At 44.2% G+C, this 72,089-nt stretch overlaps 4 protein-coding genes across 4 annotated transcripts; all 4 read right to left on the bottom strand.

Annotated features, from left to right (window-relative positions):
* Window positions 1-34,236: 34,236 nt before the first annotated feature.
* LOC311326494 (fibroblast growth factor 20-like) lies at window positions 34,237-35,727 on the bottom strand (the record flags this gene model as incomplete). Its single annotated transcript, XM_084459394.1, has 3 exons — window positions 34,237-34,482; window positions 34,803-34,906; window positions 35,451-35,727. 3 exons carry the CDS (start codon window positions 35,725-35,727, stop codon window positions 34,237-34,239), a joined length of 627 nt encoding a protein of 208 aa, XP_084315520.1.
* Window positions 35,728-44,346: 8,619 nt separating this feature from the next.
* On the bottom strand, window positions 44,347-45,837 carry LOC311326477 (fibroblast growth factor 20-like; the record flags this gene model as incomplete). Its single annotated transcript, XM_084459372.1, has 3 exons — window positions 44,347-44,592; window positions 44,913-45,016; window positions 45,561-45,837. The coding sequence occupies 3 exons, from the start codon at window positions 45,835-45,837 to the stop codon at window positions 44,347-44,349; spliced, it is 627 nt and encodes a 208-aa protein (XP_084315498.1).
* An 8,620-nt stretch (window positions 45,838-54,457) lies between these two features.
* On the bottom strand, window positions 54,458-55,948 carry LOC311326468 (fibroblast growth factor 20-like; the record flags this gene model as incomplete). The annotated part of the gene is made up of 3 exons (XM_084459355.1): window positions 54,458-54,703; window positions 55,024-55,127; window positions 55,672-55,948. 3 exons carry the CDS (start codon window positions 55,946-55,948, stop codon window positions 54,458-54,460), a joined length of 627 nt encoding a protein of 208 aa, XP_084315481.1.
* Window positions 55,949-64,573: 8,625 nt separating this feature from the next.
* LOC311326520 (fibroblast growth factor 20-like) lies at window positions 64,574-66,064 on the bottom strand (the record flags this gene model as incomplete). The annotated part of the gene is made up of 3 exons (XM_084459426.1): window positions 64,574-64,819; window positions 65,140-65,243; window positions 65,788-66,064. 3 exons carry the CDS (start codon window positions 66,062-66,064, stop codon window positions 64,574-64,576), a joined length of 627 nt encoding a protein of 208 aa, XP_084315552.1.
* Window positions 66,065-72,089: the final 6,025 nt, after the last annotated feature.

The raw sequence follows: 72,089 nt of genomic DNA, 5'->3' as shown, positions 1-72,089 counted from the left end.
CAATTAGATTGTCAGTAATATGTGATCATGTGGACCTGTTTGCTGTTTGGTAAGCATATAAATGACAGTCCTCCTGTGCGTAATGCGAGCCTAAATGAATCCGGCGCTACTCGGCCTACTGGCCGAGATAGAACTCCAAAGAGGTGACGGCGATGGCGACTGCACCCACATAAGGGCACCATCAGTGAATGAATACGTCTATGTGAATCGCTAAAATGTGCACACTATAAATACCCAAATCATATGTGACGCCGACATGCTCATCACAAGTGTAGTGGCACGGTGGCCTGGCTCCACGCATGACTCATTCATCCTGGCGCACAGCAGGGTAGGGGCTAGACTGGAGGCAGGCGCTGCGCGTGACGGCTGGCCTGTTGGTGTGTGCATAGCCAAGATACATATTCTTTGTCTTATTTACTTTAATCTTTATTAGCATTTTCCATCCATACAACGACAATACAATAAAACATAAAAACTTACAATAACAGCTTATGGGTACTTCCATCCATGCAGCTTTTTTTCTTACTCAAATATGACAATTTTTATATTAGTGGTATCATCACACTTCCTTCTATAATCCATCCATTTTCCCATCTCCCTTCAAACTTTCCTTCCTGCATCCTCAATGCATAAATAAATCTCATAAATCTCCACCACAACACCCACCACTGCTCCTTGGTTGGGGGTTCCACCTTATACCAAGCCCTCATTATTGTCTTTTTACTAGCAACCAATAGTACTTTCACTAGGTATCTGTCCCCTCCTTGTACATCATTCTGTTATGTTTGCCAAGATGTATATTCAAAGCTGATAAGAATGAGAACCAGTCAAGACCCCACCACAAAATGAGGACCCAAGCCCTCAGCCCCCTCCCCGTCATGAGGTTTACCAGCGGGGCCAAAGGGCCCACACTGAGGTCATGCGCCAGCTATGAAGACACAAACAAGTAAGGTTCACATTTCTACCATTTTATTGTCTGATGGTGGGTGACTGTGTGAGGTGTGTGAGCGCGTTTGTGAGTGAATGTGTGAGGTCCGTGAGTGTGGTAGTGAGTGACTGTGTGAGGTCCTTGAGTGTGGTAGTGAGTGACAGTGTGAGGTCCGTGACAGCATGTGTGAGGGAATGAAGTGCAGTGAGGATGTCCTGTTGGCTCTGGTGGTGTAGTGTGGTGACCTCCACCAACTGCTGCACAACTGCCCCACAACTGCCCCAATCCCTTCTGCCATTTCCCTCTGGGCCTCTAGGGTCATGAGCCTCCAGCACAGCGTCTGATAGGAAGCCCAGCCCTCAGGGACCCTTGAGGCAGGGACGCTGGCAGCCGGAGGTGGAGGCGTGGGCGGTGGAGACGGAGACGGAGGCGCTGGAGATGGCACTGGAGGTGGAGGCCGGTGCGTGGCACTGGAGGTGGAGGCACTGGAGGTCGTGGCGCTGGATGTAGAGGCTGCAACCGGCGGGGGCACGACCGTCAGGTCAAGGACCACTGCAGACTCCCCCTCCTCTGAGTCCCACCCCACGTCAGAGTCTGGAGAAACAATTTCAGTCATTTTCTTTGAGTTTGTCTGTTAACTTGATTATGCATTAAACATTTTATTGTGTAGCCATATTCAATTGATATGTTTTTCTGTTGGCAGCCAAATAAATGCTTAAGTGTGATTTACCGGCTGATTTAGATGAGAGTCTTAATAATGTGGTCTAACATTATGAAGTGGTCATCTGTGTTATCGTTCCCTGTTTTTGGTCCTGAATCAATCATAGCCTACCACAGAATGTGTGGAATGTTTGCTTTCCAACACTTTCAAATGTAGGCTCGTACAAATAGCTTCCGAAGATGATTTTCTTTCCTCGCGTGGACCTCACCAACAAGCACATGCACCTCCGTCTCCGAAAAGTTTCTCTTCTTTCCGCGTTTTTCCATAAACGTATTTGTCTTTCCTATGCTCCACGCTATATTATGTCGGTTCCTTCCGGGGTATCCCCGTTGTGCGCTGTCATAGTTTTGACCATATATGGTTGAATTTGGGCGTGGAGAGGGCGGAACACGGGGCGCGTGCGCGTACGCTCTGTTCTCCGCCAGTCTCGGATTTCGGAGCGTACGACATTTTTGATAGATCCGAAAAGCGTGTAAATATTCTCGTCGTACGCTACATTTCGCATTTTCCGCGTTTTCGTCGTACGCCCTCTTTTACACCAGAATTTACACGCTCTTTGATAAATGAGGCCCCAGGACTAGACTGCTTTTGTTGACTTTGTGACCATTGGCGGCTTTTGGAATATAATGATGTAATCTGCTGATTTGCCATACTGATGTGTATGCCATTGTCCATAACTGATATTGTAAATAAAGTTTCATATCTCGGATTGTTCGGGAGCCTGCATAGGCAAGATGCAAATTCAGTCATCGTCACTATATTTGTCATGCAGACGCGACTTGCTTTAATCGGAGGCAAATAGAATGTTTTTGCAGTGAAGTAGAAGCAGAGGGGTGGCCGAACCATTAGGCTACGTCACAGAGGATCAGAACTTGCCCTGCTCAACGTCACCATTGGAAAAACTGCTGCCCTGGAATACAGCTGTCCCTCGGATGACACGCCAGCACAACAACCCAAGGATGTCGAATTAATGCTCTGAAAAGCTCGGACATTCCGCACTGCAGACCGGAGATCTCGCCACTCGATTTGGGAATGTTCGCGATGCATGCATAAAGTGAGAATGAAGCGCAAAGGCGAGAGGAGGCAACCGGAGAGAGTCAGAGGAGAGAGTCAGAGGGGAGAGTAAGAGGGGGGGAGTCAGATGGGGGGAGTCAGAAGGGAGAGAGTCAGAGGGGGAAGTCAGAGGGGGACACGGGCCGAATAGAACAGAACGTTTATTTCACCATATGTAACAAGTAGCCCTACAGGTACACGTACATTGAAATTGTAGTTATTGCTTATCCTTACAATATCTTATCCTTACAATATCTTATCCTTACAATATCTTATCCTTAAAATATCTTATCCTTATAATATCTTATCCTTACAATATCTTATCAACAGTCATAATTTCCCCATTGCAGTCCTAGGTATGCAGCTAGATATTATAAGGTTCCCAATTTGGCAATTGACTATCCGTAGTCTAGCATGGCCTTGTTTATGAGGCTGGTTGCAGCCAATCACCCTCTGAGCAGAGCGGATGATACTCAGTTGAGCCTGGTCTGTGATGGTGAAGTACCAGGTGGTGATGGAGGAGGTGAGGAGGGACTCCATGATGGAGGTGTAGAAGTGTATCATCATCACCATATACAAACATGTATGCTTTAGAACAGATTTAGCTCACTTGTCATCATTCAATAACAGCATATCAGTTCTTTATCTTGTGTAGCGTATTAGGCTACCCATATCAGGGCTTTATGGGTTTAGTTCATGGCGGGAAAACGCCAGAGAAGCGGGTATAAGGATTAGGATTATCCCATTAATTTGGTTTAATGCTCTTTTCATCCCCTTAGTGATGCACACAGCACATGGTGATTGTGGCACTGCTATAGAATCCCGGTGCAGATATTAGAGGTATAGATTAGATTATAGAGGTAACTGTGAAGGAAAGAAGGAGTAGTCTGAATTAAAAAATTTTTGGCTTGTGCATTTCATTTTAAATTCCTCATCTTTTGATATAGGCAATATCACTTGTTTATGTGTTGGCTGATGGGGCCTCAAATGATTCCTGATTGAAGTACAGACCGCAAATCTTTTTTGCCAATAAAATATGCTGTTTATTTATAATTTGCAGTCTCCCTTAGTGAGAGAGACAGTCATGCTGGTCTTCCCTGCAGCTGAAGGGCTGGTGGTCACATGGTCATCAGCAGGCCCCTTGGCCCCTCCTCTTTCACTGTCTGGCTCTCTTGTTCGGGCAGCGCTGAAGGCGTGGCACCAGTGGGCTTTCAGCAACACAAGTATTGCTCTTCTGGTCTGGCATTCTGTCCTGTCCCAGTCCCTGGTCCACTCTGCTTTTAACCTGAGGAGAGGACACAACTATTATTAAGGAATTAAATTACTGCAATGTTTAATCATCCATCTCCTCCCATTGCCTTGTCTGCCCCCACTGGGTCCTCAAAGCCCTTCCATGGTGCCCAGTCTACCTGGAGGACTGCCCTGATGGTAATCCCAAAGAGCAGGCCGATTCCTCCAAGAAGACAGCAGATTGCTGCTAGGGCCGATCCTCCCACAACATAGGATATTCCATCCAAGGCCTTAGCTGAGAGGTCCCAGAACATGCTGGTGTTCATCTGTGTCCCAGCGCCCAGAGCCCTGGTCCTGCTGGAGGAGACGGGCAGGGTCTCCATCACTGCTTGTTCCTCAGAGCTTCTGAGCTCAGTCTCCTGGGCCAGGGATGTTTCAGTGACCAGGGCTTCTCCTGTCCTCTGGTGGGTGTTGCGTGTCTTCGTGTCTGTCTCTGTCAGGCCGATGAAGGTGGAGAAGTCCAGGAAGTCAAAGTGGAGGGTGATGAAGACCTGGTCCACTCTAACCGGTGGAGTAGCAGCCCATTGTTTAGGGACCATAGGAGGCATCAAGGCGTCTCTGAAGGCCTCAATATCTGGAGGCTCAGTCTTGATCAGCGCCACTAAGAGAACAGCTGCAATGAGAATCTTTAAACGGCCAAAAGCCATCGGGGAAGTGAGAAAAGTTCAGAGGAAATTCAATAGTGTCTGCACTTTGGTGAGGTTTGTGTTATGAATCTTCAGAATGTTCCAAAGACCTATGGTTTGTTGTCATTGTTATGGCAACAATTATTATGTCATAGGAGAAAGCTGTGACATCATCTCTAGAATCTTCATGACATTCTAGTTCCTTTTCTCATAATATTAGAATATTATGGTGTGTGTTCTATCTGTGGGGTGCACACAGTTGGATAATGTGAGAGGAATTTGTTTTTGTCACCAAAAACATTCCCTTTCGGAACTAACACCACACTGTGGCTTTATTTGTCTGATTTTTTTTTTCTATTTTTGGTCACAACAAACATACAGTACCTAACCTTTACCTACAATATTTTTTCTAATACAATTTATTTTCATACAGGGACAAAGTGACCTCATGTTCCACCTTTCATCCTTATGAAAGCATAAGCAATAATTCTGAATTTATAAATATAGTAACATACAGTAGTCATGATAATCTCTAGCAGGTTATAAACTGGATGATTCACTTTTGAGTAGAGCCAATGAATATTTGCTTATTTACTTACTTACTTTTTGCGGCTTTGCCTGCAGCCTCCAATCACAGATCTAGGACCAGGTCAGAATCAGAATTCATTTGTTGCCATTTGTACTATACATAGCCTAAATAGGATTTTTTTTTGCAACACTGTGGTGCTTTACAACAATACAATAATGGACAAATGCAAGGACAGGACAGGACAGTGCAAGATACAAACACAGTGCAATTGGACTACAAAAGAGTGAGTGCAGTAGTCAGTATACTGCAAAGATGCAGGGGGCGGGGGAGAGAGTCAGAGGGGAGAGAGTCAGAGGGGAGAGAGTCAGAGGGGAGAGAGTCAGAGGAGAGAGAGTCAGAGGGGAGAGTCAGAGGGGAGAGAGTCAGAGGAGAGAGAGTCAGAGGGGAGAGAGTCAGAGGAGAGAGAGTCAGAGGGGAGAGAGTCAGAGGAGAGAGAGTCAGAGGAGAGAGAGTCAGAGAGAGAGAGAGTCAGAGGGGAGAGAGTCAGAGGAGAGGGTCAGAGGGGAGCCATGTTGATGAGGCTGATGGCCGAGGGGAAAAGGCTGTTCCTGTGTCGGACAGTTTTAGGCCCAATCCCAAACCACCCCCTACCCACTCCCACTCCGCCACCGAGTGTCCCTCCAAATGAAGTGTCACTCACAGCTGTGGAGGGCACTCTCAATCGATGAGGAGGGGATATAAATGGAGAGCCAAATGTGGGACGGACTCCCCACTCCACCAGAACCGACCGGGACAGGGCCGTCACCATGGCATGTTTAGGTGATTCATGGGAAACAAATATAAATCACTATAATTAACGCTGCGAAACGGTTGTTTTCATCAATCTGTCTTTATGAATCGCTAGTTGTGCTTACATAGAGCGTAGGCCTGTTGTGGTTGTTCACATGCCTCTGTTATATGATCTTTAGAAACATCTTTAGACACGAAATAGCTTCCTCACTTGCTCCAGCACGCATGCGCACAGCGTGCTAGAGCAACGATTGCGCGCTGTGCGCATGCGTGCTGGAGCAAGTGGGGAAGCTATTTCGTTTCGAAGTAAAGTGAGTGAAAGTGAAAGGTCATAGCCTCTCCCTTGAATCGGACGGTCAGTGGTGGTCAGCGGTGGTCAGGGGTGGATCAAACGGCTATAACTTTTGAACCGAAAGTCGTAGAGCCTCGCGGATGGGCTCATTAGATTCCTCTTCAAATTGTACAGTTAGCATACGCCTAACAGCTAAATTTTCTGTACGAGCTTCCGTTTCCGAGATATTTGACAAAAAACGTACAGATTTGTAAAATTATGTGTCAAATGTCCTTGAAATCGGATCGCTGTCCCTGAAATCGGATCGGGCGGGTGGTCAGCACTGGTCAGGGGGGCTTTCTCGACAACGCTGACCGGTCAGAAGACTTTTGCGATGCAACGTCCTCTGAGTCAGATGACTGACCCTTGAATCGGACCGGGTGGTCAGTGGCGGTCAGGGGTGGTCAGGAGCGGTCAGGGGGGCTTTCTGGACCGCCCTGACCGGTCAGAAGACTTTTGTCCTAAAAGTCGGATCGCCGTCCCTCGAATCGGATGGTCAGGGGCGGTCAGCGGCGGTCAGGGGGGCTCACTGGACCGGTCAGATTATCCCCACTAATTCCTAGGATAGCTTTCAAATGAAACCATCTGTGAAGCTTTACGACGTTCCGTTAATTTTGCAATACATTGTCAATGCAAAGTTGGATCACTGTCCCTTGAATCGGACGGTCAGTGGTGGTCAGCGGTGGTCAGGGGTGGTTCAAACGGCTATAACTTTTGAACCGAAAGTCGTAGAGCCTCGCAGATGGGCTCATTAGATTTCTCTTCAAATTGTTCAGTTAGCATACGCCCCACAGCTTAATTTTCTGTACGAGCTTCCGTTTCCGAGATATTTGACAAAAACCGTACAGATTTGTAAAACTATGTGTTATCCAAAGTGAAAGGTCATAGCCTCTCCCAACCACCACCTACACAACACAACAGCTACAAAGTTGCAACCTTATAAAAAAAACAATCAAATGGGCAAAACAAAATTTCAATAGGAAATTCATCATCATCAAAATTAGGTGATCCTCCAGCACTTGTCTTACAATATTAGGGAATTACAGTCCATAAATAATTGAAGAAAACATTAATTATGGTTTCAAAAAGTACACCTGAACAGCAATGCATCATGGTAATTATGCTAATGCAGGGCTGTATATAACTAGCTCATTAGCATAGCCCAGGACTTTTCTGCTTCTGCATTTGAAGTCAGCAGTTGGTAAGATGTTGCTCTTCATTTGTCTAGATTATAAAATGATGTTACTGCATAGAAATGTCATTCAGTTAACCATAGATCAGATTATTAAGTGTCCTAGACAAGATAGATCAAGTGTAGGCCAACTTGTATTTGTATTCTTGAGTTTTTGAGCAAAAAAGATAAGCTAACTAGCTAAAAACGATTTTAGCTTGGAGCAAGCATGGCAGCTGAATGGCCACATGGACAAATTTAGCAAGTTAGCAATAATCTATGCTAAGGTTGTTGTTATTACCTTTCATTAGGAAAGTCATATAGGTTTGAAGGCCAATCTTTATTTGTATTTGTGTGTGTCAACAATTCATAGTTAACAAAAAACGATTTTTAGCTAACTAGCAGGCATAGCAGTTTACATGGAGTTTAAATGGACAACTTGCTAGCAGTCTAAGCTAAGGGTTTTGTGAATATCTCTACTTAGGAAAGTAATAGAGGTTTGCAACTTTACAGGCTTGTAGGACACCCCACCGTGATCCCATGGCTGGTTCCATGGGTCGCCAGGTGGTACTACATGCCTAGGTGGTGCTACAGTGAATACTTGCACTTAAATGTATAATGGACAGTGCAATTCTGATACTTTTAAAAATCTAATCAACACAAGTCATCTTGCTAAATCCTCTACACACCAAGGTGCAACCCTCTACTTCGAGACAAAGTGTCCAATGTATGAAGTCACTTTGGGATGCTTTCCTGTTTCCTAAATTGACAGTGTGCTTCTGGTACATCCCAAGCTACAATCAACTCAGGACAACTCGAGCTAGTCTTGGGGCTTGAATTTAACTATATATATTTTGTTCTCCCTTTAGGTTATTTTCAGTTATTTATAGCTGTCCAAAATGGTGAGTCTCTGTTCAACTCCCAACTAGCCTGTTAATGCTTACCACATGACTTTCAAATTGATAAATTGGTTACAAGTTCCTATTGAAGCACTGGCATCAGTCCTGTGTGAAATGCAATCTGAAAGCTTTCTCTTACTAACTCCAGGCAAATGGTCAGGAAATCTTTTTCCTCCGAGTGAGAGGCAGGGCACGGTTAAACCTCCTGCGGAGGATAAATGAGGCCCCTGGAGATCCAGGATCTACGCCGAAGGGGTAGGTGTGCTGTCATACCATCATACATCATATTAAAGACTACAGATCCCCTTCCCCTCACCCTAACCCGGGTCCGTATCCTTTTCCTACCCCGATCCTACCCCTGACCCCTGCCTCTATCTGGGCCCAGGCACATTCTATGGAGGTAGATTTATATCATAAATACACACGTACGAAAGTATAATACGCAACCGTGTTTTGCTATCCATCCGCACACATCTCTCGAGTCGTGTGTCGTAAAAAGAATTCATGCGTGCGTGAACAGATCCACGCGCAAAACCCCCTTTATACGTGCATAAACAGATCCACACGCAAGCGTGTTTTGCTATCGACCCGCAAATATCTCTCCATTCGTGAACCGTGTTTTGCTATACACCCGCAAACATCTTTCGATTCGTGCTCAACACCCCTCTTCGTACATATGCAAAGAGAATCCGCACGCAAACACCCCAAACGCTTTGCTTGCAAACTGGCAAGACACGCTTGCTCTGCTTGGATTTACGTATGTATTTTTGAGATAAACATTTTCCTGTTTGGCCGTCTCGATTCGTAACTCGTAATATTCATTAGCTGATTATAAGGCACTATCTGATTGGCCGGTGACTGCCAATCATTCTAGGCTGGAAGTGGAGGTCGTTTGAAAAGTTATCAAGGGTACGCCGGTCTGCTGAATAACTTTTGCTAGCCGCTATCTGGTGTGAATGACATTACGTTTGCCATCTTAACATCAACCAGATGATCGGTAGCCTACTGTAACTGGGAAAGACATGTATTGATTTGTGAGTAACGTTGTGTTGTGAGCTGGTTCTCTCTATCTTTACGTTAGGCTAACTAACGTCAGCTTAACCTCAGAGCTGTCGGCATTGAATAGGATCATGACGTTGAACTAGCTTTGGGAGTATTTTGAATGGGCAATAGCATGTTCACGTTAGCATATTTACTAGAAAGTCAGCATTACATTCCAGATAATAGTTGATCTTTAAGCTTGATTAGCAATCAGCACCCCCCTGTGTTAGGGTACATTGTGCTAACGCGGTGCCCTCTCCAGTTCCGACTGCTGTCTGTTGAGAACGCTGCCGACAGATTTCCACCCGGTCTGTCCATTGATAAGGGGTTGTTTTTCTCTGTCTCTTTCGCCTGGAAATATAATTAAAGAAATCTTCACTCAATGATTGTTTGCTTTTTAATTGTTAGTTGTTTGGGTAGGCCTACATTTGCGGATTACTAGCCTACCATATGCATTGACAACAGGCTACTTGTATAGTGTAGCGTTCCTACCTCATAAGGCCCGTTGGCAGCAGCGCCAGTGGGTCAGCCAGTGGGTAACGCGGCTCCTTGAGGAGCGGGAGACCCGAGTCCGAATCCCGCTCAGGGCGTTCCTACCCCCGTTGGTTACACTATCATTCCGCTGCACAGGTGTTCTAATCATCGTCGTAGCCTAATCTGAACATTCAATTAAAGAATTAAAGCGTGTCCTAAAACTGAATTGCTTTTGACACAGTTTAATAGAGTACAGTAGCGTAATGCTCACGCCATATCTCGCATATAGCCTACAACCCTATTTCAATTAGGCTAAGACAATTACAATTATCAAGAGTACATTCCTGTAGATTTCAGCATACCCTTACATTAATTTAGAGTGACTAGACCATGAAGTGTAATTTCATTTTGCAGGCTATTCCATGCAGATGGTGCCGCAAACATGATGGCCTACTTGACCAGCTCAACCATCACTGTCAGAACTCATAAGCATAGTATGTGGAAACAAAGTGAAACCATAACCCATAAGGTTTTCACATGTTCTAGTTCCCGCTGGCCACCTGTTCCCCCTGGCCACCTTATTCTATGCTTTTTCTAAAGCATAGAATAATAATGCTTGTTTTCTTTATTACCCTTAGAAAAAACCTTGGTGTCATATAGGCTATAGCATAGAATCATACCATCAGCACATTGAGGGTTGTCAGGTGCTCTGTTGAATATTGAAAGCGGGTTAATGTACCTCACAAACAGACTGAGCAGAGCCAGGAGAGATGAAGTATCAAGTGTCCCGTTTCAGCATGCCTTTACATTCATTTAGAGTGACTAGATCGTGGAGTTTAATTTAATTTTGCAGACGGCGCAGAAAACGTGAAGGCCTAATCTCCCAAATCAGTCCAAACTAGTATCTTGACACCATAACCCATAATTGCCATGTTTTCTTTCTAGAAAGACATGACGTCTACCCAGAATGACCTTATAGATCACGCATACCAATGGCCAAGCCGAGGTATGGACAGAGCAGGCCATTGATTTTGGAATGCTACAGTAGAATACTAGACAGTATGGATTGAGAGCTCGACAGTTGAAACAACTTGAATGAAATGGGGGGAAAACTCCATCTAGTAGCCTATACAACTCGGGGAGACAAGTGATGCATTGTAGGCTATAGCAGATCACCAGGCAAGGCCATTGATTCAAATGTCTGACATCAGGAGAAAAACGAGACTTAAATTACAACTTTTTCACCAGAATCGGTATGGTTTAAAAGAGGTGGACATTTAGGCCCACCTGACGTTAGCTGGTTGTGCTGGACACATAAGTAGGCTATACCAGCGAATTAAATGAGCTGTCACAGAAAGTAGACACAGCTGTTCAATTTGCTTGACTGACTTACCTCACTAGGTTATACAGGACTCCATGCAACTCTAATTACAGTAAAGGATTTACACTGTAATCATTATCTTGTACAGTCATTCGTTTCGTAGACCTTCCAACAATGGACCTTTAAAATAACAGGTCAGCTGGCTCTCAATTAGTAGCCTACTTACAGTAGTGTAGGCCTATGTTAATATACAAGTAGCCTGTTGTCAGTGCATATGGTAGGCTAGTAATCAGCAAATGTAGGCCTACCCAAACAACTAACAATTAAAAAGCAAACAGTCATTGAGTGAAGATTTCTTTAATTATATTTCCAGGCGAAAGAGACAGAGAAAAACAACCCCTTATCAATGGACAGACCGGGTGGAAATCTGTCGGCAGCGTTATCTCAACAGACAGCAGTCGGAACTGGAGAGGGCACCGCGTTAGCACAATGTACCCTAACACAGGGGGGTGCTGATTGCTAATCAAGCTTAAAGATCAACTATTATCTGGAATGTAATGCTGACTTTCTAGTTAATATGCTAACGTGAACATGCTATTGCCCATTCAAAATAATCCCAAAGCTAGTTCAACGTCATGATCCTATTCAATGCCGACAGCTCTGAGGTTAAGCTGACGTTAGTTAGCCTAACGTAAAGATAGAGAGAACCAGCTCACAACACAACGTTACTCACAAATCAATACATGTCTTTCACAGTTACAGTAGGCTACCGATCATCTGGTTGATGTTAAGATGGCAAACGTAATGTCATTCACACCAGATAGCGGCTAGCAAAAGTTATTCAGCAGACCGGCGTACCCTTGATAACTTTTCAAACGACCTCCACTTCCAGCCTAGAATGATTGGCAGTCACCGGCCAATCAGATAGTGCCTTATAATCAGCTAATGAATATTACGAGTTATGAATCGAGACGGCCAAACAGGGAAATGTTTATCTAAAAAATACATACGTAAATCCAAGCAGAGCAAGCGTGTCTTGCCAGTTTGCAAGCAAAGCGTTTGGGGTGTTTGCGTGCAGATTCTCTTTGCATATGTACGAAGAGGGGTGTTGAGCACGAATCGAAAGATGTTTGCGGGTGTATAGCAAAACACGGTTCACGAATGGAGAGATATTTGCGGGTCGATAGCAAAACACGCTTGCGTGTGGATCTGTTTATGCACATATAAAGGGGGTTTTGCGCGTGGATCTGTTCACGCACGCATGAATTCTTTTTACGACACACGACTCGAGAGATGTGTGCGGATGGATAGCAAAACACGGTTGCGTATTATACTTTCGTACGTGTGTATTTATGATATAAATCTACCTCCATAACATTCACACATACACAGACATACACCAGTGTTTGCCATGTCTCTCCTATGATGTTATTAGCCTCTCTTACTCTGAAAATGTAATTTAATGTTATTTATTGCTTTATAAATGTTCTTAGCCGGTAGACAAACATACTCCAGGAGCTTGCTCGATCGCCTTGTTGAGAGGGGTCAGGGAAGAATTTTTACAGCTCACTTATCTGGCCCCCGGGTGATTACTGTTTTTTTGCTTCCCTCTGGAATATGTAGGGGTGGGACATCTGCCCACCTCCCTTGTTCTCTGTAAAGCGCATTGTGTTGCCTCTGGGTATGAAATGCGCTATACAAATAAAGCTTTGATTGATTGATTGATTGATAAAGGGATAGCTAACACATACTCAATACCCACATTGCTCTCTGTGCTAAAAACAATAAACTGATTTAATGCCATGTGGCCAGAAGCGAGAGCAGAGAGAGAGGGGCCAGGTGGGGGGAGCAGACAGAGGAGAGGGGCCAAGGCAGGAAGTGGAGGAAGAGGAGGAAGATGATGAGGAGGTGGACGTTGTTGGTTTGGATGGTATGTCTTATTGTGTTAAACATATTGTGTTAAATGATTATATAAACTTATCAATTACATTAAGAACTACAGAGATATTTAACACATAAGCAATGTGCATCCCCACATTTCTCCACAGAGGGAGATATTGAGGTCTTGCTCCCACTTCATCTGTGTCTGGAAACAAGTATTGGGGATGGAGAGTAGAAGACGCAAATATATGTTAGAAACCAGTCCTCTCTCATCTGTAATCGTTTTAAGATTGACATCTAGCTCACTGTGGCTACCCACCAGGGTGCCGCTACATCTCAGCTTTTTAACAATAGATCTCAGTTGCATATATAGAAGAAATGAGGAGGCATCTATTTTGAATTTTGACCTCAGTTCTTCAAATGAGATTATGGCCCCATCATCCACAATCTGTCCTACTTGGTGTACACCCTGATCTTGCAACTGTTTATTATCGAATTACTCATTTCTCTCTGTAAAGTACATTGTGTTGCTTCTGTGCATGAAATGTCCTAGAAACAATAAACTGATTCAATGTCATGTGGCCAGGAGAGGGAGAAGACGGAGGTGAGGATTGAGGGGAAGAAGGTATGTCTGCTAAGTGCTTATTGGGTCTGTCCCAATTCAAGGGTTGCATCCTACCTAGGTTGCAGCCTATGCGATCTACGTAGGTCGCGTCCTTCAGGCCAGGTAGGCCGGATGTAAACGTTTTTAGAAATGGGACGGTCTAGCCTACGGAGGCTTCCCAACTCGTCATTTTGTTGCCTAGGCAGCCCCAAGCGGTGCCGCGTGCCGGTAGCGCGACCTATCCTAAAGTGCATTGTGTTAAAGCCTCTGTGTATGAAATGTGCAAGACAAATGAAGTGATTTGATTTGATGTCCCCCAGCAGGAGGAGAAGTTGAGAAGATTGGGCCCCTTCCTCCCGCCCCCAAAAAACCAAAACATTGATTTTTGAGAATATTTTTTTCAATAAACATGTATTATTTCTTACTTTAAACCATAAATGAATTGTGTTGTCATTTCCAGGGATATTTTATGTTATTTACACAGGGAAGTAAATACTGAAATCAGTTTTAAACTCTACTTTCTCCAGTATGATATGGTCATGTTTGAGGTTGCCTTCCAGTCTGCTTAGTAATACAGGCTTAGTAATAAACCCAGGATCACTTATTTTGGTCTCAGGGCATGCCATAACCCCCTGGCACCAAGGCACACAACTGTACTTTGAGAGGACATTTCAAATCTGGTTTCGTCCTTTTGGAAAACAGTTGTGGCAAATCTAGTGACTAGATCAGACTTAATAAGTGCACAGTACATTGTTTTGTTGTTCTGTTTTGTTGTACACTCAGCAGCTCTGCAAATGAGGTGGCCTCACTCATTGAAGGTGGCCTTCAATCAAATGGACAGTGAGGTTTATTAGTGCCGTTGCTTATTATAATATTATTGTTAATATATGAAAAAACAGAATCAAATGGGCAAAACAACATTTCAATAGGAAGATCAAGAATTAGGTGATCATACCCTGCACTTGTCTTACAATATTAGTGAACGGTGACCACCTAATTACATCTAACCATAATTTCTAACATATATATATATGTGGATTGTGACTTGGGGGCTTAACTCATGGTTTTTGGTGTGTGTGTGTGATAGTGTGTGCATGTACATTTGAATAAATTAATGTGAAGTTATTGTAAACTACAGTCCATAAATAATTGAAGAAAACAATTACATCGATCATAAGTTTAAGAAGTACACACCTGACCAGCAATGCATCATGGTCCTTGTGCTAATGCAGCTAAGGCCTTTTCAACAAGACAGCTGATGCGAGAAGTTGGTAAGAGTTTGCTCTGCATTCAACTATTTTATAAAATGATGTTACTGCATATAAATGTCATTCAGTTAACCATAGATCAGATTATTCAGTGTCCTAGACAACATATATCAAGTGTAGGCCAACTTGTATTTTTGAGTTTGTGAGCACAAAAGACTGATAGCTAGCTAAAAACGATTTTAGCTTGGATCAAGCATGGTACATGTATGGCCACATGGAGAACGTTTGCTCATTAGCAATTAAGTCTATGCTAAGGTTGTTGTTATTATCTTTCATTAGGAAAGTCCTATAGGTTTGAAGGCCAACCTTTATTGGTATTTCTGTGTTTTTGAGCAAAACAATTGATAGTTAGCAAAAAAACGATTTTTAGCTAGTTAGCTAGATAGCTAACAACTTGCATTTAAATGTATAATAGGGACAGTGCAATTCTGATACTTTTAAAAGTCAAATCATCTATCTAGGGGATGCTAAATCCCCCACACACCAAGGCTCAATCCTATTCTTTGAGATGACGTCTGGAATGTATGAAGTCAATTTGGGAAGCCTCCATGTTTCCTGAATTGACATTGTGCTTCTGGGGCTTCCCAAGCTGCAATTAACTCAGGACCACTCTAGCTAGTCTTGGGGATAGGGTTATTGAGGAAAACAAGTGATAGCTAGCAAAATAACAAATAATTAATAACTCGCAAGAGGTTTGAAACTTTGCAGACTTGTAGGACATTGATTGCATGGGTCATGCCACACGGTACTGGCGCTATAGTGAAGACTTGAATTTAACTATATATATATATTGTGTTTTCTCTTGAAAGAGTTTGGTTGGAGTTATCTACAATGGTGAGTCTCTGTTCAATTCGCAACTAGCCTGTTAATGCTTACCACATGACTTTCAAATTGATACATTGGTTAGAAGTTCCTAGTGAAGCATTGCTGGTGATTACTGTTTTTTTGCTTCTCTCTGGAATATGTAGAGGTGGGTCTATGGCCACCTCCCTTGTTCTCTGTAAGGCGCATTGTGTTGCCTCTGGTTATGAAATGCACTATACAAATAAAGCTTTGATTGATTGATTGGTTAGAGGTTGCCTTCCAGTCTGCTTAGTAATACAGGTTTAGTAATAAACCTGGGACCACTTTTTTGGTCTATCCCTAGTAAATGTTGAGCAGTTACCTGGTATATCAAGTGATGGTACTGTATAGATGGAACATCAGGAACACCAAATGAGGTATGGAGACAGCATTATATTAATCTTTTTAACTGTGTTAAGAGTGAACTATATAAGGCTGACAACATCAAGAGTGATGTGGTTATTATGGCACATGAGGTGTATACAGCCATAAACAAGTTATCAAAGCAAGTGGCCTAGATGGCATTGCTGGTGAGCACCTTAAAAAAGCCAGAGTAAGCCATTAATTGATTCACAAGTGCAACTCAAACAGGTGGCAGTCGTTGGGTAGCTTCTTTGTTAGTCAATTATATTGTGAGACTTGCCTACCTGAGGAATGTTAATTGCCCTGTGTAATGTGCTGAGGGAGAGTCCTTCTCAAATGAGACAAACAGTATAATTTAAGCAGTAGAATTTTATCTAACTAAACTATACAACATTTCAATAGGAAGAGCAAGAATTAGGTCTTCATCATTTAACTTGTATTCCAATATTGGTGAATGATAACCACCTAAATAGATCGAACCCTAGTTTTGAACACACACACACACACACATGCTGGACAAGGTTACTAAGACGGGGAGGAAAATCACTGGCTCAGATGTTCAGAGTGTCTCTCAGCTCTCTGATCAGTACACCATCAACCTTGCCAGACGAATACTGGACGATCCTTCCCATCCACTCTTCTCAGAGTTCCCCCTACTCCCCTCTGGATGCAGGTTTAGAACGCCCAAAACAAGGACAAAACGAGCCAGCACTTCTTTTGTGCCAAGAAGCATTAAATTGTTGAACAGCTGTTGATGCCTGTTGCAGTGATGATGATGTTGATGCGATGATGTTGGTGAGGATGGTGATGACGATGATGGTGGTTGGTGACATTGTGGTGTTGGTGAGGGGCGTACATTTCAATGTTTTCTGTATGCTTGATGTGTGCTAAACAAATTCCCCTCTGGGGCAATAAAGGTTTCAATTAAATTAAATTCACATATATATATATATATATACATATATATATATATATGTATATATATATATAGGTGCATTGGGAACGTGGGTGCTTGACTTAAAGTAATGAGAGGTAATTGTAAAGTAGTCAATATATAAAAATAATAAAAAATAAATTAATCTTGTTTTCTAGAGTCTAACTACACCTGGAGAGCAATGCACCATGGTCAATATGCTAATTCGGGGAGGTATATAAGTTGCTGTCTAGCGTAGGCCAGGTCTTTTCTCCACGACACCTGAGCAGTTGGTAAGATTTTGCTCTTCGTTTGTCTAGTTTAGAAACTGATGTTACTGCATAGAAATGTCATTCAGTTAACCATAGATCAGATTATTATGTGTCCTAGACAAGATATATCAAGTGTAGGCTAACTTGTATTTGTATTTTTGAGCAAACAAATTGATAGAATTTTAGCTTAGAGCAAGCATGGCTGCTGTATGAGCACATGGACAATCTTAGCAAGTTAGCAATGACGTCTATGCTAAGGTTGTTCTTGTTATCTTTCATTAGGAAAGCCATATAGGTTTTAAACTTTGCAGGCCAACCTTTATTTCTATCTGTGTGTGTTTTTGAGCAAACTAATTGATAGTTAGCAAAAACGTATTTTAGCTTGGAGCAAGCATGGCTGCTGTATGGCCACATGGACACATTTAGCATAAGCTAACTAGCTAAAAACGATTTTAGCTTGGAGCAAGCATGACAGCTGAATGAGCACATGGACACATTTAGCAAGTTAGCAATGACGTCTATGCTAAGGTTGTTCTTGTTATCTTTCATTAGGAAAGCCATATATTTTTTTTAACTTTGCAGGCCAACCTTTATTTGTATCTGTGTTTTTGAGCAAACAAATTGATAGTTGGCAAAAACGAATTTTAGCATAGCAGTTTACATGGAGTTTAAATGGAAAACCTTCTAGCAAGGAATACAGTCTAAGCTCAGGGTTTCAGTTCTAAAAGGGACTTATATCTACAGACTGAACTACCTATTACAGTGAGAAAATAATACTTCAGTTCAGTTTAGATTATAGTTCAGTTTGTCTCTTGCTAAAAGCATGTCTTGGGCCTGTGCTGGTAGTCTATTGTTAGTTGAGTAGCCCACTCCCTCTTGCCACTCAAGACAAATAGGGCAGTCAACAGGGAAATGGTGCACTCACCAGGGCAATTAGTCTATCTCAGGCAGAAACTAGCTCTCACAGTATAATTGAATAACAATGACACTGATGACTTAACTATTAGAGAGACTTAACCTTATTTTACTTAAATTATACTACCTACATTTTACAACTTTATAATAGGAAGAGCAAGCATTAGGTCATCATCATTTAAATTGTTTTAACGTCCACATGGGAAGCGCTCTTGTTTCCTAAATTGACAGTGTGCTTCCTAAATTGACTGTGTGCTTCTGATACTTCAAAAGCTACAGTCAACTCAGGACAGCCCCCGTAGGGTGACATAGAATTGGTGTACAGTCCTTATTACTGCCCTGTGTGACCTATTTCTTTTCTACCTAATAAAAATGTCTTATTCTCCTTATTCTAGTAAACGATGACTATGCCAAAGCGCGGCGTGAGGTGCCCCATCTGCCGGAAGTTTCTTTCCGGCACCCTTGGACGGCATCTCAAGCTAATGCACGCAGTTTTCAATGGGGAGGAGAGACGGATCCCGATAAACCTGGCCAACAACCGGATCAACATCCGTTCAGGTGTGTATTCTCTGGAGTCTGTTTTTCTTCAAATCGTCAGTGAATAATTCATTGAAAGGATGTGGTCTGACTTGCCCTAATCCTAGTCAGTTTTAACAGACTATTTGAGAGATAAAAAGAAGTAATTATGCATTCAGTCAAAGCCTTTTTTTAAATTAAGGTTAGACCAGATTTAATTGTATGCTGTGTGTGTGTTAACAAGGATCATATCCCTTACACATAACAAGGATCATACCCCCATCATAGCCCTATGATGACCTATAATAATGTTTTTTTTTTAACATATTTATCCAACAGGTACCTGCCCAGTCCCTGGGTGTCCTCACTTGGGGCAAAGGCTCGACAGGCACCTTCAGGGGCACTCTGAAGTCACCCCAGAGAGATTTCAAAGTATGATTAGCAATCTGAGGTGGAAGAGGGCAATGGAGCTCCTGGCCGACCTCCGGGCCTCCAACCTGGAGGTCCCAATGGCCAGCGAGGTGGATCGTGAGGCCGAAAGGCTTGAAGGAATGTCGGTGAGGCCAGGACCGTCCACTGGCCCGTCCACCGGCCCGTCCACTCCAGGGCAGGGCGGCTGCCATGATGCAGCCTGCCAGGCTGAGAGGGAGCAACTCAAGGCCAAGGTCAGGCAGCTGGAGGGGGAGCTGGCCAGCATCGGAAAAATGTTTCGCAAGCACATCAGGAAGCACGCGCCTGTACAGATGTGGGAACTTAGAAATGTCACTTGCTGCAGCATTTCACCTCGCGGTATTTGGCAGGGAAATCCCGTTGGAAATCTCGTGGGATTTCAGACGGGTGTTATTTCGTTTTAGTGATGCTCCACCGCCAGGTGGCGTCTTTGAGTAGATTTAGCAGGCTGGGCTCAGTGTTTTTCTCCTATAGTCTACGAATGAAGCATCATTAAATTTCACATTCTTTAATTTAAATGCTCTGTTGTAAAGCACTTTGAGCTGAATTTATCTGTATGAAAGGGGCTATACAAATAACGTTTAATTGTTATTATTACCTTGTTCTCAAACACATGTTTTATCCATCTCGATGTAATTTAATTATTACGAACACCTATAATATATCTAGGCCTACAGTAGCCTATCTATCTCGGCAACTGACGTCGGGTCAAGACGTGGTGTCTGTTAAGTCAAATGCGCAAAATAACAGTATTGTAAATATATTTGTTAGTAAAGATGTGGTGAACGTGAGGGTTTTGCGTTTTGTTTCTGGAACGCATTCAACTGGTAGGCTACTCGTAAACCCCGGAAGTAAATTTGAAGACAGGGCACCAGCTAATGTAGCCAAGTCTGAGCGCAGTAGGCTATATGGCTTCAGCACGATACAAAGAAAAAATAAGCTTGATCGGAGGTGTGGATCCATACAAAATTGAAATAGTCGCCATGAGTAAAGATCATTCATTGCCAATCATATCCGGACATTAACTATCTTGTGCATAGCGGCAGGTTTGACAGTGAGACATCAACCGATAATTGTAATAATGCGATTATTGAAATGGTCTTGTGAACGCCTTTATCTGATTTCCAAAATCGGGGTAAGGTCCATAGGACGATTGTGGGTTTTCATTTGCACATAACTATATTTTAATAAAACATTGAAGTCCGCCTGTCAATGACTTTCCCTAAAATTGTGTTCTGTTGCACCCCCTATTGTTAAATTATAAATGAAAAAAACATACACAATATTTTGTTATTTGAATGATCTTGAATATATATATATATTCAAGATCATTCAAATAACAAAATATCGTGTATGCTTTTATTTATTTATACCGGCCGCCAGCTGTTCAATGAACGGCTATAGGGAATGCGCAGTTTCGCGCTGGCTACAGCCTATTATTCGCACAGTTTCGCGCTTTGTAGGCTATTATAAATAAGTATTATTCATTGGGGGAGCTTGGACTTGCTGGGGACTGGTGGAGAGACACAGAGCCTCCCCAGACGCGACATCCTCCAGTTGGCTGAAGAGCTGCGCGCTCTGGCATCCAAACAGCCACCTGCGGTGCCCCTCGCAGTGTCCACAGAAGAATACCCCCCAAAAAATACTTGCATGGTGAAGACAAGCTGCAGCAAGAAGAGAACTGTCTATCTACTGTCTACTTAGGCTATAAAAGAAATTCAATAGGGCCTAAGCCTTACGTTGTACAGTAGGCTACAATTACAAGACGCATAGGCCTAGCCTACCGTAAAAAGTGATGCGTTCTCATATGCCTATATTAACTTAGATACTTAGAGATGTATTTCTCTTTCTGTTAGGATCAAAAGTATCATGAAAGCGGTTGTCATTTGATTCTGGAGCAATAACAATGGAATGATGATTAATTTACTAAAATCCATTTTCGGTTTAAATAAATATCCAGTACTGTACCTAGGCTACTATAATCTAACGTTAGCTGAAACCAATCAACAGCGAAATTAGGTGAGGTGGAAAACCGTTTGGAAATGGAAAATGTGAACGCACTCAGTCTTGCACGCACGCAGTAGCCTTGTACTAGAATGGATTGCCTGTCTCACGTTCTGCCTTTATTCAGGCTATGCACCTTGCAATCAATGTTTGCAATTTTTATATCTACAGTAGACTGTAGACTCTGTCTTTTATTTCGCTACTGGTATAGCCTACTTTCAGTGTGCGTCGTTATACTGTAGGCGAATAGGCTTTTCGCGACCAAGGACCGAATGATATCCATTGAACAGTCAAATCATCGCTAACAATGAAACCTGACTAGAACTTCTCCTGGGGACAGGGTGTGTTCAGATGGTATGGTAATACCATATGGCCATTATAGCGTGAACAATACAAATGGTAAGTGCAGCAAGATATTTTGAAATAAGATACCATTGGTCAATGTTTTTTTTCTTCCGTTTTTTTTATTTGCAAAAAAATTTCACACATGCATGTCATTGATATAGAAACACAAAATAAAATGCCTTAATCCTAGTACCAAATGCATACTGTATATCCTGTAATACAGTACTGTATTTTACAGTCCTCTCTTGCCCCATACAGCCAGCTCAACTGCGAAAAAGAGCCCTTGAAATAGAACTCCGACGAGAGCGCAACATCTCGTTGGTTTCGGTTCTTCAGCTGTTTCATGTTGGTGAAGGTGGGGCATCTTAGGAGAACTGCATCTGTGATGCATTTCCGGACGTTCTGTGGCAAGGCCTGCTTGCCTCGTGAACCATCCCAGTTGGTGTTCCGCACCCAGGCCTGATAAGTCCCACGGGTTAGGATGGCACGAAACAGAAGGGCACCATAACGATCTGGACGACCGTTGGTCCGTTGCCAGAGGTTCCGGCAGTGATCTGTGTCCAGGTCAGGAATGTGGATGTCAGGGAGAACTGAAGGGACAGGCAGCAGCGGGTGTCTGGGGGTGAGGTTTGCCGGGGTGAGGTGTGCCGTAGTCCCAGGGGTGTGACTCGCTGAGCTGCCAGGGGTGTGCCTCGCCAGGGTGTTGCTCCCAGGGGTGGAAATGGTTCTCAGGGGGCTGGGGGTGCCAGATGCTAACGCTGCACGCAGCTCATCCATCTCTCTGTCTTTCCGCTGCATGGCCCCCCGTAGCTCCTCCATCTCTCGCATGGCCTTCTGTAGCAGCTCCTTCATGTCTCTGTCTTTCTGCTGCATGTCTCTGTCTTTCTGCTGCATGGCCCTCCGTAGCTCCACCTTCATTGCAGCCTGTCCAGCCTGTAGCTCGGCCCTGACGCTGTCCACCTCACTGGCTGTCCGCTGCAGCTGCTCTGCCACAATGTCACCATACACTGCTGGGCTCGAGAGTGGCATTGGTCTCGGATAGGCCACTGTCACTGCCTGTAACCAGAATAAGGAAAATGGAATAAGAAACATTGTATCCTCAGACAATCAGTATGCTATTTTATGTTTTATTTTATAACGACACATGTAAAAACTACCTGGCAATAACACTGATTACAAATGTAGAGAAAACAGAGAAACGTACCGCTTTCTTTGCCACCATCCGTTTTTTAGGGCGCTGTGGGGTGTCTTTGCATGCTTCTTCTGGAGCTGTAGGCCCACACGGAGTCCGCTTTTTAGGGCGGGGGGTAGGACCATCACCAAGTCCTGGGAGTCCTGCATTTGGAGCCGGCGTCCTTCTCTGTAAAAGAAACAGACACAGAATATTGCAGTTAATAAGCAGAACAGCCATTAAAAGCTCAGTTGAGTACTTGGAATAGAGAACATTACGGTTGTTTTTTGTGTATAATAGCTGAGCCAAACGTACCTTTCTCAAAATCCTCTTGGATTGGCTAGGACCGGCTTGGACAGGAGGGCCAAGTGCTGGGCGCCCTGCATTTGGAGCCGGCCTTTTCGGTAGGTTGTCAGAAGAGGAGGATGCATCGCAGCCTGGCTTCTTCTTGTTGTAGAAACGATTGGTGTTCATTGTCAGTGGGTCTGTAGGGTAGACACTGTTGTAGGCAGAGTATTTATTGATGGCTGGGCAAGGGCGTGGCCGGAAAGGTGTGACTCTGGGTGTGTCCCAGAGTATGCAAATTCATGTAAGGGTGGACAATCGGACTGGGCCATCATCTTGTGAATGAATGCCATAGAGTGCCTAATGGAAGCAGGAAGAGCTGTCCCATGAGACCATATTTTGAAAAAAATATGTAGGCTAGTCAACAGCGTTAAACATAATTTCCCAATCCCGTTTGAATAGAGAGAACACTGCTAGCTAGTTAGCCTACTGTATTAAACCTCTAGGGCCTACTTGCATTGTATTTATGTCTCAATTTATGTGTTGCCATTCATTTAAACCACCATCTCATCTAGACTACTTCTGTTGCTGCATTTTTACATTTATGCTTTCATGATTTTAGAGCGCGATAAACATTTTCCAGGATTCCAATAAGTCCATCCATTCATCCAACTTTGTGCTGAGCGCAGCGCAGGCTGGTAGCACGTCTCACAACTCCCCAGACCATCAAGAGAATTTCAATATGAAAGACCTTGGGATTCCAGGAGTCAAGGCCGTTTCAGACGGGGAGCGATATTCCGCCTGCGTTCTCGCTCGGATCAGCGGGGGACGCACGCGTCCTGCGCGCAGCGGGGAAAGCTGACTACAATTCAGCTCTTGTCGCGGGCAGGCGTGTGCAGCCTAGTTCCATATGAGAACACTCCTCGGTCCAATTCCGTATAGTAGATCAGCCTGTGTACTTTCAACGAATGTATTATTAGACATAATATCATAATAATATATATAGCCTTCAACGACCTCCTGAGCTGCCTGCCTGATGGTCTCAGGGCTAAAGAGACCACGCGTCGTTCCTCACCCTAACTATTGGCAAATACATTGGAAATAAACATGGTTTTAGGCTATTGTTTTTATGTAGGCCTATAGGTTAAGCTATTTGTGTTCATAAGGTAACGTCATTGTAAACGAAAGTAGCCTATAGCCTATAATCCAATTGACTGGAACCAGGGGGTTTGACAAAAGTTACGAGGCAAAATAATTTGTCTTGACTGCATTCAAGATGTATCTTTCACATTAAAACTACATACAAAGCTGGGAATTCTAAGAAAATTGCATATGTTTGTAAACTAAAACAAGTGAACATAATTTTACAATCGAAAAATGCTTATGAGGCCATTATTTTACTTATATGGGGCAAAAGTAGTTTCTCTTCCTGCTTCTGCCTAAGCCCTCCACAATACCACAACACAACGGTGTCATGTTTTACCGAAGGAGAAGTGAAGAAGACGGTAGCTAGCAGTAGCTAAAGCAGTTAGCTAATGTTAAGATCATTCCTCTAGCTGCTTTGCTGCTAATGCGAGTTCGTCTCCGTTCCTGCCCGAGAAACAGAAGTTGAACTAATAGCATCAAAATCAAAATAGCTACAGGAATCATCGTTGTAAAGTTAGCTATCTGCTTTTCAGCCACCGACAGCTACCGTTAATATACTACTATATCACTATGAGTCGCACTCAATACATCCATGGTAATAGGGAATAGGGAGTGAGTGAACCATTTCAAACACATCTCTGGTCATCTCCATTAGCCATCTTACTCGTCCTGATGCCATGTTCCATATGAGAACACTCAGTCTAATGTATTAAACTTCTACTTGTCCCGACAGTTAACAGATATAGACCCGGCGACAGTTACAGAGATAGAAACTATAAATAGATAGGCTTTGTTCGTAATAATTAAATTACCACAACCAGACAGAGAACAAGGAGTTTGAGAACGGTAGGCTCATCTAATGTGCGAGATGAGCTACAGCAATGGGTCAATGAGTGGTATTACTGCGCCCCTATGAGCAGGCGAGCGGTGGTGCGGAATGCCGTAAAGCGCCTGTTAGAATACCGCGGGTCAAGTTACATTCTTATGTTCCCACATCTGTATGAACTATCAACTATGAACAATGAACAATCAACTATGAACAATGAACAAATGCAACAATGTAAATTAAAACAGTATAAATTGTAAAAAAACAATTGCAAAAACAAGAATTACAAAAAAAGTCTACCGCTTGCGACGGCGGGGCCACTGCTTCTTAGGGGAACTCGTGAGTCCCAGCCCCCTTTTGACCTTTTGCGCGACAATCACGGCCGACTTGAGGGGGGATATCTTCACTGTGCACATAGAAGGTCTTTTCACTGGTGTCTGTAAAAGAAAAAGAAAACATATTGAGAATTGTGAATGGAATTTGGGTCCATGTAGTCTCATGAGCAAGACCTTTTAACAATGGTATAGAGCTTTGGGCTTCATCTGGTTAGAATCAGTGCAAGGAAGTGTATAGTTGAAGAATGCATACTAGCAGAAGTGCTAGGGTATTTGAATAAAGCCCTATGCTATTTCCACCAGATATACACCCTATTTTATTCCAGATGAAGAAAAGAGACATACTAGGGGTCTACAGAGTAGAGGTCTTCTCGGGTCTAAAATGTGGACCCGAAACCGAGATGGACCCGAGACATTTGTTCCGAGATCCGACTAAATCTGATCATTTTTTAAAATATGTATACCGGACCCGATTTTGTCCGAGAGCAGGAGTAGGGCAGAGACCCGAGACCCGAGTCGGATCGGGTATTTTACGGATCCGACAGGCAGTAGTAGCAAGTAGCCTAGTAGCATTAATCACTTAGGCTGTCACGGCTGTTGGCTTGCATGCTGTTGCGTCACAGTTGGATGGAATTGCGATTTATCCTCTCAATCTCAACAGGATCAATCGCTGTTTTGTCAGGCTGTGATGTGGCAGCATGGAAATGAAACGGCCGTAAATAAATAAGGCTACACAAAGCTGCCACTAGGTTTGACCTCTTTATATTCATTTTCTTTCAGCTTATTATTCACAAGGTAGGCTACTGGTGGTGGCTGACGTGCCTCTGCTCGCGTCGCGGCCACTGTCTCACTGAATTCGCGTCATGCGTTTCTCTCGGGTATTACGCATAATGACACAGACCCGGGACCCGAGGTAACAGAATCGGATCCACCCGAACCCAATTGACCATAATAAAAGCGTGGAAAGGTCCTCTCGGATTTACCCGACCCGTGAAGACCTCTACTACAGAGTCTAGCATTTGATACTAGGGTCCATACATTTAGAAGACTGTACTTACAGTGGTGGTCGAGGCTGCTCCCTCCTCCTCCTCCTCTTCCCTTGATGAGGCGGACCGCCGCTTCTTTGCCCTTGGAGTGTGGGAGGCGTGGGAGGGTCCGGGCATGTCGGCCGAGGCGTGGGAGGGTCCGGGCATGTCGGCAGTGGAGGGGATGCTGGGCATAGAGGTTGAAGTGGCCGAAGGTGGAGGGGCTACTGGGGGAGGATCCGTGGCCGACATGGCCACAAACACGTCCCTCATGGCCTTTGCTCTGTCCACGGTCTAAAAAAATAGACATGATACTTACAAGATGACCGTGTATTGTGATATTAAACATACTAGACACCCAAATCAATAAAGCAGCAAGGATAACAATGAAATGTTCAGGCATGGGATACAAACCTAAGCTACTATAGTGCTTAAATAAACAAATGAAGAACATTACAGTGCTAAGATACAAAATGTACTAAATGCCCGAATAAATAGTGTAGTGTCTGTTTGAGGTGATGGGGTGGGGAGATGGTGAGCGCGGGGGAGGTACGAACCTGGTGCAGCGCGTTAAATCGCCTCTGTGTCGTGAGGTCATGACTCATGAAGAGTGCAACTCTCTGTTGCACCTCTTCAACATTGACGAAGTGACTCAAACAGAGGAATACAAGCAAGTTAGAACTGTTATTAAAAAGGAAATGCCTCGCTGCCGATTCTGGCTATGTTATTTTCAAATCATGCTGTACAGAAAAAAACACTTGTACTTGACTTTGAATGCAACTTACATGCGTCGCCACCGCAGTCCGAAGGGATGTGAACGTGGGCCTTCCCTCCAGCCCCATCTCCCTCCAGGCCTGCCTCATGTACATCACAAGGTTCTTGGCAGCCCCCTTGCCGCTGGTCGTAAAGAACAAGTCGTTCAAGGGGGCTACCCGTCTCCTTAGCCGGAGCCACTCCAGGAACCACCCGTATTCCTGGGCGTTCACATAGACCTGGGCCTGGCCAAACCTCCTGTTGGTCTTGTGCTCCTTGATCTACAACAATGACAAACATTATTTGCAATTTACTTTTAATCCCAATGGGCCTCTACAATAATTCTGATGTACCTGTACCTGTGCTGGTTACACATGGCAAAATAAACATTCTATTCTATTGTATTCTTGTATTGTATACTATTCTAATGATAAAACATATAGAGGTCTAGACTTCAGGTACGTTGAATCAGCACCAGGAAGTAAAACAAAAATAAGCTAAATGCATGAAGAAAGTTTGACACTACTTGAATAAAGTGCAATGTCTATTTTGACCAGATATCCGCAGAGACAGTCAAACTTACGCCTATCACGTATCCGGTCTGAGGGTTGCCGTCTGCCTTCTGCAGCTCTGCAACGGTGAGGTTGCAGAGGACCCCCGCGCGATGGCCGTAGATGGCGCTGAGGTAGGCGGACAGGTAGCCATAAAACCTGAACCTTGTCTTTAGATCCGTAATTGGAGCGTCCTTGATGTCTTCTGAAAGAGAAAATATTCCACAAACAAGGATAAATAGTTATTTGGGCATATTGAACAGTGAGATACATACATATTCGAGATAGGGAGAGAGAGAGACAGAGAGGGAGAGACTCAAAAGTAATGCACACTTACGGAGCAACTCTGCCATCTTGTCCCGAGCAAGGTCTTGGCACCTTCTGAGATCCTCCCGAGGGGTTATGGTTGCCGCCTTGCGGGCTTTCACCTGTATCTGGTGCACCACCAGGTGCCGGTTGAGGGTCTGAAGCGCCTGCTTCATTGCCCGCAAGACGGCCACCATCCGGACCTTTGTGAGGCGACACCCCTCAGGAGGAGTCTCCTTCAAGAAGCCGATGAAGTGAACCAGGTTGCTCAAATACAGGGCTGTCCATCAGGACGTTTTCTGTGAACACATCAGAAATATGCAATTGAATATGTATGATGTATATTTAAGATAGTATTACACTCCTGCAAGCACACACACATACACACTGTGTTCTGTCTTACCGATGGAGGCACAGTAAATCATTGAAGGCCTTTTTGAGGGAGGGGAGCTGACCCCCTTGTCCTCCTCCTCCTAGAAGATGGCACAACGAAATGGCACAATGAAAAAAGAGTTCCTTCTCAGAATGATTTTAATTATGTATTGCTGCCCAGTATTGCTGCCCAGATAGGGAAGTACTTCACGTATGCATGCTTTAAAATAACATCACTCAATTAATCAATTCACCGTTGCAGCAGAACCATGCTTCCTTCTTTTTGAAGCCAGCCGCAGCTTCTTTCCGATAGCTGCGGTCTTCTGTGGATGTAAAAAATAAAAGGACAGAATGACTTATTATTTGACAATTTTAAAGGGGCACAATCAGGGACATGCAAGTTTAATACTTAAAACTAAGTTTAATACTTTAATTGCCCAGATTTTCTCTGAAATCACAATGACTGTCTGACTGAAACAGAAATACTGAATGGAGAAAAGGGCTAGTATCCAGCTACACTGACAAAGAGCTTAGAAAGGTGTCCACAAATAAATTAAGCATTAAATCCAAATAACATCAACACAAGCCCAAAAGTCTCCCTTTAAACCTTCCTTTTTCCCCTCTGCTCACACTTACAGATGTGGGAACATAAGAATGTAACTTGACCCGCGGTATTCTAACAGGCGCTTTACGGCATTCCGCACCACCGCTCAACCTGCCCATAGGGGCGCAGTAATACTACTCATTGACCCATTGCTGTAGCTCATCTCGCACATTAGATGAGCCTACCATTCTCAAACTCCTTGTTCTCTCTCTGGTTGTAATTTAATTATTACGAACAAAGCCTATCTATTTATAGTTTCTATCTCTGTAACTGTCGCCGGGTCTATATCTGGTAACTCATGTGTCGGGACAAGAAGAAGTTTAATACAGTAGGCTAACTGAGTGTTTTCATATGGAACATGGCATCAAGACGAGATGGCTAACGGAGCTGACCAGAGATGTGTTTGAAATGGTTCACTCCCTATTCCCTATGTATTTCTACTCATAGTGAACTACAAAGGGAATGGTTTAACAGTTTTGGGACACTACATGGAATGTAACTGTGTAAGATATTCATGACTCAAACAAGCAGACGCGCCGATCACTGATGGCAGCAGTTTGAAATATCAGGTAGTATTCAGGTTCCATGTTTAGTTTAATGATAAATCCCATATGAATGGTTGGAATTCTAATGATGTGCAAGTGTGATTTTGTCAACTTTAGTGCTGTCTGCTAATAGCAGCCTGTGAAGCTGCACGATAAGACCATGATGGCAAGTTAGCTCACGACAGCAGCTTCCATAATATTAATGGTAGCTGTCGGTGGCTAAAAACCAGATGGCTAACTTTACAACGATGATTCCTGTAGCTATTTTGATTTTGATGCTATTAGTTCAACTTCTGCTTCTCGGGCAGGAACAGAGACGAACTCGCACGTCTCGCACGCAGCAGCTACAGGAATGATCTTAACATTAGCTAACTGCTTTAGCCACTGATAGCTACCGTCTTCTTCTTATGCTTCGGTAAAACATGACACCGTTGTATTGATATTGTGGTATTGTGGAGTGATTAGGCAGAAGCAGGAAGACAAAACCGTCATGGGACCTTAAATCAGAAAAAATGTGGAATGGTAGTGAACGGCGTGAGAAGCTATTGTAAGCTAGACTGCAACGTAAACAAACAACACATGACACAGGGATCAGCTAGCTAGCTAACTACTGTACCAGTTAGCTAACATCTATGAACTCAAACTCCTTGTTCTCTGTCTGGTTGTAATTTAATTATTACGAACAAAGCCTATCTATAGTATCCATCTCTGTAACTGTCCTCGGGTCTGTATCTGTTAACTCATATGGAACAAGGTATCGGGACAAGTAGAGGTTTAATACAGTAGGCTAACTAGCTAGCTAGCAGTGTTCTCATGACATATTCCTTCATTTCAGACACAGGGGCACCTGTGGGCACCACGATACACACACAAAATTTTGAATGAAATAAGATGCCGTTGGTCAATGTTGTGTTTTTGTTTTTATTTATTTGCAAAAAAGGCTATGTACACACATCGAAATAGATACACAAAACAAAAAAACAGCTGTGTACTAGTAGGCTACCAGTAGCCTGCTACAGAGTCCCGGGGGATGTCACATTCCTGTCGGGCCACCAGCAACCTCGACGATCTTCGGCAACACGTTCTTGAGATGGTTGATGTAGTTGTTGCATGTCTTCACATCCAGTACCTCATACCAGAAAGTTTCAATGGCATGAATCAGCTCCTGTCTGTTGCTGGGTTTTGCCGTGCGCCGAATGTACGTCTTCAACTGGTTCCACACCATCTCGATGGGGTTCAGATCTGGAGATCTTGAGAAAAGATAATAAATTAGGCTAAATATATGAAAAAGTAGGCCACTCCACCGTCACTGTCCCGAAGTCATCGCCTCACTATCCGGTAGTTTGTAAACAACATATGCAATATTACATAAACAACTTACTCTGCTGGTGTTTTGATCCAATTGATCCCCTCGGCAGCGATGTAGGCTCTATCTGCAGTGTGCTTGGGGTCGTTGTCTTCATAAATAAAGGGAGAAAAAATATTAGGCACACCAATTTAGGCTTAACAACAGATTTTTCACTCAATGAGTGCTTTGCGTGTAGCCCATCGTTACAATGGCCTACCTTGAAAAAAACGATGCGTTGGTCCATTCCAGTTGTTTTTGATGTACGGTGCAGCAGCCATTGTGATGATTTCGTTCTTAAAGTAGTCGCCATTCATGATTCCTGAATAAAAGAACAACACTAAATAATTAGATTATTGGCTACCTACAGCAACAGATGTAGCATAATGGATAATAGCCCGCAAAACGCGCAACGATTAAATAATAGCTAGGCTACCTTCGAAAATCATCATCGGTCCTCGTCCCTGCCGAGAAATTCCACCCCAGACATGGAGCTTCAGGGGATGCTTCGGTTTGGGCTTGAAGGAAGCTCTCCCTTTCTTCAAGTAGCAGGTCCGGGCGAAACGCTCAAGGGACACTGTCGTTTCGTCAGTGAAGATGACGTCCTCGAAGCGCTCGCTCGTCGCGATCCACTCTTGTGCCTGCAGCAAACGAAGCTCTTTGTTCTTCTCCCGGATCATGGGAACCCAACTACAGAACAGACGTCATGTTATATTGTAGCCTACTGTACATTTTTTTCTATACGTTTTAGACATAAATTATTCACATAGCCTACGAGCCGAGACAATACAATGTCATTAAATAAATTGTGAATGAATTTCAAGTCTCAACAAAGTGTTCTGTTTTCCCCCTTGACTGTTATTCTAAACTTTGTAGTTCGTTCTCATAGATCAGTCTGTTAGAACTACAAATCCCTCCCTGTGTGACATCACTTCCCTGTCTTCCCCCTGAAACTGTCACTTCCTCTTTCACTGTATAAACTAAGACCCCGTCCTCCCGTGAACTCACTCTTGCCTGGATTCACTTCCTGTGCGAGGGTCCGACTCTGCAGAATCGTAACATAGAATAAACTATTGTACTTTGTTTAAAACCAGCTTGAGCGACCACTCAGCGTGTTCTTTGACAATCTAACTAAACCAAGGATAAAAAACCTTCACAATAATGGCGACGAAAATGTTCTAATGGGACGACAACTGGTCTTTCGGTTTGTTTTGGGCTGAATTCACGGACGCGTGACGTGCTTTTCTCAAAGGACGGGGGAGTTCAATCTTGGGGACACATCTAGCTGGTGCTGTTTTTCCCCCGAGGCCCGAGTCAGCCTGGAACTTGCTGTGAGTCTTGTACGTTGTTTGAACCTAGTTTAGAGTGGTCCCTTTGTTTGTTCAGCTGTGTGATAACTTAGACAATAGTGTTTATTCGAGCCGGTGTCACGCACACGTGTCCTGGTTAGAAAGTCGGTTTTTGAGCCGCATGCCCGCTTAAAGACCTATATACCAGGGTTGGTTTTGTAAGCGTGCATTTTGAGAACGGGTGTGTTTAGTACTACACAACGTTTCACTTTCGGAAAGCCTGCTCTTTTGATTGTTTTGGGATCCGCGTTGTGGGGGGTTGCCGCGGCGCGTGAGAGCCTGTTGTCTTAGGCTCGTTATTTTTATTTATTTCTGTTTACTCTTGTTGTGAAGGAGCACGACACGAAGATGGCTGTTTCAATTCGAAAGATTATTTGGAATCCCCGGGGGGGTTAGCTAGGTAGTCGTACCTACGTTAATATAACGGCAATCAGAACGAAACACAACTTTGATCTTGTGAGTGAGTTTATATGTTTGAACTTGCCAAATTGAAAAGGAAAACATTGCCAACCACAATGTACACTGCTTTGGAAAGATTTGAAATGTTAAAAGGCTGTTAAACAATTATTGGGTCTTTAAAATCTTTCCCAATTGGTCTGTCTAATGTACACAGGAATATAAAGAAAATGGGAATGGCAGAACAGCTCCGAATATGAATCCAAATACAAAATAATATTTTATTCTGTAATGTTGACTGTTGATAGGAATGACTACAGATTAGCCGACCTACTTCAACCTGTACCATCTTCATTCCTAATTGAATATAAAGCAGACGTGGTCACACATTATTGAATTTTAGAAGTATGCACATTTCTGTAACACAAAGCGAGAGTGAATTCACTGACTACAATGAAGACTTAATGGCTTCATATTCTACTCATGTACGCTCCAGAAAATAATTAACATTTTTCATGCTAGGGAAATGTTACTCCAGGCCACTTTGTTGAGTAATATGAGAAAGCTTTTCTCTCAGATTAAAATACATACAGTGTTTTAAACTTGATGTACTATGAATACAATTTCTAGTGGTTTTTCTACACTGCATATATTGAACTGCAAAAATATATTCTCAAATAAATAAATATATAACATAAATATGGATCTAAAAATGTGAAAGGTGGTTCGGGCATCTAGTGAGGATGCCTCCTGGGCGCCTCCCTAGGGAGGTGTTCCAGGCGTGTCCGGCTGGGAGGAGGCCGCGGGGTAGACCCAGGACCAGGTGGCGGGACTACATCTCCGCACTGGCCTGTGAGCGGCTAAAGATTCCCCAGGCAGAGCTGGTTGATGCTGCTAGGGAAAGGGATGTCTGGGGCTCCCTGCTGGAGCTGCTGCCTCCGCGACCCGACCCTGGATAAGCGGATGAAGATGATGATGATGATGAGATGATGGATCTAAAAATGAATAAATAAAACATGGATCCCTGTGACATCAGCTCCTTTCTGCATTAGCCTAGTCACAAGTAAAAAAACCAAACAGTTGAAACAAACCAAATGGTTGAATTCCTTCAAAGTCCTTCTGAAAACGTAAGGCTCACGAACACATACTATATCTAGTAGTCAAATGAAAACATCCCTTTCTTTAATAGAACAGACTATTGAATTGACTCTTCTGTCCAACGGACACTTCCAGAAGTTTCCTCCCCGTTCTCCACACAGAGTCAGACAAGAGGAGACGCCGCCTGTCCATCGAGAAGCTCGCCGGCCCGCCTGCCGCCCCGTCAGCATCCCCATTCTCTCTGATCCTCTTCCTCCAGCTTCTCCTATTCCACACGGCTCCTCCCAGCCCGGCTGGCCCCTGGAAACAAACGGCCCCCTCATGCCCGGCGTGCGGGTTGACAATGTCAGACATTCTAGACTGTCTTCCTGGCCCCGCTGGGAGCCGGCCGTGCATTCCGAGGGGAGGCCCCCGCGCGGAGCCTTCCCCCCCCCCCCCTGCTGGGCCTGCTCCCCCTGTCCAGCTCAGCCCAGTCAGCCAGGCAGGGGGCGGCGGGGGGTGGGCACATCCCTGGTTCCCCCGTGAGGGCCGCCGCCGTGGCTTCAGCAGCTATTCCTGACCTGGGACCGGGGCTGGCCGGCCTCAGCTGTGGCCCAGGATCTCGCGGTACAGCTCCGGCACCCTCTCCGGGTCCACGGGCCGCGGCAGGAAGTGGGTGAACTTCTGGTGCCTCCTGGACTTGGTCCCGTCCCGGGGCGTGCCGTCCTTGTTCAGAGCCACGAAGTAGCGAGTCCCTTTGTCCCCATGCTGGTACAGGCTGGAAGAGTAGGTGTTGTACCAGTTCTCCTCAAACTGCTCCCTGAACACGCACTCAGCCGTCAGTTTCTCCTGGGGGGGGGGGGCATACAATGTGATCTCATGCAGACACACACAAACTACTGGTTGAGAATGAGATATGATGAAGATGTGTGGAAGGAAATCTGTCTTTGTTTGTTGTTAAATAATGTTCCAGACAAAACCCAAACTAAACTGTATCAGCGAGACTGGCACTAAAATACCTGACTTCTGCCACCTACTGGCACTTCTAATGGACAACAAATACCAGCCAATAAATGTCCAATACAAATCCTCAGCAGAGACCTGACACAGTGCATGAACACAAACACAATATATAATAATATATAAGTATATATATAAGTCATACTTACAGAACCATACAGCTCTCCCTTGTCATTCATCCCTAGATACAGGCCACTGTCCACCCCTCGTATGCTTATCAATCCAACAGCAAGGCTTATAAATTCCAAAATACCTGGAGAAGAATAAAACAGTTGTTCTGGGTATCCTCGGCATTCTCAACACTATCCCCACTACAGCGCGAGCAGCTGCCGTCTGCCGTTAGGATTTACACAGTTACTGTATATTTTCTTCTTCTTCTTCTCCTTTTTTTTTTTTTTTTTAGATGGTAACGTTTCCATGTAGGCTAGGGATCAGTTTTTTTTTCAAGAAACAAAATGTTATTGTTGTAAAGCACTTTGAGCTGCATTTCTGTACGAACGGTGCATTGCAAATAAAGTGTATTATTGTTATTCTGGTTATGATTATTACGATTCAGATTATTGGGCCTATTATTAGCCTACTATTAATAAATAGCCTAGTATTTGAAGGATTCACATTTTGAGGGCATGGATGTGTTACAATCATGATGACGATCAGCCCATATATACACATAAATAATAACAAGACTAATAACATCTAAGTTTAATTATAGGCTAATAATAGTGGGCTATTATAATTTGCTTAACTATCATTCTGCTATTGGCTGTCTAATAATGTGTTAATAAACGGTTTCTTACCGAACCGGCTGTGGTCCTTTCTTGTCCCTTGCACAGTGCCATCAGGAAGTATCTCCAGATGAAATCCAGTTCTACAATATAACTGTCTTCTCCGCAGGATTCCTTTCAGGTGAGTCAAATCCGCGGTGGTGCTCCGGGACAGCCTCTCCCCGGGGATGAGGTGCTCGCTCAGCAGCGTGGGACTGTCCCCGAGAGGCGTCAGGAGAAAGGGGGACCCGACGTGTCCGACACCGTCGATTCCGTGCAGGAAGCTTCCTACCTCACCCAGGGCTGCCATCGCGGATCCTCCCGGCGGCGCCTCAGTGCTGATGCGGGTAAAGTTCAGTGGAGGTCCGGAGGGAGCGTTCTTGCGTCGTACCTGGTTGCCACTGTCGCCTATTGCATGTTTACATTCACACCCGTTACTGAGCACATGCCCTCCCGTGCTGAGGCTGGCGCATCGGGGTTGCCTCCGTGGACATGGACACCTTGCGCGAATCTCTCGGCATTTGTTTTATAAACCACAGTTCTTGCGCAAATATCACCGCTGGGCGTCTTCATCAGCTGAGGCGCAGACCGGTTCCCTCAGCCGTCACACGGGGCACTGAAGCACTATCAAGTCCAAATAAATCTAAATGTTGTATGACGGGGTGATGGAAATCTAGCTTCCAGAGTCCATTCAGAGGATGAGGGGGTCTGCTACTAACCTCGGCGCAGGTGAGAAACCTCTGGAGGTCAGGGCTGGACTGGCCATGTGGCGTACCGGGCAAATGCCCGGTGGGCCGAACCTACTTGTGGGCCGATCTACAATAAAAATAAAAAATAAAATTTCTTTGGGGGCTAACGAACGGCCCATAGAGCAGGGACAGCGGCCCATTGGTCCATTTTCTATACTGACACTGGGCTGGCCCAATCATATGTAGGCCCCACCCCTCCCTCTGTTAGTTTCAGGTGTCATTTGCGTGGGCCGTTAGAGAGCCAAAAGTCAGTGGATGGAGAAAGATGTATAAGGACCTAATACATCCATGATAAGGACAAGTATAGTAAACCAAAGCGCAAGGGGGGCGCAGAGAAATTACGAGCTAAAAAGATTAAAAGTCTTGAGGCGGATGCTGCAACATGTGCAAAAATTACTGATATGTTTGCGCCAGGGGCTGCTTCAACGTCTACAGCCTCAGCCGACGTTGTGCAGCAACACCATGTTGAACACGAACTTGAAGGAGAGGTGGCTGGTGGTCATGGTGGCCGAGAGCAGGACAGGGAAACCGAGGAGGGACAGAGACATGACAGGGCCGAGGAAGGACAGAGTGAGCAGGAGGAGTGTGTAGTTGAAACGGTAAGGAAATATATTTGAAAGCTAAAAAATAAGCTATAGCTAAATATGAATATGGGTGACGGCTATCTGCTGGCTAGCGCCAGCTAGCATTAGCTAGGTACAGCTAGCTAGCATTATCTAGCTACCCACCTCCCTGCCAAGCTAATCGGGTCGTAGCTAGCTACGTTTGAGCTAGCTAGCGTTAACACTGTTTGTCTAGGCCAGCCAGATAACGTCAGTACTAGTAGTGCTAACGTTAGCACGTCAGCTTGGCAATTAGCACTAGCGCTATTACTAACGTTATCTATTCTGGCCTAGCCTAGCAGTGTTGCTGCTGCTGGGCTACTTAACGTTATATCTTCTTAGAAAAAGAGGAGCAGGCTAACGTTAGCTGTGTGTGGCCATGGTCCAAAATTAACCCTAGCCATTTACTAGCCAATGGCTAGCTGCTAAAAATCTATTGGTAATGGATAATTTACCAGCCAGTTGACTGGTAAGCCTAGCTCCTTTCAGGACTGTTACTAAGGGGCTAGGTTAAAAAAGTCATTCTCAACACTGAAATATATCAAAAGCAGACTGAGGAGCAGCCTGTCTGCCAGCAAATTGGAAGCCTTCATGTTGATGGCCACTGAAAAAGACGTTCTTGTTGCTTTGCACACAGACACTGTCATTGACAAAGTGTCAGAGAAGAGTGAGCTACTGAGGAAACTTATAGTAAGTTGATATGAAATTGTTGTTATTATTATAAAATTATTCATAATAATGTAGCAGCTTTTTAGACTGAAGATAGTGTGATCATGTGACTCATTATTACCCCCCCTCCCCTGTCTCTCAAAGGATGCCCGGCCCTAACTTGTGTGGTTCATTGTCCATTGTTGATGAGGGTATTCAGAGGGCCATGCAGCCTTTTCCACTAAGTAAGTATACAATACATGCAACTATGTTTTTATATTTTCTAGAATCTGTCATTTAATCATTTATAATTTAAAAATGATCATTGATCATGTCTCATCTCTCTCTCACTCCCCCCCCCTCTCTCTCTGTCAGGATATTATTGTTGAGAGTATCCAGAGGGTCATGCAGCCTTTTCCAGTAAAGATAAAGGTATTATGATCATGTAATTACCAGTACTGTGATCAACTCAATCAATTATAATGTCTCAGTCTCACCTTTCTCTCTGTCTCCCCTTTTCTCCCTCTCTCTCTATCAAAGGTTGCCCTCATTTGTTTGAAAAGAAGCACTTTGCTTTTAACTGGAGTGGACTTCACAGGCATCCTTTTTTATGTAAGTAGTGAGTTTACAATTTATGCAACTGCTTACATTTTCTAGAAGATATTGTTAATATCTGAATCTATAGTTTATCTCACTTATCGTGTCTCATCTCTCTTCCTCCCTCTTTCTCACTCAGGATGCCATTGTTGATGAGGGTATTCAGAGGTCCATTCAGCCTTTTTCCAGTAAGTACGTATACAATTCATGCAACTCTGATCATCTGAATCTGTCATTTAATCATGTATGACTTATCATTATAGCATATTGAACAGTGAGATACATACATATTCGAGATAGGGAGAGAGAGAGACAGAGAGGGAGAGACTCAAAAGTAATGCACACTTACGGAGCAACTCTGCCATCTTGTCCCGAGCAAGGTCTTGGCACCTTCTGAGATCCTCCCGAGGGGTTATGGTTGCCGCCTTGCGGGCTTTCACCTGTATCTGGTGCACCACCAGGTGCCGGTTGAGGGTCTGAAGCGCCTGCTTCATTGCCCGCAAGACGGCCACCATCCGGACCTTTGTGAGGCGACACCCCTCAGGAGGAGTCTCCTTCAAGAAGCCGATGAAGTGAACCAGGTTGCTCAAATACAGGGCTGTCCATCAGGACGTTTTCTGTGAACACATCAGAAATATGCAATTGAATATGTATGATGTATATTTAAGATAGTATTACACCCCTGCAAGCACACACACATACACACTGTGTTCTGTCTTACCGATGGAGGCACAGTAAATCATTGAAGGCCTTTTTGAGGGAGGGGAGCTGACCCCCTTGTCCTCCTCCTCCTAGAAGATGGCACAACGAAATGGCACAATGAAAAAAGAGTTCCTTCTCAGAATGATTTTAATTATGTATTGCTGCCCAGTATTGCTGCCCAGATAGGGAAGTACTTCACGTATGCATGCTTTAAAATAACATCACTCAATTAATCAATTCACCGTTGCAGCAGAACCATGCTTCCTTCTTTTTGAAGCCAGCCGCAGCTTCTTTCCGATAGCTGCGGTCTTCTGTGGATGTAAAAAATAAAAGGACAGAATGACTTATTATTTGACAATTTTAAAGGGGCACAATCAGGGACATGCAAGTTTAATACTTAAAACTAAGTTTAATACTTTAATTGCCCAGATTTTCTCTGAAATCACAATGACTGTCTGACTGAAACAGAAATACTGAATGGAGAAAAGGGCTAGTATCCAGCTACACTGACAAAGAGCTTAGAAAGGTGTCCACAAATAAATTAAGCATTAAATCCAAATAACATCAACACAAGCCCAAAAGTCTCCCTTTAAACCTTCCTTTTTCCCCTCTGCTCACACTTACAGATGTGGGAACATAAGAATGTAACTTGACCCGCGGTATTCTAACAGGCGCTTTACGGCATTCCGCACCACCGCTCGCCTGCCCATAGGGGCGCAGTAATACTACTCATTGACCCATTGCTGTAGCTCATCTCGCACATTAGATGAGCCTACCATTCTCAAACTCCTTGTTCTCTGTCTGGTTGTAATTTAATTATTACGAACAAAGCCTATCTATTTATAGTTTCTATCTCTGTAACTGTCGCCGGGTCTATATCTGGTAACTCATGTGTCGGGACAAGAAGAAGTTTAATACAGTAGGCTAACTGAGTGTTTTCATATGGAACATGGCATCAAGACGAGATGGCTAACGGAGCTGACCAGAGATGTGTTTGAAATGGTTCACTCCCTATTCCCTATGTATTTCTACTCATAGTGAACTACAAAGGGAATGGTTTAACAGTTTTGGGACACTACATGGAATGTCATTACATATATTGGATTACATTGGATATTCATGATGCAAACAAGCAGACGCGCCGATCACTGATGGCAGCAGTTTGAAATATCAGGTAGTATTCAGGTTCCATGTTTAGTTTAATGATAAATCCCATATGAATGGTTGGAATTCTAATGATGTGCAAGTGTGATTTTGTCAACTTTAGTGCTGTCTGCTAATAGCAGCCTGTAAAGCTGCACGATAAGACCATGATGGCAAGTTAGCTCACGACAGCAGCTTCCATAATATTAATGGTAGCTGTCGGTGGCTAAAAACCAGATGGCTAACTTTACAACGATGATTCCTGTAGCTATTTTGATTTTGATGCTATTAGTTCAACTTCTGCTTCTCGGGCAGGAACAGAGACGAACTCGCACGTCTCGCACGCAGCAGCTACAGGAATGATCTTAACATTAGCTAACTGCTTTAGCCACTGATAGCTACCGTCTTCTTCTTATGCTTCGGTAAAACATGACACAGTTGTATTGATATTGTGGTATTGTGGAGTGATTAGGCAGAAGCAGGAAGACAAAACCGTCATGGGACCTTAAATCAGAAAAAATGTGGAATGGTAGTGAACGGCGTGAGAAGCTATTGTAAGCTAGACTGCAACGTAAACAAACAACACATGACACAGGGATCAGCTAGCTAGCTAACTACTGTACCAGTTAGCTAACATCTATGAACTCAAACTCCTTGTTCTCTGTCTGGTTGTAATTTAATTATTACGAACAAAGCCTATCTATAGTATCCATCTCTGTAACTGTCCTCGGGTCTGTATCTGTTAACTCATATGGAACAAGGTATCGGGACAAGTAGAGGTTTAATACAGTAGGCTAACTAGCTAGCTAGCAGTGTTCTCATGACATATTCCTTCATTTCAGACACAGGGGCACCTGTGGGCACCACGATACACACACAAAATTTTGAATGAAATAAGATGCCGTTGGTCAATGTTGTGTTTTTGTTTTTATTTATTTGCAAAAAAGGCTATGTACACACATCGAAATAGATACACAAAACAAAAAAACAGCTGTGTACTAGTAGGCTACCAGTAGCCTGCTACAGAGTCCCGGGGGATGTCACATTCCTGTCGGGCCACCAGCAACCTCGACGATCTTCGGCAACACGTTCTTGAGATGGTTGATGTAGTTGTTGCATGTCTTCACATCCAGTACCTCATACCAGAAAGTTTCAATGGCATGAATCAGCTCCTGTCTGTTGCTGGGTTTTGCCGTGCGCCGAATGTACGTCTTCAACTGGTTCCACACCATCTCGATGGGGTTCAGATCTGGAGATCTTGAGAAAAGATAATAAATTAGGCTAAATATATTAAAAAGTAGGCCACTCCACCGTCACTGTCCCGAAGTCATCGCCTCACTATCCGGTAGTTTGTAAACAACATATGCAATATTACATAAACAACTTACTCTGCTGGTGTTTTGATCCAATTGATCCCCTCGGCAGCGATGTAGGCTCTAGCTGCAGTGTGCTTGGGGTCGTTGTCTGCATAAATAAAGGGAGAAAAAATATTAGGCACACCAATTTAGGCTTAACAACAGATTTTTCACTCAATGAGTGCTTTGCGTGTAGCCCATCGTTACAATGGCCTACCTTGAAAAAAACGATGCGTTGGTCCATTCCAGTTGTTTTTGATGTACGGTGCAGCAGCCATTGTGATGATTTCGTTCTTAAAGTAGTCGCCATTCATGATTCCTGAATAAAAGAACAACACTAAATAATTAGATTATTGGCTACCTACAGCAACAGATGTAGCATAATGGATAATAGCCCGCAAAACGCGCAACGATTAAATAATAGCTAGGCTACCTTCGAAAATCATCATCGGTCCTCGTCCCTGCCGAGAAATTCCACCCCAGACATGGAGCTTCAGGGGATGCTTCGGTTTGGGCTTGAAGGAAGCTCTCCCTTTCTTCAAGTAGCAGGTCCGGGCGAAACGCTCAAGGGACACTGTCGTTTCGTCAGTGAAGATGACGTCCTCGAAGCGCTCGCTCGTCGCGATCCACTCTTGTGCCTGCAGCAAACGAAGCTCTTTGTTCTTCTCCCGGATCATGGGAACCCAACTACAGAACAGACGTCATGTTATATTGTAGCCTACTGTACATTTTTTTCTATACGTTTTAGACATAAATTATTCACATAGCCTACGAGCCGAGACAATACAATGTCATTAAATAAATTGTGAATGAATTTCAAGTCTCAACAAAGTGTTCTGTTTTCCCCCTTGACTGTTATTCTAAACTTTGTAGTTCGTTCTCATAGATCAGTCTGTTAGAACTACAAATCCCTCCCTGTGTGACATCACTTCCCTGTCTTCCCCCTGAAACTGTCACTTCCTCTTTCACTGTATAAACTAAGACCCCGTCCTCCCGTGAACTCACTCTTGCCTGGATTCACTTCCTGTGCGAGGGTCCGACTCTGCAGAATCGTAACATAGAATAAACTATTGTACTTTGTTTAAAACCAGCTTGAGCGACCACTCAGCGTGTTCTTTGACAATCTAACTAAACCAAGGATAAAAAACCTTCACAATAATGGCGACGAAAATGTTCTAATGGGACGACAACTGGTCTTTCGGTTTGTTTTGGGCTGAATTCACGGACGCGTGACGTGCTTTTCTCAAAGGACGGGGGAGTTCAATCTTGGGGACACATCTAGCTGGTGCTGTTTTTCCCCCGAGGCCCGAGTCAGCCTGGAACTTGCTGTGAGTCTTGTACGTTGTTTGAACCTAGTTTAGAGTGGTCCCTTTGTTTGTTCAGCTGTGTGATAACTTAGACAATAGTGTTTATTCGAGCCGGTGTCGCGCACACGTGTCCTGGTTAGAAAGTCGGTTTTTGAGCCGCATGCCCGCTTAAAGACCTATATACCAGGGTTGGTTTTGTAAGCGTGCATTTTGAGAACGGGTGTGTTTAGTACTACACAACGTTTCACTTTCGGAAAGCCTGCTCTTTTGATTGTTTTGGGATCCGCGTTGTGGGGGGTTGCCGCGGCGAGTGAGAGCCTGTTGTCTTAGGCTCGTTATTTTTATTTATTTCTGTTTACTCTTGTTGTGAAGGAGCACGACACGAAGATGGCTGTTTCAATTCGAAAGATTATTTGGAATCCCCGGGGGGGTTAGCTAGGTAGTCGTACCTACGTTAATATAACGGCAATCAGAACGAAACACAACTTTGATCTTGTGAGTGAGTTTATATGTTTGAACTTGCCAAATTGAAAAGGAAAACATTGCCAACCACAATGTACACTGCTTTGGAAAGATTTGAAATGTTAAAAGGCTGTTAAACAATTATTGGGTCTTTAAAATCTTTCCCAATTGGTCTGTCTAATGTACACAGGAATATAAAGAAAATGGGAATGGCAGAACAGCTCCGAATATGAATCCAAATACAAAATAATATTTTATTCTGTAATGTTGACTGTTGATAGGAATGACTACAGATTAGCCGACCTACTTCAACCTGTACCATCTTCATTCCTAATTGAATATAAAGCAGACGTGGTCACACATTATTGAATTTTAGAAGTATGCACATTTCTGTAACACAAAGCGAGAGTGAATTCACTGACTACAATGAAGACTTAATGGCTTCATATTCTACTCATGTACGCTCCAGAAAATAATTAACATTTTTCATGCTAGGGAAATGTTACTCCAGGCCACTTTGTTGAGTAATATGAGAAAGCTTTTCTCTCAGATTAAAATACATACAGTGTTTTAAACTTGATGTACTATGAATACAATTTCTAGTGGTTTTTCTACACTGCATATATTGAACTGCAAAAATATATTCTCAAATAAATAAATATATAACATAAATATGGATCTAAAAATGAATAAATAAAACATGGATCCCTGTGACATCAGCTCCTTTCTGCATTAGCCTAGTCACAAGTAAAAAAAACAAACAGTTGAAACAAACCAAATGGTTGAATTCCTTCAAAGTCCTTCTGAAAACGTAAGGCTCACGAACACATACTATATCTAGTAGTCAAATGAAAACATCCCTTTCTTTAATAGAACAGACTATTGAATTGACTCTTCTGTCCAACGGACACTTCCAGAAGTTTCCTCCCCGTTCTCCACACAGAGTCAGACAAGAGGAGACGCCGCCTGTCCATCGAGAAGCTCGCCGGCCCGCCTGCCGCCCCGTCAGCATCCCCATTCTCTCTGATCCTCTTCCTCCAGCTTCTCCTATTCCACACGGCTCCTCCCAGCCCGGCTGGCCCCTGGAAACAAACGGCCCCCTCATGCCCGGCGTGCGGGTTGACAATGTCAGACATTCTAGACTGTCTTCCTGGCCCCGCTGGGAGCCGGCCGTGCATTCCGAGGGGAGGCCCCCGCGCGGAGCCTTCCCCCCCCCCCCCTGCTGGGCCTGCTCCCCCTGTCCAGCTCAGCCCAGTCAGCCAGGCAGGGGGCGGCGGGGGGTGGGCACATCCCTGGTTCCCCCGTGAGGGCCGCCGCCGTGGCTTCAGCAGCTATTCCTGACCTGGGACCGGGGCTGGCCGGCCTCAGCTGTGGCCCAGGATCTCGCGGTACAGCTCCGGCACCCTCTCCGGGTCCACGGGCCGCGGCAGGAAGTGGGTGAACTTCTGGTGCCTCCTGGACTTGGTCCCGTCCCGGGGCGTGCCGTCCTTGTTCAGAGCCACGAAGTAGCGAGTCCCTTTGTCCCCATGCTGGTACAGGCTGGAAGAGTAGGTGTTGTACCAGTTCTCCTCAAACTGCTCCCTGAACACGCACTCAGCCGTCAGTTTCTCCTGGGGGGGGGGGGCATACAATGTGATCTCATGCAGACACACACAAACTACTGGTTGAGAATGAGATATGATGAAGATGTGTGGAAGGAAATCTGTCTTTGTTTGTTGTTAAATAATGTTCCAGACAAAACCCAAACTAAACTGTATCAGCGAGACTGGCACTAAAATACCTGACTTCTGCCACCTACTGGCACTTCTAATGGACAACAAATACCAGCCAATAAATGTCCAATACAAATCCTCAGCAGAGACCTGACACAGTGCATGAACACAAACACAATATATAATAATATATAAGTATATATATAAGTCATACTTACAGAACCATACAGCTCTCCCTTGTCATTCATCCCCAGATACAGGCCACTGTCCACCCCTCGTATGCTTATCAATCCAACAGCAAGGCTTATAAATTCCAAAATACCTGGAGAAGAATAAAACAGTTGTTCTGGGTATCCTCGGCATTCTCAACACTATCCCCACTACAGCGCGAGCAGCTGCCGTCTGCCGTTAGGATTTACACAGTTACTGTATATTTTCTTCTTCTTCTTCTCCTTTTTTTTTTTTTTTTTAGATGGTAACGTTTCCATGTAGGCTAGGGATCAGTTTTTTTTTCAAGAAACAAAATGTTATTGTTGTAAAGCACTTTGAGCTGCATTTCTGTACGAACGGTGCATTGCAAATAAAGTGTATTATTGTTATTCTGGTTATGATTATTACGATTCAGATTATTGGGCCTATTATTAGCCTACTATTAATAAATAGCCTAGTATTTGAAGGATTCACATTTTGAGGGCATGGATGTGTTACAATCATGATGACGATCAGCCCATATATACACATAAATAATAACAAGACTAATAACATCTAAGTTTAATTATAGGCTAATAATAGTGGGCTATTATAATTTGCTTAACTATCATTCTGCTATTGGCTGTCTAATAATGTGTTAATAAACGGTTTCTTACCGAACCGGCTGTGGTCCTTTCTTGTCCCTTGCACAGTGCCATCAGGAAGTATCTCCAGATGAAATCCAGTTCTACAATATAACTGTCTTCTCCGCAGGATTCCTTTCAGGTGAGTCAAATCCGCGGTGGTGCTCCGGGACAGCCTCTCCCCGGGGATGAGGTGCTCGCTCAGCAGCGTGGGACTGTCCCCGAGAGGCGTCAGGAGAAAGGGGGACCCGACGTGTCCGACACCGTCGATTCCGTGCAGGAAGCTTCCTACCTCACCCAGGGCTGCCATCGCGGATCCTCCCGGCGGCGCCTCAGTGCTGATGCGGGTAAAGTTCAGTGGAGGTCCGGAGGGAGCGTTCTTGCGTCGTACCTGGTTGCCACTGTCGCCTATTGCATGTTTACATTCACACCCGTTACTGAGCACATGCCCTCCCGTGCTGAGGCTGGCGCATCGGGGTTGCCTCCGTGGACATGGACACCTTGCGCGAATCTCTCGGCATTTGTTTTATAAACCACAGTTCTTGCGCAAATATCACCGCTGGGCGTCTTCATCAGCTGAGGCGCAGACCGGTTCCCTCAGCCGTCACACGGGGCACTGAAGCACTATCAAGTCCAAATAAATCTAAATGTTGTATGACGGGGTGATGGAAATCTAGCTTCCAGAGTCCATTCAGAGGATGAGGGGGTCTGCTACTAACCTCGGCGCAGGTGAGAAACCTCTGGAGGTCAGGGCTGGACTGGCCATGTGGCGTACCGGGCAAATGCCCGGTGGGCCGAACCTACTTGTGGGCCGATCTACAATAAAAATAAAAAATAAAATTTCTTTGGGGGCTAACGAACGGCCCATAGAGCAGGGACAGCGGCCCATTGGTCCATTTTCTATACTGACACTGGGCTGGCCCAATCATATGTAGGCCCCACCCCTCCCTCTGTTAGTTTCAGGTGTCATTTGCGTGGGCCGTTAGAGAGCCAAAAGTCAGTGGATGGAGAAAGATGTATAAGGACCTAATACATCCATGATAAGGACAAGTATAGTAAACCAAAGCGCAAGGGGGGCGCAGAGAAATTACGAGCTAAAAAGATTAAAAGTCTTGAGGCGGATGCTGCAACATGTGCAAAAATTACTGATATGTTTGCGCCAGGGGCTGCTTCAACGTCTACAGCCTCAGCCGACGTTGTGCAGCAACACCATGTTGAACACGAACTTGAAGGAGAGGTGGCTGGTGGTCATGGTGGCCGAGAGCAGGACAGGGAAACCGAGGAGGGACAGAGACATGACAGGGCCGAGGAAGGACAGAGTGAGCAGGAGGAGTGTGTAGTTGAAACGGTAAGGAAATATATTTGAAAGCTAAAAAATAAGCTATAGCTAAATATGAATATGGGTGACGGCTATCTGCTGGCTAGCGCCAGCTAGCATTAGCTAGGTACAGCTAGCTAGCATTATCTAGCTACCCACCTCCCTGCCAAGCTAATCGGGTCGTAGCTAGCTACGTTTGAGCTAGCTAGCGTTAACACTGTTTGTCTAGGCCAGCCAGATAACGTCAGTACTAGTAGTGCTAACGTTAGCACGTCAGCTTGGCAATTAGCACTAGCGCTATTACTAACGTTATCTATTCTGGCCTAGCCTAGCAGTGTTGCTGCTGCTGGGCTACTTAACGTTATATCTTCTTAGAAAAAGAGGAGCAGGCTAACGTTAGCTGTGTGTGGCCATGGTCCAAAATTAACCCTAGCCATTTACTAGCCAATGGCTAGCTGCTAAAAATCTATTGGTAATGGATAATTTACCAGCCAGTTGACTGGTAAGCCTAGCTCCTTTCAGGACTGTTACTAAGGGGCTAGGTTAAAAAAGTCATTCTCAACACTGAAATATATCAAAAGCAGACTGAGGAGCAGCCTGTCTGCCAGCAAATTGGAAGCCTTCATGTTGATGGCCACTGAAAAAGACGTTCTTGTTGCTTTGCACACAGACACTGTCATTGACAAAGTGTCAGAGAAGAGTGAGCTACTGAGGAAACTTATAGTAAGTTGATATGAAATTGTTGTTATTATTATAAAATTATTCATAATAATGTAGCAGCTTTTTAGACTGAAGATAGTGTGATCATGTGACTCATTATTACCCCCCCTCCCCTGTCTCTCAAAGGATGCCCGGCCCTAACTTGTGTGGTTCATTGTCCATTGTTGATGAGGGTATTCAGAGGGCCATGCAGCCTTTTCCACTAAGTAAGTATACAATACATGCAACTATGTTTTTATATTTTCTAGAATCTGTCATTTAATCATTTATAATTTAAAAATGATCATTGATCATGTCTCATCTCTCTCTCACTCCCCCCCCCCTCTCTCTCTGTCAGGATATTATTGTTGAGAGTATCCAGAGGGTCATGCAGCCTTTTCCAGTAAAGATAAAGGTATTATGATCATGTAATTACCAGTACTGTGATCAACTCAATCAATTATAATGTCTCAGTCTCACCTTTCTCTCTGTCTCCCCTTTTCTCCCTCTCTCTCTATCAAAGGTTGCCCTCATTTGTTTGAAAAGAAGCACTTTGCTTTTAACTGGAGTGGACTTCACAGGCATCCTTTTTTATGTAAGTAGTGAGTTTACAATTTATGCAACTGCTTACATTTTCTAGAAGATATTGTTAATATCTGAATCTATAGTTTATCTCACTTATCGTGTCTCATCTCTCTTCCTCCCTCTTTCTCACTCAGGATGCCATTGTTGATGAGGGTATTCAGAGGTCCATTCAGCCTTTTTCCAGTAAGTACGTATACAATTCATGCAACTCTGATCATCTGAATCTGTCATTTAATCATGTATGACTTATCATTATAGCATATTGAACAGTGAGATACATACATATTCGAGATAGGGAGAGAGAGAGACAGAGAGGGAGAGACTCAAAAGTAATGCACACTTACGGAGCAACTCTGCCATCTTGTCCCGAGCAAGGTCTTGGCACCTTCTGAGATCCTCCCAAGGGGTTATGGTTGCCGCCTTGCGGGCTTTCACCTGTATCTGGTGCACCACCAGGTGCCGGTTGAGGGTCTGAAGCGCCTGCTTCATTGCCCGCAAGACGGCCACCATCCGGACCTTTGTGAGGCGACACCCCTCAGGAGGAGTCTCCTTCAAGAAGCCGATGAAGTGAACCAGGTTGCTCAAATACAGGGCTGTCCATCAGGACGTTTTCTGTGAACACATCAGAAATATGCAATTGAATATGTATGATGTATATTTAAGATAGTATTACACCCCTGCAAGCACACACACATACACACTGTGTTCTGTCTTACCGATGGAGGCACAGTAAATCATTGAAGGCCTTTTTGAGGGAGGGGAGCTGACCCCCTTGTCCTCCTCCTCCTAGAAGATGGCACAACGAAATGGCACAATGAAAAAAGAGTTCCTTCTCAGAATGATTTTAATTATGTATTGCTGCCCAGTATTGCTGCCCAGATAGGGAAGTACTTCACGTATGCATGCTTTAAAATAACATCACTCAATTAATCAATTCACCGTTGCAGCAGAACCATGCTTCCTTCTTTTTGAAGCCAGCCGCAGCTTCTTTCCGATAGCTGCGGTCTTCTGTGGATGTAAAAAATAAAAGGACAGAATGACTTATTATTTGACAATTTTAAAGGGGCACAATCAGGGACATGCAAGTTTAATACTTAAAACTAAGTTTAATACTTTAATTGCCCAGCTTTTCTCTGAAATCACAATGACTGTCTGACTGAAACAGAAATACTGAATGGAGAAAAGGGCTAGTATCCAGCTACACTGACAAAGAGCTTAGAAAGGTGTCCACAAATAAATTAAGCATTAAATCCAAATAACATCAACACAAGCCCAAAAGTCTCCCTTTAAACCTTCCTTTTTCCCCTCTGCTCACACTTACAGATGTGGGAACATAAGAATGTAACTTGACCCGCGGTATTCTAACAGGCGCTTTACGGCATTCCGCACCACCGCTCGCCTGCCCATAGGGGCGCAGTAATACTACTCATTGACCCATTGCTGTAGCTCATCTCGCACATTAGATGAGCCTACCATTCTCAAACTCCTTGTTCTCTGTCTGGTTGTAATTTAATTATTACGAACAAAGCCTATCTATTTATAGTTTCTATCTCTGTAACTGTCGCCGGGTCTATATCTGGTAACTCATGTGTCGGGACAAGAAGAAGTTTAATACAGTAGGCTAACTGAGTGTTTTCATATGGAACATGGCATCAAGACGAGATGGCTAACGGAGCTGACCAGAGATGTGTTTGAAATGGTTCACTCCCTATTCCCTATGTATTTCTACTCATAGTGAACTACAAAGGGAATGGTTTAACAGTTTTGGGACACTACATGGAATGTCATTACATATATTGGATTACATTGGATATTCATGATGCAAACAAGCAGACGCGCCGATCACTGATGGCAGCAGTTTGAAATATCAGGTAGTATTCAGGTTCCATGTTTAGTTTAATGATAAATCCCATATGAATGGTTGGAATTCTAATGATGTGCAAGTGTGATTTTGTCAACTTTAGTGCTGTCTGCTAATAGCAGCCTGTAAAGCTGCACGATAAGACCATGATGGCAAGTTAGCTCACGACAGCAGCTTCCATAATATTAATGGTAGCTGTCGGTGGCTAAAAACCAGATGGCTAACTTTACAACGATGATTCCTGTAGCTATTTTGATTTTGATGCTATTAGTTCAACTTCTGCTTCTCGGGCAGGAACAGAGACGAACTCGCACGTCTCGCACGCAGCAGCTACAGGAATGATCTTAACATTAGCTAACTGCTTTAGCCACTGATAGCTACCGTCTTCTTCTTATGCTTCGGTAAAACATGACACCGTTGTATTGATATTGTGGTATTGTGGAGTGATTAGGCAGAAGCAGGAAGACAAAACCGTCATGGGACCTTAAATCAGAAAAAATGTGGAATGGTAGTGAACGGCGTGAGAAGCTATTGTAAGCTAGACTGCAACGTAAACAAACAACACATGACACAGGGATCAGCTAGCTAGCTAACTACTGTACCAGTTAGCTAACATCTATGAACTCAAACTCCTTGTTCTCTGTCTGGTTGTAATTTAATTATTACGAACAAAGCCTATCTATAGTATCCATCTCTGTAACTGTCCTCGGGTCTGTATCTGTTAACTCATATGGAACAAGGTATCGGGACAAGTAGAGGTTTAATACAGTAGGCTAACTAGCTAGCTAGCAGTGTTCTCATGACATATTCCTTCATTTCAGACACAGGGGCACCTGTGGGCACCACGATACACACACAAAATTTTGAATGAAATAAGATGCCGTTGGTCAATGTTGTGTTTTTGTTTTTATTTATTTGCAAAAAAGGCTATGTACACACATCGAAATAGATACACAAAACAAAAAAACAGCTGTGTACTAGTAGGCTACCAGTAGCCTGCTACAGAGTCCCGGGGGATGTCACATTCCTGTCGGGCCACCAGCAACCTCGACGATCTTCGGCAACACGTTCTTGAGATGGTTGATGTAGTTGTTGCATGTCTTCACATCCAGTACCTCATACCAGAAAGTTTCAATGGCATGAATCAGCTCCTGTCTGTTGCTGGGTTTTGCCGTGCGCCGAATGTACGTCTTCAACTGGTTCCACACCATCTCGATGGGGTTCAGATCTGGAGATCTTGAGAAAAGATAATAAATTAGGCTAAATATATGAAAAAGTAGGCCACTCCACCGTCACTGTCCCGAAGTCATCGCCTCACTATCCGGTAGTTTGTAAACAACATATGCAATATTACATAAACAACTTACTCTGCTGGTGTTTTGATCCAATTGATCCCCTCGGCAGCGATGTAGGCTCTAGCTGCAGTGTGCTTGGGGTCGTTGTCTGCATAAATAAAGGGAGAAAAAATATTAGGCACACCAATTTAGGCTTAACAACAGATTTTTCACTCAATGAGTGCTTTGCGTGTAGCCCATCGTTACAATGGCCTACCTTGAAAAAAATGATGCGTTGGTCCATTCCAGTTGTTTTTGATGTACGGTGCAGCAGCCATTGTGATGATTTCGTTCTTAAAGTAGTCGCCATTCATGATTCCTGAATAAAAGAACAACACTAAATAATTAGATTATTGGCTACCTACAGCAACAGATGTAGCATAATGGATAATAGCCCGCAAAACGCGCAACGATTAAATAATAGCTAGGCTACCTTCGAAAATCATCATCGGTCCTCGTCCCTGCCGAGAAATTCCACCCCAGACATGGAGCTTCAGGGGATGCTTCGGTTTGGGCTTGAAGGAAGCTCTCCCTTTCTTCAAGTAGCAGGTCCGGGCGAAACGCTCAAGGGACACTGTCGTTTCGTCAGTGAAGATGACGTCCTCGAAGCGCTCGCTCGTCGCGATCCACTCTTGTGCCTGCAGCAAACGAAGCTCTTTGTTCTTCTCCCGGATCATGGGAACCCAACTACAGAACAGACGTCATGTTATATTGTAGCCTACTGTACATTTTTTTCTATACGTTTTAGACATAAATTATTCACATAGCCTACGAGCCGAGACAATACAATGTCATTAAATAAATTGTGAATGAATTTCAAGTCTCAACAAAGTGTTCTGTTTTCCCCCTTGACTGTTATTCTAAACTTTGTAGTTCGTTCTCATAGATCAGTCTGTTAGAACTACAAATCCCTCCCTGTGTGACATCACTTCCCTGTCTTCCCCCTGAAACTGTCACTTCCTCTTTCACTGTATAAACTAAGACCCCGTCCTCCCGTGAACTCACTCTTGCCTGGATTCACTTCCTGTGCGAGGGTCCGACTCTGCAGAATCGTAACATAGAATAAACTATTGTACTTTGTTTAAAACCAGCTTGAGCGACCACTCAGCGTGTTCTTTGACAATCTAACTAAACCAAGGATAAAAAACCTTCACAATAATGGCGACGAAAATGTTCTAATGGGACGACAACTGGTCTTTCGGTTTGTTTTGGGCTGAATTCACGGACGCGTGACGTGCTTTTCTCAAAGGACGGGGGAGTTCAATCTTGGGGACACATCTAGCTGGTGCTGTTTTTCCCCCGAGGCCCGAGTCAGCCTGGAACTTGCTGTGAGTCTTGTACGTTGTTTGAACCTAGTTTAGAGTGGTCCCTTTGTTTGTTCAGCTGTGTGATAACTTAGACAATAGTGTTTATTCGAGCCGGTGTCGCGCACACGTGTCCTGGTTAGAAAGTCGGTTTTTGAGCCGCATGCCCGCTTAAAGACCTATATACCAGGGTTGGTTTTGTAAGCGTGCATTTTGAGAACGGGTGTGTTTAGTACTACACAACGTTTCACTTTCGGAAAGCCTGCTCTTTTGATTGTTTTGGGATCCGCGTTGTGGGGGGTTGCCGCGGCGAGTGAGAGCCTGTTGTCTTAGGCTCGTTATTTTTATTTATTTCTGTTTACTCTTGTTGTGAAGGAGCACGACACGAAGATGGCTGTTTCAATTCGAAAGATTATTTGGAATCCCCGGGGGGGTTAGCTAGGTAGTCGTACCTACGTTAATATAACGGCAATCAGAACGAAACACAACTTTGATCTTGTGAGTGAGTTTATATGTTTGAACTTGCCAAATTGAAAAGGAAAACATTGCCAACCACAATGTACACTGCTTTGGAAAGATTTGAAATGTTAAAAGGCTGTTAAACAATTATTGGGTCTTTAAAATCTTTCCCAATTGGTCTGTCTAATGTACACAGGAATATAAAGAAAATGGGAATGGCAGAACAGCTCCGAATATGAATCCAAATACAAAATAATATTTTATTCTGTAATGTTGACTGTTGATAGGAATGACTACAGATTAGCCGACCTACTTCAACCTGTACCATCTTCATTCCTAATTGAATATAAAGCAGACGTGGTCACACATTATTGAATTTTAGAAGTATGCACATTTCTGTAACACAAAGCGAGAGTGAATTCACTGACTACAATGAAGACTTAATGGCTTCATATTCTACTCATGTACGCTCCAGAAAATAATTAACATTTTTCATGCTAGGGAAATGTTACTCCAGGCCACTTTGTTGAGTAATATGAGAAAGCTTTTCTCTCAGATTAAAATACATACAGTGTTTTAAACTTGATGTACTATGAATACAATTTCTAGTGGTTTTTCTACACTGCATATATTGAACTGCAAAAATATATTCTCAAATAAATAAATATATAACATAAATATGGATCTAAAAATGAATAAATAAAACATGGATCCCTGTGACATCAGCTCCTTTCTGCATTAGCCTAGTCACAAGTAAAAAAAACAAACAGTTGAAACAAACCAAATGGTTGAATTCCTTCAAAGTCCTTCTGAAAACGTAAGGCTCACGAACACATACTATATCTAGTAGTCAAATGAAAACATCCCTTTCTTTAATAGAACAGACTATTGAATTGACTCTTCTGTCCAACGGACACTTCCAGAAGTTTCCTCCCCGTTCTCCACACAGAGTCAGACAAGAGGAGACGCCGCCTGTCCATCGAGAAGCTCGCCGGCCCGCCTGCCGCCCCGTCAGCATCCCCATTCTCTCTGATCCTCTTCCTCCAGCTTCTCCTATTCCACACGGCTCCTCCCAGCCCGGCTGGCCCCTGGAAACAAACGGCCCCCTCATGCCCGGCGTGCGGGTTGACAATGTCAGACATTCTAGACTGTCTTCCTGGCCCCGCTGGGAGCCGGCCGTGCATTCCGAGGGGAGGCCCCCGCGCGGAGCCTTCCCCCCCCCCCCCTGCTGGGCCTGCTCCCCCTGTCCAGCTCAGCCCAGTCAGCCAGGCAGGGGGCGGCGGGGGGTGGGCACATCCCTGGTTCCCCCGTGAGGGCCGCCGCCGTGGCTTCAGCAGCTATTCCTGACCTGGGACCGGGGCTGGCCGGCCTCAGCTGTGGCCCAGGATCTCGCGGTACAGCTCCGGCACCCTCTCCGGGTCCACGGGCCGCGGCAGGAAGTGGGTGAACTTCTGGTGCCTCCTGGACTTGGTCCCGTCCCGGGGCGTGCCGTCCTTGTTCAGAGCCACGAAGTAGCGAGTCCCTTTGTCCCCATGCTGGTACAGGCTGGAAGAGTAGGTGTTGTACCAGTTCTCCTCAAACTGCTCCCTGAACACGCACTCAGCCGTCAGTTTCTCCTGGGGGGGGGGGGCATACAATGTGATCTCATGCAGACACACACAAACTACTGGTTGAGAATGAGATATGATGAAGATGTGTGGAAGGAAATCTGTCTTTGTTTGTTGTTAAATAATGTTCCAGACAAAACCCAAACTAAACTGTATCAGCGAGACTGGCACTAAAATACCTGACTTCTGCCACCTACTGGCACTTCTAATGGACAACAAATACCAGCCAATAAATGTCCAATACAAATCCTCAGCAGAGACCTGACACAGTGCATGAACACAAACACAATATATAATAATATATAAGTATATATATAAGTCATACTTACAGAACCATACAGCTCTCCCTTGTCATTCATCCCCAGATACAGGCCACTGTCCACCCCTCGTATGCTTATCAATCCAACAGCAAGGCTTATAAATTCCAAAATACCTGGAGAAGAATAAAACAGTTGTTCTGGGTATCCTCGGCATTCTCAACACTATCCCCACTACAGCGCGAGCAGCTGCCGTCTGCCGTTAGGATTTACACAGTTACTGTATATTTTCTTCTTCTTCTTCTCCTTTTTTTTTTTTTTTTTAGATGGTAACGTTTCCATGTAGGCTAGGGATCAGTTTTTTTTTCAAGAAACAAAATGTTATTGTTGTAAAGCACTTTGAGCTGCATTTCTGTACGAACGGTGCATTGCAAATAAAGTGTATTATTGTTATTCTGGTTATGATTATTACGATTCAGATTATTGGGCCTATTATTAGCCTACTATTAATAAATAGCCTAGTATTTGAAGGATTCACATTTTGAGGGCATGGATGTGTTACAATCATGATGACGATCAGCCCATATATACACATAAATAATAACAAGACTAATTACATCTAAGTTTAATTATAGGCTAATAATAGTGGGCTATTATAATTTGCTTAACTATCATTCTGCTATTGGCTGTCTAATAATGTGTTAATAAACGGTTTCTTACCGAACCGGCTGTGGTCCTTTCTTGTCCCTTGCACAGTGCCATCAGGAAGTATCTCCAGATGAAATCCAGTTCTACAATATAACTGTCTTCTCCGCAGGATTCCTTTCAGGTGAGTCAAATCCGCGGTGGTGCTCCGGGACAGCCTCTCCCCGGGGATGAGGTGCTCGCTCAGCAGCGTGGGACTGTCCCCGAGAGGCGTCAGGAGAAAGGGGGACCCGACGTGTCCGACACCGTCGATTCCGTGCAGGAAGCTTCCTACCTCACCCAGGGCTGCCATCGCGGATCCTCCCGGCGGCGCCTCAGTGCTGATGCGGGTAAAGTTCAGTGGAGGTCCGGAGGGAGCGTTCTTGCGTCGTACCTGGTTGCCACTGTCGCCTATTGCATGTTTACATTCACACCCGTTACTGAGCACATGCCCTCCCGTGCTGAGGCTGGCGCATCGGGGTTGCCTCCGTGGACATGGACACCTTGCGCGAATCTCTCGGCATTTGTTTTATAAACCACAGTTCTTGCGCAAATATCACCGCTGGGCGTCTTCATCAGCTGAGGCGCAGACCGGTTCCCTCAGCCGTCACACGGGGCACTGAAGCACTATCAAGTCCAAATAAATCTAAATGTTGTATGACGGGGTGATGGAAATCTAGCTTCCAGAGTCCATTCAGAGGATGAGGGGGTCTGCTACTAACCTCGGCGCAGGTGAGAAACCTCTGGAGGTCAGGGCTGGACTGGCCATGTGGCGTACCGGGCAAATGCCCGGTGGGCCGAACCTACTTGTGGGCCGATCTACAATAAAAATAAAAAATAAAATTTCTTTGGGGGCTAACGAACGGCCCATAGAGCAGGGACAGCGGCCCATTGGTCCATTTTCTATACTGACACTGGGCTGGCCCAATCATATGTAGGCCCCACCCCTCCCTCTGTTAGTTTCAGGTGTCATTTGCGTGGGCCGTTAGAGAGCCAAAAGTCAGTGGATGGAGAAAGATGTATAAGGACCTAATACATCCATGATAAGGACAAGTATAGTAAACCAAAGCGCAAGGGGGGCGCAGAGAAATTACGAGCTAAAAAGATTAAAAGTCTTGAGGCGGATGCTGCAACATGTGCAAAAATTACTGATATGTTTGCGCCAGGGGCTGCTTCAACGTCTACAGCCTCAGCCGACGTTGTGCAGCAACACCATGTTGAACACGAACTTGAAGGAGAGGTGGCTGGTGGTCATGGTGGCCGAGAGCAGGACAGGGAAGCCGAGGAGGGACAGAGACATGACAGGGCCGAGGAAGGACAGAGTGAGCAGGAGGAGTGTGTAGTTGAAACGGTAAGGAAATATATTTGAAAGCTAAAAAATAAGCTATAGCTAAATATGAATATGGGTGACGGCTATCTGCTGGCTAGCGCCAGCTAGCATTAGCTAGGTACAGCTAGCTAGCATTATCTAGCTACCCACCTCCCTGCCAAGCTAATCGGGTCGTAGCTAGCTACGTTTGAGCTAGCTAGCGTTAACACTGTTTGTCTAGGCCAGCCAGATAACGTCAGTACTAGTAGTGCTAACGTTAGCACGTCAGCTTGGCAATTAGCACTAGCGCTATTACTAACGTTATCTATTCTGGCCTAGCCTAGCAGTGTTGCTGCTGCTGGGCTACTTAACGTTATATCTTCTTAGAAAAAGAGGAGCAGGCTAACGTTAGCTGTGTGTGGCCATGGTCCAAAATTAACCCTAGCCATTTACTAGCCAATGGCTAGCTGCTAAAAATCTATTGGTAATGGATAATTTACCAGCCAGTTGACTGGTAAGCCTAGCTCCTTTCAGGACTGTTACTAAGGGGCTAGGTTAAAAAAGTCATTCTCAACACTGAAATATATCAAAAGCAGACTGAGGAGCAGCCTGTCTGCCAGCAAATTGGAAGCCTTCATGTTGATGGCCACTGAAAAAGACGTTCTTGTTGCTTTGCACACAGACACTGTCATTGACAAAGTGTCAGAGAAGAGTGAGCTACTGAGGAAACTTATAGTAAGTTGATATGAAATTGTTGTTATTATTATAAAATTATTCATAATAATGTAGCAGCTTTTTAGACTGAAGATAGTGTGATCATGTGACTCATTATTACCCCCCCTCCCCTGTCTCTCAAAGGATGCCCGGCCCTAACTTGTGTGGTTCATTGTCCATTGTTGATGAGGGTATTCAGAGGGCCATGCAGCCTTTTCCACTAAGTAAGTATACAATACATGCAACTATGTTTTTATATTTTCTAGAATCTGTCATTTAATCATTTATAATTTAAAAATGATCATTGATCATGTCTCATCTCTCTCTCACTCCCCCCCCCCTCTCTCTCTGTCAGGATATTATTGTTGAGAGTATCCAGAGGGTCATGCAGCCTTTTCCAGTAAAGATAAAGGTATTATGATCATGTAATTACCAGTACTGTGATCAACTCAATCAATTATAATGTCTCAGTCTCACCTTTCTCTCTGTCTCCCCTTTTCTCCCTCTCTCTCTATCAAAGGTTGCCCTCATTTGTTTGAAAAGAAGCACTTTGCTTTTAACTGGAGTGGACTTCACAGGCATCCTTTTTTATGTAAGTAGTGAGTTTACAATTTATGCAACTGCTTACATTTTCTAGAAGATATTGTTAATATCTGAATCTATAGTTTATCTCACTTATCGTGTCTCATCTCTCTTCCTCCCTCTTTCTCACTCAGGATGCCATTGTTGATGAGGGTATTCAGAGGTCCATTCAGCCTTTTTCCAGTAAGTACGTATACAATTCATGCAACTCTGATCATCTGAATCTGTCATTTAATCATGTATGACTTATCATTATAGCATATTGAACAGTGAGATACATACATATTCGAGATAGGGAGAGAGAGAGACAGAGAGGGAGAGACTCAAAAGTAATGCACACTTACGGAGCAACTCTGCCATCTTGTCCCGAGCAAGGTCTTGGCACCTTCTGAGATCCTCCCAAGGGGTTATGGTTGCCGCCTTGCGGGCTTTCACCTGTATCTGGTGCACCACCAGGTGCCGGTTGAGGGTCTGAAGCGCCTGCTTCATTGCCCGCAAGACGGCCACCATCCGGACCTTTGTGAGGCGACACCCCTCAGGAGGAGTCTCCTTCAAGAAGCCGATGAAGTGAACCAGGTTGCTCAAATACAGGGCTGTCCATCAGGACGTTTTCTGTGAACACATCAGAAATATGCAATTGAATATGTATGATGTATATTTAAGATAGTATTACACCCCTGCAAGCACACACACATACACACTGTGTTCTGTCTTACCGATGGAGGCACAGTAAATCATTGAAGGCCTTTTTGAGGGAGGGGAGCTGACCCCCTTGTCCTCCTCCTCCTAGAAGATGGCACAACGAAATGGCACAATGAAAAAAGAGTTCCTTCTCAGAATGATTTTAATTATGTATTGCTGCCCAGTATTGCTGCCCAGATAGGGAAGTACTTCACGTATGCATGCTTTAAAATAACATCACTCAATTAATCAATTCACCGTTGCAGCAGAACCATGCTTCCTTCTTTTTGAAGCCAGCCGCAGCTTCTTTCCGATAGCTGCGGTCTTCTGTGGATGTAAAAAATAAAAGGACAGAATGACTTATTATTTGACAATTTTAAAGGGGCACAATCAGGGACATGCAAGTTTAATACTTAAAACTAAGTTTAATACTTTAATTGCCCAGCTTTTCTCTGAAATCACAATGACTGTCTGACTGAAACAGAAATACTGAATGGAGAAAAGGGCTAGTATCCAGCTACACTGACAAAGAGCTTAGAAAGGTGTCCACAAATAAATTAAGCATTAAATCCAAATAACATCAACACAAGCCCAAAAGTCTCCCTTTAAACCTTCCTTTTTCCCCTCTGCTCACACTTACAGATGTGGGAACATAAGAATGTAACTTGACCCGCGGTATTCTAACAGGCGCTTTACGGCATTCCGCACCACCGCTCGCCTGCCCATAGGGGCGCAGTAATACTACTCATTGACCCATTGCTGTAGCTCATCTCGCACATTAGATGAGCCTACCATTCTCAAACTCCTTGTTCTCTGTCTGGTTGTAATTTAATTATTACGAACAAAGCCTATCTATTTATAGTTTCTATCTCTGTAACTGTCGCCGGGTCTATATCTGGTAACTCATGTGTCGGGACAAGAAGAAGTTTAATACAGTAGGCTAACTGAGTGTTTTCATATGGAACATGGCATCAAGACGAGATGGCTAACGGAGCTGACCAGAGATGTGTTTGAAATGGTTCACTCCCTATTCCCTATGTATTTCTACTCATAGTGAACTACAAAGGGAATGGTTTAACAGTTTTGGGACACTACATGGAATGTCATTACATATATTGGATTACATTGGATATTCATGATGCAAACAAGCAGACGCGCCGATCACTGATGGCAGCAGTTTGAAATATCAGGTAGTATTCAGGTTCCATGTTTAGTTTAATGATAAATCCCATATGAATGGTTGGAATTCTAATGATGTGCAAGTGTGATTTTGTCAACTTTAGTGCTGTCTGCTAATAGCAGCCTGTAAAGCTGCACGATAAGACCATGATGGCAAGTTAGCTCACGACAGCAGCTTCCATAATATTAATGGTAGCTGTCGGTGGCTAAAAACCAGATGGCTAACTTTACAACGATGATTCCTGTAGCTATTTTGATTTTGATGCTATTAGTTCAACTTCTGCTTCTCGGGCAGGAACAGAGACGAACTCGCACGTCTCGCACGCAGCAGCTACAGGAATGATCTTAACATTAGCTAACTGCTTTAGCCACTGATAGCTACCGTCTTCTTCTTATGCTTCGGTAAAACATGACACCGTTGTATTGATATTGTGGTATTGTGGAGTGATTAGGCAGAAGCAGGAAGACAAAACCGTCATGGGACCTTAAATCAGAAAAAATGTGGAATGGTAGTGAACGGCGTGAGAAGCTATTGTAAGCTAGACTGCAACGTAAACAAACAACACATGACACAGGGATCAGCTAGCTAGCTAACTACTGTACCAGTTAGCTAACATCTATGAACTCAAACTCCTTGTTCTCTGTCTGGTTGTAATTTAATTATTACGAACAAAGCCTATCTATAGTATCCATCTCTGTAACTGTCCTCGGGTCTGTATCTGTTAACTCATATGGAACAAGGTATCGGGACAAGTAGAGGTTTAATACAGTAGGCTAACTAGCTAGCTAGCAGTGTTCTCATGACATATTCCTTCATTTCAGACACAGGGGCACCTGTGGGCACCACGATACACACACAAAATTTTGAATGAAATAAGATGCCGTTGGTCAATGTTGTGTTTTTGTTTTTATTTATTTGCAAAAAAGGCTATGTACACACATCGAAATAGATACACAAAACAAAAAAACAGCTGTGTACTAGTAGGCTACCAGTAGCCTGCTACAGAGTCCCGGGGGATGTCACATTCCTGTCGGGCCACCAGCAACCTCGACGATCTTCGGCAACACGTTCTTGAGATGGTTGATGTAGTTGTTGCATGTCTTCACATCCAGTACCTCATACCAGAAAGTTTCAATGGCATGAATCAGCTCCTGTCTGTTGCTGGGTTTTGCCGTGCGCCGAATGTACGTCTTCAACTGGTTCCACACCATCTCGATGGGGTTCAGATCTGGAGATCTTGAGAAAAGATAATAAATTAGGCTAAATATATGAAAAAGTAGGCCACTCCACCGTCACTGTCCCGAAGTCATCGCCTCACTATCCGGTAGTTTGTAAACAACATATGCAATATTACATAAACAACTTACTCTGCTGGTGTTTTGATCCAATTGATCCCCTCGGCAGCGATGTAGGCTCTATCTGCAGTGTGCTTGGGGTCGTTGTCTGCATAAATAAAGGGAGAAAAAATATTAGGCACACCAATTTAGGCTTAACAACAGATTTTTCACTCAATGAGTGCTTTGCGTGTAGCCCATCGTTACAATGGCCTACCTTGAAAAAAACGATGCGTTGGTCCATTCCAGTTGTTTTTGATGTACGGTGCAGCAGCCATTGTGATGATTTCGTTCTTAAAGTAGTCGCCATTCATGATTCCTGAATAAAAGAACAACACTAAATAATTAGATTATTGGCTACCTACAGCAACAGATGTAGCATAATGGATAATAGCCCGCAAAACGCGCAACGATTAAATAATAGCTAGGCTACCTTCGAAAATCATCATCGGTCCTCGTCCCTGCCGAGAAATTCCACCCCAGACATGGAGCTTCAGGGGATGCTTCGGTTTGGGCTTGAAGGAAGCTCTCCCTTTCTTCAAGTAGCAGGTCCGGGCGAAACGCTCAAGGGACACTGTCGTTTCGTCAGTGAAGATGACGTCCTCGAAGCGCTCGCTCGTCGCGATCCACTCTTGTGCCTGCAGCAAACGAAGCTCTTTGTTCTTCTCCCGGATCATGGGAACCCAACTACAGAACAGACGTCATGTTATATTGTAGCCTACTGTACATTTTTTTCTATACGTTTTAGACATAAATTATTCACATAGCCTACGAGCCGAGACAATACAATGTCATTAAATAAATTGTGAATGAATTTCAAGTCTCAACAAAGTGTTCTGTTTTCCCCCTTGACTGTTATTCTAAACTTTGTAGTTCGTTCTCATAGATCAGTCTGTTAGAACTACAAATCCCTCCCTGTGTGACATCACTTCCCTGTCTTCCCCCTGAAACTGTCACTTCCTCTTTCACTGTATAAACTAAGACCCCGTCCTCCCGTGAACTCACTCTTGCCTGGATTCACTTCCTGTGCGAGGGTCCGACTCTGCAGAATCGTAACATAGAATAAACTATTGTACTTTGTTTAAAACCAGCTTGAGCGACCACTCAGCGTGTTCTTTGACAATCTAACTAAACCAAGGATAAAAAACCTTCACAATAATGGCGACGAAAATGTTCTAATGGGACGACAACTGGTCTTTCGGTTTGTTTTGGGCTGAATTCACGGACGCGTGACGTGCTTTTCTCAAAGGACGGGGGAGTTCAATCTTGGGGACACATCTAGCTGGTGCTGTTTTTCCCCCCGAGGCCCGAGTCAGCCTGGAACTTGCTGTGAGTCTTGTACGTTGTTTGAACCTAGTTTAGAGTGGTCCCTTTGTTTGTTCAGCTGTGTGATAACTTAGACAATAGTGTTTATTCGAGCCGGTGTCGCGCACACGTGTCCTGGTTAGAAAGTCGGTTTTTGAGCCGCATGCCCGCTTAAAGACATATATACCAGGGTTGGTTTTGTAAGCGTGCATTTTGAGAACGGGTGTGTTTAGTACTACACAACGTTTCACTTTCGGAAAGCCTGCTCTTTTGATTGTTTTGGGATCCGCGTTGTGGGGGGTTGCCGCGGCGCGTGAGAGCCTGTTGTCTTAGGCTCGTTATTTTTATTTATTTCTGTTTACTCTTGTTGTGAAGGAGCACGACACGAAGATGGCTGTTTCAATTCGAAAGATTATTTGGAATCCCCGGGGGGGTTAGCTAGGTAGTCGTACCTACGTTAATATAACGGCAATCAGAACGAAACACAACTTTGATCTTGTGAGTGAGTTTATATGTTTGAACTTGCCAAATTGAAAAGGAAAACATTGCCAACCACAATGTACACTGCTTTGGAAAGATTTGAAATGTTAAAAGGCTGTTAAACAATTATTGGGTCTTTAAAATCTTTCCCAATTGGTCTGTCTAATGTACACAGGAATATAAAGAAAATGGGAATGGCAGAACAGCTCCGAATATGAATCCAAATACAAAATAATATTTTATTCTGTAATGTTGACTGTTGATAGGAATGACTACAGATTAGCCGACCTACTTCAACCTGTACCATCTTCATTCCTAATTGAATATAAAGCAGACGTGGTCACACATTATTGAATTTTAGAAGTATGCACATTTCTGTAACACAAAGCGAGAGTGAATTCACTGACTACAATGAAGACTTAATGGCTTCATATTCTACTCATGTACGCTCCAGAAAATAATTAACATTTTTCATGCTAGGGAAATGTTACTCCAGGCCACTTTGTTGAGTAATATGAGAAAGCTTTTCTCTCAGATTAAAATACATACAGTGTTTTAAACTTGATGTACTATGAATACAATTTCTAGTGGTTTTTCTACACTGCATATATTGAACTGCAAAAATATATTCTCAAATAAATAAATATATAACATAAATATGGATCTAAAAATGAATAAATAAAACATGGATCCCTGTGACATCAGCTCCTTTCTGCATTAGCCTAGTCACAAGTAAAAAAAACAAACAGTTGAAACAAACCAAATGGTTGAATTCCTTCAAAGTCCTTCTGAAAACGTAAGGCTCACGAACACATACTATATCTAGTAGTCAAATGAAAACATCCCTTTCTTTAATAGAACAGACTATTGAATTGACTCTTCTGTCCAACGGACACTTCCAGAAGTTTCCTCCCCGTTCTCCACACAGAGTCAGACAAGAGGAGACGCCGCCTGTCCATCGAGAAGCTCGCCCGCCCGCCCGCCTGCCGCCCCGTCAGCATCCCCATTCTCTCTGATCCTCTTCCTCCAGCTTCTCCTATTCCACACGGCTCCTCCCAGCCCGGCTGGCCCCTGGAAACAAACGGCCCCCTCATGCCCGGCGTGCGGGTTGACAATGTCAGACATTCTAGACTGTCTTCCTGGCCCCGCTGGGAGCCGGCCGTGCATTCCGAGGGGAGGCCCCCGCGCGGAGCCTTCCCCCCCCCCCCCTGCTGGGCCTGCTCCCCCTGTCCAGCTCAGCCCAGTCAGCCAGGCAGGGGGCGGCGGGGGGTGGGCACATCCCTGGTTCCCCCGTGAGGGCCGCCGCCGTGGCTTCAGCAGCTATTCCTGACCTGGGACCGGGGCTGGCCGGCCTCAGCTGTGGCCCAGGATCTCGCGGTACAGCTCCGGCACCCTCTCCGGGTCCACGGGCCGCGGCAGGAAGTGGGTGAACTTCTGGTGCCTCCTGGACTTGGTCCCGTCCCGGGGCGTGCCGTCCTTGTTCAGAGCCACGAAGTAGCGAGTCCCTTTGTCCCCATGCTGGTACAGGCTGGAAGAGTAGGTGTTGTACCAGTTCTCCTCAAACTGCTCCCTGAACACGCACTCAGCCGTCAGTTTCTCCTGGGGGGGGGGGGCATACAATGTGATCTCATGCAGACACACACAAACTACTGGTTGAGAATGAGATATGATGAAGATGTGTGGAAGGAAATCTGTCTTTGTTTGTTGTTAAATAATGTTCCAGACAAAACCCAAACTAAACTGTATCAGCGAGACTGGCACTAAAATACCTGACTTCTGCCACCTACTGGCACTTCTAATGGACAACAAATACCAGCCAATAAATGTCCAATACAAATCCTCAGCAGAGACCTGACACAGTGCATGAACACAAACACAATATATAATAATATATAAGTATATATATAAGTCATACTTACAGAACCATACAGCTCTCCCTTGTCATTCATCCCTAGATACAGGCCACTGTCCACCCCTCGTATGCTTATCAATCCAACAGCAAGGCTTATAAATTCCAAAATACCTGGAGAAGAATAAAACAGTTGTTCTGGGTATCCTCGGCATTCTCAACACTATCCCCACTACAGCGCGAGCAGCTGCCGTCTGCCGTTAGGATTTACACAGTTACTGTATATTTTCTTCTTCTTCTTCTCCTTTTTTTTTTTTTTTTTAGATGGTAACGTTTCCATGTAGGCTAGGGATCAGTTTTTTTTTCAAGAAACAAAATGTTATTGTTGTAAAGCACTTTGAGCTGCATTTCTGTACGAACGGTGCATTGCAAATAAAGTGTATTATTGTTATTCTGGTTATGATTATTACGATTCAGATTATTGGGCCTATTATTAGCCTACTATTAATAAATAGCCTAGTATTTGAAGGATTCACATTTTGAGGGCATGGATGTGTTACAATCATGATGACGATCAGCCCATATATACACATAAATAATAACAAGACTAATAACATCTAAGTTTAATTATAGGCTAATAATAGTGGGCTATTATAATTTGCTTAACTATCATTCTGCTATTGGCTGTCTAATAATGTGTTAATAAACGGTTTCTTACCGAACCGGCTGTGGTCCTTTCTTGTCCCTTGCACAGTGCCATCAGGAAGTATCTCCAGATGAAATCCAGTTCTACAATATAACTGTCTTCTCCGCAGGATTCCTTTCAGGTGAGTCAAATCCGCGGTGGTGCTCCGGGACAGCCTCTCCCCGGGGATGAGGTGCTCGCTCAGCAGCGTGGGACTGTCCCCGAGAGGCGTCAGGAGAAAGGGGGACCCGACGTGTCCGACACCGTCGATTCCGTGCAGGAAGCTTCCTACCTCACCCAGGGCTGCCATCGCGGATCCTCCCGGCGGCGCCTCAGTGCTGATGCGGGTAAAGTTCAGTGGAGGTCCGGAGGGAGCGTTCTTGCGTCGTACCTGGTTGCCACTGTCGCCTATTGCATGTTTACATTCACACCCGTTACTGAGCACATGCCCTCCCGTGCTGAGGCTGGCGCATCGGGGTTGCCTCCGTGGACATGGACACCTTGCGCGAATCTCTCGGCATTTGTTTTATAAACCACAGTTCTTGCGCAAATATCCCCGCTGGGCGTCTTCATCAGCTGAGGCGCAGACCGGTTCCCTCAGCCGTCACACGGGGCACTGAAGCACTATCAAGTCCAAATAAATCTAAATGTTGTATGACGGGGTGATGGAAATCTAGCTTCCAGAGTCCATTCAGAGGATGAGGGGGTCTGCTACTAACCTCGGCGCAGGTGAGAAACCTCTGGAGGTCAGGGCTGGACTGGCCATGTGGCGTACCGGGCAAATGCCCGGTGGGCCGAACCTACTTGTGGGCCGATCTACAATAAAAATAAAAAATAAAATTTCTTTGGGGGCTAACGAACGGCCCATAGAGCAGGGACAGCGGCCCATTGGTCCATTTTCTATACTGACACTGGGCTGGCCCAATCATATGTAGGCCCCACCCCTCCCTCTGTTAGTTTCAGGTGTCATTTGCGTGGGCCGTTAGAGAGCCAAAAGTCAGTGGATGGAGAAAGATGTATAAGGACCTAATACATCCATGATAAGGACAAGTATAGTAAACCAAAGCGCAAGGGGGGCGCAGAGAAATTACGAGCTAAAAAGATTAAAAGTCTTGAGGCGGATGCTGCAACATGTGCAAAAATTACTGATATGTTTGCGCCAGGGGCTGCTTCAACGTCTACAGCCTCAGCCGACGTTGTGCAGCAACACCATGTTGAACACGAACTTGAAGGAGAGGTGGCTGGTGGTCATGGTGGCCGAGAGCAGGACAGGGAAGCCGAGGAGGGATAGAGACATGACAGGGCCGAGGAAGGACAGAGTGAGCAGGAGGAGTGTGTAGTTGAAACGGTAAGGAAATATATTTGAAAGCTAAAAAATAAGCTATAGCTAAATATGAATATAGGTGACGGCTATCTGCTGGCTAGCGCCAGCTAGCATTAGCTAGGTACAGCTAGCTAGCATTATCTAGCTACCCACCTCCCTGCCAAGCTAATCGGGTCGTAGCTAGCTACGTTTGAGCTAGCTAGCGTTAACACTGTTTGTCTAGGCCAGCCAGATAACGTCAGTACTAGTAGTGCTAACGTTAGCACGTTAGCTTGGCAATTAGCACTAGCGCTATTACTAACGTTATCTATTCTGGCCTAGCCTAGCAGTGTTGCTGCTGCTGGGCTACTTAACGTTATATCTTCTTAGAAAAAGAGGAGCAGGCTAACGTTAGCTGTGTGTGGCCATGGTCCAAAATTAACCCTAGCCATTTACTAGCCAATGGCTAGCTGCTAAAAATCTATTGGTAATGGATAATTTACCAGCCAGTTGGTAAGCCTAGCTCCTTTCAGGACTGTTACTAAGGGGCTAGGTTAAAAAAGTCATTCTCAACACTGAAATATATCAAAAGCAGACTGAGGAGCAGCCTGTCTGCCAGCAAATTGGAAGCCTTCATGTTGATGGCCACTGAAAAAGACGTTCTTGTTGCTTTGCACACAGACACTGTCATTGACAAAGTGTCAGAGAAGAGTGAGCTACTGAGGAAACTTATAGTAAGTTGATATGAAATTGTTGTTATTATTATAAAATTATTCATAATAATGTAGCAGCTTTTTAGACTGAAGATAGTGTGATCATGTGACTCATTATTACCCCCCCTCCCCTGTCTCTCAAAGGATGCCCGGCCCTAACTTGTGTGGTTCATTGTCCATTGTTGATGAGGGTATTCAGAGGGCCATGCAGCCTTTTCCACTAAGTAAGTATACAATACATGCAACTATGTTTTTATATTTTCTAGAATCTGTCATTTAATCATTTATAATTTAAAAATGATCATTGATCATGTCTCATCTCTCTCTCACTCCCCCCCCCCTCTCTCTCTGTCAGGATATTATTGTTGAGAGTATCCAGAGGGTCATGCAGCCTTTTCCAGTAAAGATAAAGGTATTATGATCATGTAATTACCAGTACTGTGATCAACTCAATCAATTATAATGTCTCAGTCTCACCTTTCTCTCTGTCTCCCCTTTTCTCCCTCTCTCTCTATCAAAGGTTGCCCTCATTTGTTTGAAAAGAAGCACTTTGCTTTTAACTGGAGTGGACTTCACAGGCATCCTTTTTTATGTAAGTAGTGAGTTTACAATTTATGCAACTGCTTACATTTTCTAGAAGATATTGTTAATATCTGAATCTATAGTTTATCTCACTTATCGTGTCTCATCTCTCTTCCTCCCTCTTTCTCACTCAGGATGCCATTGTTGATGAGGGTATTCAGAGGTCCATTCAGCCTTTTTCCAGTAAGTACGTATACAATTCATGCAACTCTGATCATCTGAATCTGTCATTTAATCATGTATGACTTATCATTATAGCATATTGAACAGTGAGATACATACATATTCGAGATAGGGAGAGAGAGAGACAGAGAGGGAGAGACTCAAAAGTAATGCACACTTACGGAGCAACTCTGCCATCTTGTCCCGAGCAAGGTCTTGGCACCTTCTGAGATCCTCCCGAGGGGTTATGGTTGCCGCCTTGCGGGCTTTCACCTGTATCTGGTGCACCACCAGGTGCCGGTTGAGGGTCTGAAGCGCCTGCTTCATTGCCCGCAAGACGGCCACCATCCGGACCTTTGTGAGGCGACACCCCTCAGGAGGAGTCTCCTTCAAGAAGCCGATGAAGTGAACCAGGTTGCTCAAATACAGGGCTGTCCATCAGGACGTTTTCTGTGAACACATCAGAAATATGCAATTGAATATGTATGATGTATATTTAAGATAGTATTACACCCCTGCAAGCACACACACATACACACTGTGTTCTGTCTTACCGATGGAGGCACAGTAAATCATTGAAGGCCTTTTTGAGGGAGGGGAGCTGACCCCCTTGTCCTCCTCCTCCTAGAAGATGGCACAACGAAATGGCACAATGAAAAAAGAGTTCCTTCTCAGAATGATTTTAATTATGTATTGCTGCCCAGTATTGCTGCCCAGATAGGGAAGTACTTCACGTATGCATGCTTTAAAATAACATCACTCAATTAATCAATTCACCGTTGCAGCAGAACCATGCTTCCTTCTTTTTGAAGCCAGCCGCAGCTTCTTTCCGATAGCTGCGGTCTTCTGTGGATGTAAAAAATAAAAGGACAGAATGACTTATTATTTGACAATTTTAAAGGGGCACAATCAGGGACATGCAAGTTTAATACTTAAAACTAAGTTTAATACTTTAATTGCCCAGATTTTCTCTGAAATCACAATGACTGTCTGACTGAAACAGAAATACTGAATGGAGAAAAGGGCTAGTATCCAGCTACACTGACAAAGAGCTTAGAAAGGTGTCCACAAATAAATTAAGCATTAAATCCAAATAACATCAACACAAGCCCAAAAGTCTCCCTTTAAACCTTCCTTTTTCCCCTCTGCTCACACTTACAGATGTGGGAACATAAGAATGTAACTTGACCCGCGGTATTCTAACAGGCGCTTTACGGCATTCCGCACCACCGCTCGCCTGCCCATAGGGGCGCAGTAATACTACTCATTGACCCATTGCTGTAGCTCATCTCGCACATTAGATGAGCCTACCATTCTCAAACTCCTTGTTCTCTGTCTGGTTGTAATTTAATTATTACGAACAAAGCCTATCTATTTATAGTTTCTATCTCTGTAACTGTCGCCGGGTCTATATCTGGTAACTCATGTGTCGGGACAAGAAGAAGTTTAATACAGTAGGCTAACTGAGTGTTTTCATATGGAACATGGCATCAAGACGAGATGGCTAACGGAGCTGACCAGAGATGTGTTTGAAATGGTTCACTCCCTATTCCCTATGTATTTCTACTCATAGTGAACTACAAAGGGAATGGTTTAACAGTTTTGGGACACTACATGGAATGTCATTACATATATTGGATTACATTGGATATTCATGATGCAAACAAGCAGACGCGCCGATCACTGATGGCAGCAGTTTGAAATATCAGGTAGTATTCAGGTTCCATGTTTAGTTTAATGATAAATCCCATATGAATGGTTGGAATTCTAATGATGTGCAAGTGTGATTTTGTCAACTTTAGTGCTGTCTGCTAATAGCAGCCTGTAAAGCTGCACGATAAGACCATGATGGCAAGTTAGCTCACGACAGCAGCTTCCATAATATTAATGGTAGCTGTCGGTGGCTAAAAACCAGATGGCTAACTTTACAACGATGATTCCTGTAGCTATTTTGATTTTGATGCTATTAGTTCAACTTCTGCTTCTCGGGCAGGAACAGAGACGAACTCGCACGTCTCGCACGCAGCAGCTACAGGAATGATCTTAACATTAGCTAACTGCTTTAGCCACTGATAGCTACCGTCTTCTTCTTATGCTTCTGTCCAGGAATTTACATCCAAACACCTTAAACCACACCTTAAACCCCCCAGTTTCAGTCTAATGTAAAACACCAACTCTCCCCCCTTTTTGATATTGTAAACACACTCTGCATAGCTCTGCCTCGCTCTTTTGTCCAAGTCAGAAAGGCCACCTTCCTGCCCTGACTCAGACCTTTGTCTCTATTCAAAGCGAGTTTCATCCCACATTCCTTCCTTTCACTGTGTGATATCCGTCCCCTCACGATGACGCATAGACAACTCAGCCAATGAAATCCTAGAAAGACTTACCTGTGTTCTGAATGAATATAAGCCAGGCCAGAAGTGACTGACTTGACTTCTCTGACAAACCACCTTTGTTTGCGTTGTTCAGAAAGTCCTTGCGCAAGTATTTGATTTCATTCAATAAACCAGACTCAACCTTTTGAACGTATCTTGGTAAATCTTTGGACTAGACAAGTCTAAAATACGATCACAGTTTTGGCGACGCGGATGATCTGGGAGGACTACCTGCGTGTTGCCGGGATTCCAGTGGATAGGACTGATCGACAGACGTGTCGGTCCATATGGGCTTGGAAAATCAATTTTCTCTCTTGCGCCAGAGCGCTAGCCGAGATTATTTCCTCAGTTCTGCCACTGGATTCCTGACGCTCACAGGTACGTTTAAACGAACCCTCTTGTGGTTCTGAGTTGTATTTGCCTTGATTTGGTTCAGTTGTGTTGGTCTGGATTGGTTGAAAACAGGAAACCCCAGCGTGGGTATTAAGTAAGTAACTATCCAAGGAGATGTGAACAGCAATATACATATTTATATCGTATTGTCGTTTTGACTTCGTCCTTGTTTAGGCTACCGGGGGTTCTCTTCAGAAGAGGTGCAATTTTGGGTTTGGGACTCGCTCCCTTACAGTTGATGTAGACTACAGTTTAGATTGTTTGTCGGCTCGGCTGTAGTTAAGAAGTGAGAGTGCACTTCTAGGATAACGTTTTGGGTTGAAGTTCGCAGATAGTGCGATTTCCACAGGATTGAAGTTCGCAGATAGTGCGATTTCCACAGAGTGAAGTTCGCAGATAGTGCGATTCCCACAGGCTTGAAGTTCGCAGTGAGTGCGATTTCCAAATGAGTTGAAGTTCGCAGTGAGTGCGATTTCCAAATGGGTTGAAGTTCGCAGTGAGTGCGATTACCAGCTAACCTCCGGAGTGTCTGTTTTTTGTCCCCGAACGGGGTTGTGTTGTCTTTATGTTTGTCTAAGCGCTATTTTTCGCCGGCTCAGTGGGATTTTTGATTGCATTTTTGAGCCTCGGCTCTTGATTGTATGTTTGTTACGCGCGCCATGGATCCAGGTAAAGTATTGTTTTGTACCCTTTTTAGACTGTTACATTTCTGCTAGATTCCCAGTAGGCTAGCTAGCTGGTTGCCTAGGAGATAAGGAAAACAACTCCCGGTGATCCGCCTTGAGCCAGAGGGAGAACAAAGAGATT

The sequence above is a fragment of the Borostomias antarcticus genome (genome assembly GCF_949987555.1).
Source record: "Borostomias antarcticus genome assembly, chromosome: 28".
In the NCBI taxonomy this organism is placed as follows: domain Eukaryota; kingdom Metazoa; phylum Chordata; class Actinopteri; order Stomiiformes; family Stomiidae; genus Borostomias; species Borostomias antarcticus.
The sequence above is the reverse complement of the archived record's forward strand: the minus strand, read 5'-3'. Positions and strand labels throughout refer to the sequence as shown.